The sequence below is a fragment of the Eublepharis macularius genome, chromosome 2 (assembly GCF_028583425.1).
Source record: "Eublepharis macularius isolate TG4126 chromosome 2, MPM_Emac_v1.0, whole genome shotgun sequence".
Lineage (NCBI taxonomy): Eukaryota > Metazoa > Chordata > Lepidosauria > Squamata > Eublepharidae > Eublepharis > Eublepharis macularius.
Genome location: NC_072791.1, coordinates 143,599,353 through 143,670,788, shown reverse-complemented (window position 1 = coordinate 143,670,788; position 71,436 = coordinate 143,599,353). Strand labels below are relative to the sequence as shown.

Below are 71,436 nucleotides of genomic sequence, written 5' to 3'. Positions count from 1 at the left end.
GCCCCACGTGCGTGGGGGGCTTTGCATCTGGTCCGCTGCCCAAAGCCGGTGCGTTCCTTTGGCGTTGGCACGGCTTCTATTGCACACTTGCATGGGGGCCCAAGCGCTCAACACTTGCATGGGGCCCCTGCTGAGGTGGCCCGACTTTTGCATTGGGGCACCATGAGATTGCCCTCCCATCTCGTGGGGCTGGGGGGGGGGTTGGTGCACGGAAAAAAAATATTTCTGCGCCACAGGGCGTGCCGGGCACATGCAGCAATGGTGGCTCTGGGTCCGCTGCACAGAGCCGGTGCATTGTCAGTGATTTTTGTACAGGCTGCATTGCCCCGGCACTGCACAATTGCATGGGGGCCCATGCTAAGGCGACCTAACATTAACCTTGGGGCAAAACTCGGTTTTCCCTCCCCTCTCGTGTGTTTCCCCTCCCCTCAGTCGGGAAACTTGGGTTGGTGCGGGCCAAAAAAAATGTCTGCACCACAGGGCGCACTGGGTGCCCGCAGCAATGGCGGCCTGGGGTTCCTCTCCAGCTGCCTTCCCTCGGGATCCACGTGAGGGGCAGCCAACACACTATTGTTTACTATTGTGCAGGTGAGCAAGGCGGAGAAGAGGTCATCGCCCTGACCAGCAGAGAGGAGGAGGTGTTGGATCCAGACGAAGGGTTGGTTGTCGTGCCACCACCATCGCCTACTGCGCGCGAGGACAGAGGGGAGGCCTCGCAGCGCGAGGTGTCGGCCTCCACGGAGGAGCCAGGTAGCGCCCGGTTTGCAGCACTGCCAGAGGCTGCGACCACGGTGGGTGTGTGGGGCCTGAGGGGCGGCCAGTCCCCACCGATGGGCGGTGCCCAGGGGCCCCGGGTGGGAATTGCTCATCCAACAACGGGCCTTCCCCACGATCCTGCCCCTTGAAAACTGAGCCTTGGACCGTTCCTCAGCAGACTCATCAGATGAGGCCATTGGAGGTGCACGTGATGCTGTGGTTGAGGCAGAGGCAGTTGTGCCGGGGTCGGTTCAGGTGGCAGTGCAGGGACAAGCGGCTGTGGAGGCCTGTCTCAAAATTTGTAAGTGCTATGCCATGTTGTTGTTTGGGCAAGCGACTGAACCGTGTGACGGAACATGCACTGGTTTCTGTCATTTGCACTGTGCTGAAACATGTGTGCATGTGCTGCTGCAGTTTGGTGGGCCTGTGCTTCATTGCATTGCTGTGCAGTCACTGTTCAGGTGGCGCTGGGCCCTTCTGTTGCTGGCAACACAATTAAGCATCTTATCAAAAGTTCAGAAACACCCCTGAAGCATGAACTTGAAAATGGTGTGGTGGGGTGTGTGCACTCTCCAGTTAGGCTAAAGCAACTCTGAACAAATTGGGTAATATTTGGCCATTGTTTCCAAAGGGAAATCCTATCTGCGTTTTTCTGGGTGTCTTGGAGACGCTTTTGGACCACATTTTCGCAAATTTGCCGGGGGCCTACTGCAATCTGTTATTTGAAGTTCCCATCCCGACTTCCATGAGGATTGGACTTTGCGGGGGGGGGGTGCTTTATGGGCACACAAAGGAGTTGTCCCTGGGCACTTCCACTGTCCATTGTTCCCTATGGTGAACGCAATGGCGGATAGGGCCGAGGTGGCATTTCGTAAGCAAAACCTACACAAGTGGAATGAGACATACTCTTGTCTTCACCCCCCCAACCCCCGGGTAGCCAAGGCACGCCCGTGAGTGCGGAGCTAACATTCTGCTATCTCCACCAGTGCAAAAAACCGAGGTTGAGGTGCGGAGAATCGCTATCGACGTTTCTAGACTCGCACAGGCCGTTCAGAAAATCCAGAGGGACACCAGGGAGCTCCACCAGGAAGTTAGGATGCTGCTGGGTCAGAGTGGAGTCCAATAACTTGTCGCCCAAACATGCCCCACTCAGTTAACTTTTCACCAATTCTCCTTGTTTATGCCGTTGCTAGTTTGCATTTTCCTCCATTGAGGCACAGTTATTTATTAAACCCAATTATTTATAAACAGTTATTCGATAAAGTGCAGTTACTTATGAAGCACAGTTTCTTATAAACATACCCCACTCCCGTCTTTTCCCTACAGTCGTCTCTACCACTGTGTGCTTGGGTGACCATGGAACAGTGAGTGAGGGGAGGTTTGGCGGTGGGACAGGGGCGGCCGGGATGGCCGTTGTGAAAGTCACAGAACTAGGGGATCCATCGATATTGCCTGATGCCAGGCACTAGAAACAGGATATGTGGTCCCAACAGGGGGACCTGTGGGGGGGGGAGGGGCCAGGGATGCTGGGTATGGGTGGGAAGCCTGGGAGTTGCCTGGGAGACAGCGCCTGCCACGCATAACTACAACCCCAAAGGTGATGCTTGGCCCATACAGAGAGCCCAGCGAGGCACAGCCTATAGCGCTGACCGTATGTGGCCGGGCACTGGGTGGTGGGTGGGAACACAGGTGGAACCGGGAGCACTGGGAAAATCCAACACACACAAGGCTGCCTACTGGTCCCTGCAAAAAATCAAGGGTGAGGAGTCATTGGGGAGGAGGTGGCTGGGGGGAGGCCAGCCACCAGGAGCGAAGACCTACTGGGCATCTGCCTGGTGCTGGGTGGTGGGTGGGAGCGCAGGTGGGGCCTGGGAGCACTGGACAGGGGGGGCCACGGGTGAGGGGGCCACACCAAAATGGGGGAGGAATCACGTCTGTTGCATTGTGCAGCAAGAAACGCCACGCACAGCTTGCATTTGGGGCCCATGGAAGAGACCAGGACAAGGTGTCTTTGGGGTGCCGGTGTATGGGGCCCAGAGTTTGGCAGGCCCCGCCATAGCCCTGCAAGATTAAGATTGCGGTAGACACTGGGCTGGGGGGGGGGGAGCTTGGTTGGAGTGGCAAGGCTGGTGGCCGCCACCAACAAAGGGGTGGTGGGTTGGTTGCTGCGAAAATCAACACACCCTAGGATTCCCACTGGGCACTGCAAAAAACCATGGAAGGAGTGTCATTGGGGGGAGGTGGTAGGGGGCCAAAATTTGGCCCAGACACTGGCTGGGGGGGGCAAGGAGATTGCGTGGGGGCAACCCAGGGAAAGGAGGGGGCGGCTTCTCAACACCAGACAAGTCTTCACTTTCTTAAGTTAAGGCCAGGTGTGAGGGGGGGAGGGTAAATGGGAGGGGGGGTTGGACGAGGGAACATTCTTGCCCCGGATGGGGGCATCCCACTAAAATGGAAGGTGGGGTCACCAACAGAAAAGGTAAAATGCACATGTGCGGGCGATTGTGCGGCATTACAATTGCCCACGTATGTGCATGCTGGATTCGATCGCGGGGCACCCCAGGTAGTGGGCGCATGCTCTGCTCACTGCCCACGGGGCCCTGCATCGGAGCATGGTGCTATTTGGGCTTATCTCTGGGCTGTGCGTTGGGAGAGGGGCTTCAGTAACGTGCAAAAGGCACATGTGGTGGCTCCTGTCTAAACAGACAGTTGCCAGCACATGGGCGTGCGGGATTAGAATGCGGGATGGCCGGGCAAGCACCCAGACGGTCCATGACGAGATCCTTTGGGTCTATTCGGCCTTATGGCAAAGTCCATGCCCTTAGTAGGATACTGTTGCGTGGATGAACGCGGCTTCACAACGCGCAGATTAGCCGTCAACGCGAGAAGTGGAAAGGCGGAAGACAACAGAGGGAGACAGTTGGCAGTGGAGATACAGGGGGAGGACGGGGGGACAGGGCATGGAGGCCGCTGATGGACAAATCCTGCGGGAGGTGTCCAGGGACTTTTTATTGGGTGGGCCCAGCACCAGAACCATACAGACATGTTTTCAAAAACTTTATTAGCGGTGAACAGTGCATACAACACAATAAAACGCACTCTGCGCAACTCAAGAACTGTCTGAAACCCAACTAAGAACAGAGAACGAAGCAAATGCAGGGGAATGCAAAGCATACATCTTAGAATTCAAAAACAAAAACAGCGGGACAAACACTGACAATAAACATTAGTGAGAAGCAATTGTGGGGGGCCGCAAAGTGTGCATCTTTGAGTTCCAAAACAAAAACACACGGCACACTCTGACAATAAACATTGCGTCACCGAGTTAAGTTGTATCATCTCAGAAGCAAAACAGAAAATAAAGGCAAACAACCTGGGAGGAACACACGAAACAAGCAGTCTCTGTGCAGGTGAGGGGGGGAACTAGTAGTAGTGGGCCGGTTTGGGTTGCTGCAGCTTCGGCGCGTACACCTTCCTACAGCCTGTAGCAACGTGGTGGGCAGCGCTGCCTTTTGGAGAACAGATATCCCTTGGGGAGGGGTTCAGGGTCTGCCTGGATACGAAACCTCTTGACGCGGGGTTTGGGCGGCTCCGGGAGGTGATTCTCCGCATCCAGCAGCGTCTCGAGGGCAGGTTCCTCCGTGACCGCGTTTGTGGAAGCAGCCGGCGTGGGGGCACGAGCAGCCGCCTCCATCGACGCCGTGGGGCCAGCAGGCAGTGCTGGCGGGGCGGGGGTTGGCTCCACTGCGGAAACCAGCCTCTCCAAGAGGCGCACCATGTCCCGCATGCAGCTTTCAGCACTGGCAGCCTGGCGCTCTGCCGCGTCCACCACCCTGCTGAAGAGCTCCTTCTGCTCCTTTCTGTTGGCCGCCTCACTCTGCAGTATTTCCAATGTGTTGACCCACATGGGACGGGGAAACCCCGTGGCCAGAGCCAAATTCGAATGCCGGGGCACTTGAGCTTTGATATGAGCCCCACGTCGAGCAAAATATGCCTCACGAAATTCACGCACAAGTGCTCGTGAAAGTCCCAGTCCCACGTGGACTCGGGTTCCTCATGTGCTCCTGCCATCGGTAGCATGGTGGAGGGGCTATGTGCATTAGGAGGCCACCGTGAAAGCTGGCCGCCACCGTTTCCCACACCTAAGCTTTGCCAGTGGCCCATACCGTCATGGGTGCGGGCACGCACTCCCCACCGGGACACGCAGCCCTTCCCACGCACCTGGGCCAGCATAGGGGACCCTAACTCGGCGACACGTGCTCTCTTGTGAGCGGATCCCCAGGCACGCTGAGCCGGTTTCCCATCATTATGCGCGTGACAAATTTGCAGTTCCAGCGCAGAAGTGCCTCGGCTTGGCGGAAAGGCACGAGCGGCCTCGGGAAACTTTAGGGGCATGCCTGGGCTGTCGGGCGCGTCCGGTTATTCAATTCCCCGACAGATTCCCAGACTCGTGGGTGTTCGGTGAGGCACCGATCGGCATGTGCGGCCATTGCGTTCGCCCCCCGCCATGTTTCCTCTCCGAACAATGCCGCTGTTGTGCCCCCCTTTCTCCCTCATGTCATGTGCGGGAAGAAAAACATGCTGGCGTGGCTTGGGGAACTGCCATTTCTGCTCAACAGCCAGCTCTCCAAGCGGCCCCCCACTCTCAGGATCCTTCTTGCACATGAAATTTTCTCATGTTAACGAGAGAGCTTTGGAGCAAGCTTCTTCGCCGCGCCCTGCCAGCTAGTCCTTTGTCCTGCACAGGGTTATGGCGACGGACAATGCGGTCACCATGGAAACATCAGAGCCCGCCCCCCCGGAAGCGAGCGGAGGAGGGGGAAATCTGGATTTCAGCGGTCACGTGCTGCCGGGGCTCGCGCCCCTTTCCCCGCTGCGGCTCATTCCGTGCTCTGGCTACCCTGTCCGTGCTCTGACTATCCAGGAAAACGCCCTGGAAAACTTGCATTACGACTGCGCGCTGCCTGGCCTTTCCACACCCCATTGCTATGCATAGCCGGTCATAACAATGTAGCCATGGGAATGAGCTCTTTTTGTTTTCGCCCTTGGCGGCGCATTCACGAATTTGCGGCTTGCGGCAAGAAGACGGTATAAAAAATTTCCCGGGGGGGGGGCCTAAGCTGGGCTTGTGTTGCTAGGCATGGAATTTGCCTTGGAAACCTCTCCTTCAACCCTCCCCCGTGGCTCAAGCCAATCTTACTTTCGCGGGCCCATTTCATGGCCTCCCAAAGTCGCTGCTGTTGGCCCTCCCCTTTCCCAATCATTTCCTTGGATGGGGTGGATAAGAGAGGAGTGTGTGGCTCCCACCTGTCCTTCATCCCTCCACCAAGGCAGAGGCAGGTCCCACCTGTTGGGGGGTGGCACTTTATGGCCTCCCAAAAAAGCCGCTCTACCCCCCCGTCTCAGTTCTTTCCAGTGGGGGTGGGTTAGGAGAGGCCGATTGGTGGCATTTCCCTCTTCGTCTCCAGGACATCTGTCCTTCATCCCTCCACCAGATCTTACTCCCAGGGGGGGGCATTTCAGGGCCTACTAAAATGCCCGTTCTGGCTCAATAATTTCCCGGGGGGGGGAGAGACTCCTGTGTGATGGGGGGTGGGGTAAGAAAGGCCTGTGCAGTGTGTGTCCTTTTGCATGGAGCCCCCCACCTCCTCCCACCTACACTTCACCCCTCCACCAAGGGTCCAGCAGATCTCTCTTTTTGGGGGGGGGCATTTCCTGCCCTCCCAAAGTTGCCCCTCTTGGCCCCCCCTTCACAAAGTATTTCCTATGGTGGGTTGGACAAGATAGGCTTGTGTGGCCTGGTGTGGCAGTTTGCATGGAAAGGGACCCCCCCCCTTCCTCAGGACACCTCCTCCCACCTGTCCTTCACCCCTACACCCAGGGTCAAGCAGATCTCACTCTGGGTGGGCTATTTTATGGCCTCCAAAAGTTGCCGCCCTTGGCCCCCCTTTCTTAAGTAGTGGCAAGGGGGGGTTAGGGCAGGGCGGTCATTCTGCTTTGTAGCTCGCACTTGGTGGGGCTGTTCAGTGGTCTATGTTGCTCCCAGCCGCTCTGTCTCAACAGAGGCGTCTGTGGCCTTGTGGCAAAGAATAACCCATCCAGCCTCATTTGCCCTGCCCAGGACAGCCCAACATCTCATCAGATTTGCGAAACTAAGCAGGGTTGGCCTTCTCAGTAAAGTGATGGGTGACCGCCAACGATGACCAGAGTTGCAGATGCAGGCAATCACAAGCAGTTTCTGCAGCCAGAGTCCCTTGCCCCGAAAGCTCCAACTGTGGTGGCCAAAACTTGATGGAACTCTCCACCGCCACTTACCCCGATAATGGGAGAGCACATTGTGGTTTTTCACTTGACAGGCCGACAGGGACCTCACTTCCACAGATGGGCAATATAGGAAAATCTCTGGTGTTAGCCCGCCGTTAAAGGCACAGGAATATAGCCAGTAGAAAGAATGGTTAAAGGCACAGGAATATAGGCAGCAGAAAGAATGGTCAACATTCACCGTTTGAGGCTTTCAGAAATAGACCGTGCTTGGGAAGAAGAATCATTTTGGGTGGGTTCCTCACGGGAAGTGGTAGGAAAGGGGAGGCCTAATTGCCTTCCGGCCTCTTCTATAAATCCCTGGTCCTTGGCATGGCTGCAGCAAACATGGGCCTGGCTTGTTTAAGGATTTCAGAGCCAGGAATCTTTTTTTCAAACAGTAAAACAATAATTCCTTCAGAAGGGCCCCACCACCTCCTCCCTCCTGTCCTTCCAATAATTCCATAAATATGCTGCCTGTCCAAAGGCACAAGACGGAATTTTTCTTAATTTCAATGTAATACAATACAAATCCTGTGTTCCCTAAATGGTTGATAACTTTTCTGGTGGGATGTAGAAACGTGCATTAGTCTGCAAAATAAACTGCAGGCATACACCTTGTCCATAAGCCCCCCATATGACCGTAAGCCTGCCACATCAACGTTCAAAGCAGCTTCAAACCGTCAATTGTTAATGAGAAAGCTACTTTTTCGAGTGCAGGTGGGTGGGGGCCTGGGGGCCTGCTGCACGCACAAGCATCTGTTTGCCGTGGCCCCTTTGCAACACTCAGCACCAGTGGAAGCACAGCAAAACCCCAAATGCCCAAGCTATGTTTTTTGGTAGGTGGAAGTGTGATTGGCGGACTCAGAGAAAGTTAAGATTTCGCAAACGTTTATGGCTCCGACAACACTTGGAGCAAACTTGAACATGACCCCTTACACGCAAGTAAACAGGGCAAAAGATGAAAACTGGGGAAAACAGGGGAAAACAAACATTGGGGAAAAGGTAATGGAGAGACTGGTGCACATGCACCAGTCACCCCACACTCCTCTCAATTCTCTGCGAAGTGTGACAGGCCTCCTCTCCTCCGGCCTCTCCCCTGGCCCAGAATCTGGGCGAAGGTTGGCACCCCCAAGAACAGCCTGCTTCTCTTTGGCGAGGGGGGACGTGAGCTTGAGGTGGATGGTTCTTCGGCCCTTGGCTCGGGTGCAGGTGGTCTTGCTGGCCGGCTGGCTTCGTAAATGGCCGCAGGAGACATCCCACCGTCAAGGAGATCAATCTCCTCCTCCTCCTCTTCCTTCCCCGCAGTAGGGCTCGCTGCAGGAAACATCAGGGGACACATCTAAGCAGTCTTTCCCAGATGAACCCACCCACTCAGCAGTCTTACCACCCATGTACCCACCATGTTCCCCTCAAAGGACCCTTTTCAGCAACAGCTGTGGCCGCGCACCGCCCCTCAATCCACTCATCACTGAGGGGGGTGGGGTAAGAGAGGCCTGTGCGACTAGCTGTGTCATTTCGCATGGAGCCCCCCTCGTCCCGCCTGTCCTTCACCCCTCCACCAAGGGTCCAGCAGATGTCACTTTGGGGGGGACATTTCATGCCCTCCCAAAGGTGCCCCTCTTTGCCCCCCTTCCCAAATTATTTCCTATAGTGGGGTGAAGATCATCTTGTGTGGCCTGGTGTGGCAGTCTGCATGGAAAGCGCCCCCCGCACCCCAGGACACCTGCTCCCACCTGTGCTCCAAGCCACTGCCCAGGGTCAAGCAGATCTCACTCTTGGCTGGCCATTTTTTGGCCTCCACACGATGCCGCTCTGCCCCCCCTTGCAATTACTAGCAAGGGGTGGGTTTAGAGGGGCCTGTGTGGCCTCTCTGCGGTAGGGGGGCCCTTTGCATGCAAACTCCCAGGCAAAATGCCACACAAGCCGCACAAGCCTTTCTCAGCCCCGGCCCCCGCCGATAATGGTGAGCGGGTCAAGGGGCGGCTCACGTCCACAGCTGTTGATGAAAGGGGGCGTTTGACGGGGACACACAGGTGAAAGCAGCTGTGGCCGCGTGCCACCCCTTGACCCACTCACCAGTCCAATTATCAACTGGTGACCCGCTCACCACTCAGTGTTACTGGCTTCCCATATTCCAGCTGGTGGTGCCCTGCCCTTGCGGACTGGAAGAACCCCCACAATGGCGGCCACCCTCCTCAGAAAACACCCTGTGTTCCAGGCACCCCTGCGCTGTGAGACCCGTTGTGCAATCACATGCAGACACTCACTCCAGAACTGATCCCGGCGCGCCTGGATCCTTTCATGCGCCATCCCCACCGCCTCGATTCGGTGCTCTGTGGCAGAGGCTGAAAGAAAAGCGGTTAGACGAATGAGATATTTCCTCCCGCGCAGTGGCCCTGATGTCGCGGCCGCTGACAAGTTGCAATCCCAGTTGAGTGTTGATTGCAGGTGGTGGGGTAGGTCACCGCACGTCCACAAATCCTGCCAGCGATGGTGGGTCCCAGGGGAGCCCCACACGCCACCCACACCTTGCGAAGCCGTGGATGCTCTGAGGGGCCTATCACTTATGGGAATGGATCCCCTATGCAGGGGATAGGCGACGGGTGCCTATGACGTGTTGACTGTGTGAGATTGGCCCAAGAACACCTGGCCAGCCGGCACGGCAGAGTGGGGGAAGTGGTCCATCACAGCCTGCTGCGCAACAGTTGCTCTCAGCAGCATCTGAAACAGTAACTCATGTACAGCGGTGCAAGCTTTTAGGGGGCCACATGCGAGAGGCACCACATGTGTCTGGGGCATTGCCTTACATCCGCATTAGCAGACAGTAGCACACACAGGTCGGCAGGGGGGGTTCTAGCACTGTTTTGTCACACGCCTTGAAATGGCCAACCACACCCAGCTATATAAGGCCTACCGCAGTCAAGAATGAATCTGAAACTAGCAGTCCCCATGAGCCAAGCTAGCAGTGATGATGGGCAGAGAGGGCTGCATCACCCCCTCTGCATCGGTGTGTTCCAGAAAACACACTTCCGTCCAAGGCACAACTGCCTAGGCGGGAGCGCCGCAAGACGATTGCCCGAGAAATGGAGGTGGGGGTGGGGACAGAGCACTTACTACGCGGTCTTGTGCCTAGGAATGCTTGCTCGACCATGTCGACCTCAATTTCCTCTATCAAAGAGGTCATCGACTGGCGGACCATGTGCGTGATCTCAGCACGGTCTGGGAAAAGAGACTCAAGGCGGAACGGCACCATGGTCTCCTCAGCCGTGTCGCGCTCGTGTTCGGTCAGTCCCTTGTCCTCCATGGCCGTGGCTGCCTGCTCAGCCCACTCCTCCCGCCAGTTGCTCGGCACCCACTCCGCCATACTTTCCAGCGAGGCTACTGGCACATGCGCTCGACACGGGAAGCCTAGCGTTGTGTGTGCGGGCAAATGACGGAGGCAGCCAATTGCGGGGCACGGTGTGGCCACTGGAAGCTGGTTGATCCGGAGACATCTCACAGGTCAACGCGCGCCGCTGAGAGCTGATATGGCCTCCAAAAACTTCTTGGACCCCAGAACTTCAAAGCGGCCGCAACGCTGCAACAGTTGCTGCAACAGTCACGGTAGACCAGGCAGAAAGACCTGGCACTGTATGCCCTAAGTCTGTGGGAACTGAATTTCTTTTCCAACCCTGTGTTTCGGCTACCCCATGTATAAATTATAACCTACAAATAAATTGAAAGCCACAAATAAAAACCGGTGGAAGTTTGCATGGGGCATGCTTGAGCACACACGGGATGAATGTGAGCAGAAGCCAGAATGCTGGCAAGCCGGCGAGGGACAGTCAGGACCCCCCCTACTTTGCAGGCCTAAATAGTGGGACACCCTGGAGGGGGGGGCTCAACCACGGTGGCGCCTCTGACACGACCCACAAAATTCAGCCAATCGGAGCAGGCCCATGGAAGAGGGCATCATGCCAAGGGAGGCTGCGGCCTGCATCACCCATTCACTCGCAAGGTATGGGCAATAATGCCATCTGGCAGTCAGAGAAATGTATACAACCACTGGAATGGAAAAAGAGCCACTCAGTGCGGGCAACTCGCTGGTCATGAAGAGGGACACGTGCAGATGCGGACACACACACACAGGTTCGGCGGGGGCAGGACACACGCAAAAACCCGGGCACGGGCGGGCCGAAACAGACAGGAAAGCTGGCACTCACACAACCACGTGTAATTCTTAACGTCTGTTTTGGCTCTTACTTTTCCTGGTGGTTGTTTGGATTAAAAGCTATAAAACTCTTTGGCAAATTTGAAACACTATTACAAAAAGTTAAAAGTTCCAAGGATTACACCCTTCCTGCACAACCCAGGTAAGCCTGTCCCAGCAGACATTCACACTTATTTGCCAAGGACCAAAATAGAACATCTAATGTGTACAGGCCAGAATATTCAGACAAGGAAAATGTCTGCAGAATTAGCTAAACTTATCAGAACAGGCCTTACAATACCTGTTTCCTCCTGCACCTCAGAAAGGTCATTCTCATGCTTTTGTAGAATAAAGACTTTTCCACAGTCAAGCATGAGACAAGTAAGGCTCAAAAACCTGGCTGTTCTTCATGGACGTAAATAGATCTCCCAGGAAATTGGAAAGTCTACCCCCCTGCTTTAGAACATACAAACTATCTAGAAACCTCTTGCATTCCAAGTTTTTATGTGCCAATTTCGCCCCCAAAACCTTTCTCAGGTCCTGCTGTTTAACTGTTCAGCTTCACACGCAAACACATAGGACCTACACTAGGGCCACAGACTTAGAACCAAGCTACAAGTGATGCCTGACACAGGTTGGACACTTGTCAGCTTCCCTCAAGTTTTGATGGGAAATGTAGGCATCTTGGTCCTGCAGCTGTAATGGAGAGCCAAGCTATAAAACCAGGACGCCTACATTTCCCATCAAAACTTGAGGGAAGCTGACAAGTGTCCAACCTGTGTAAGGCGTCACTTGTAGCTTGGCTCTTACTTCTTGACAGCAGAGCAACAACATGAGGTACACACAGGCATTTGTTTTTTTATATCATTTTAAACCTATGTATCATTTAGGTAGGGTTGCCAGCCAACAAATGGCAACTGGTAGGAATCCAGGTGTGTGTGTCGAAAAACCATAGAGTTTCTGGCAATTCCTAGAGGTGAAATGTCACTTCCAAGTTTCCCCCAGAAATGACATAATGCTGTTGCCTGAAGGTGATTTCCCCCCTGCTCACCAGCCTCCAGAATTCCTGCAAGCAACAGGAGTTGGGGGCAGGAGATCTGAGGGAGTGTAGAAAGGATTCATATTAAAACAGATTATTTGATTTACCAAGGAGAGTAAATGCAGCCTTTGCATGTAGACAATCTTTGCTCACTAATAATATTACCCCTGAAATTTTTGTTCATATGCTTATTAGAAGAGCAGGGCTGGTTCCACACCATCCCAGGGTGCCTCTAGAAGGTGTAGGCTTGCTTACTTTTTCTTTATAAGAAATTAAACCAGTTGCTGCATGAAAATCAAAAGAACAGTTCTTCAGGGCACTGATATAAAGTTTTGGGAGTTGCAAGTTAATTTATGAATAATCATGAATGGGAGAGAAGGAAGTGCAGGGTTTCAGAAGGGGAGCGCTCCTTGTTTGGACCTCTCTACCTAGCTACAAACACAGTGATTTTTATCACAAAAGCTCCACAAATGGGATTTCCTAGGAAATCAGCAGAAAGACATGTCACAATGGCAATGTTATCATCTCAGTGTATGGAAGTCAGTATGTATTCAAACTGTAGCTACTCCAAGAAGTATAGTGTTGTACCCAGATAGCTGTTGTGCCTCAATGGGTAATTTCTTTGTTTAGAACAGGAGTCTTATTAAATATTTGTGAAGGACTATATAAAGAAAATGTATCACATTCTCCTGCATCTCATTGACTGACTTGTATTTTTCCCTATCTCCACAGGTTATTTCAGTTTCTCAACAGTTCTGAGAGACACTGGCTTAGCCAAGAAAATGAAGTTTGTGGTTAAGATTGTCAACCATACAGATCAAGGCCATGTTACTCAGAACCTTGACAGCTCCTAATCCAGGGAATCCATCCACTTTGGTCAAACAGGCAGATTTTGATTCTTCAGATCAGTCACATCCAAGGAAGACAATTTTAGAGGCAAATTTGTTTTCTTTGCATTACTGGGAGTCTTCAAGTGACATACTCGAGTTGTATTTGAAAAAAATTCAAAAGAGGCTTTAATGAAAACATTTCACAAGTTAAAACACAATAATTACTCCTCCTTGATATACATAAGGTGAATTTGTCTATTGTTCAGTTCCTCAACATTATGCATGTGACTATCTAAAATCAATATATCCAAGTTATTTGGAGGGTGTTCTCAGGCAAATCATCTTTCAATTGAAGATGGGAGTGGGGTGCTATTGATCCAGTTGCCCAACCAGTTCTTGACATTTTCTGGTAGGACAAAGGAAGACATCCAGAAAAAGACTGGTACAACTACTGACATTAGTTGTCAATAGTTGTCTACAACAATTGACATTAATGGAAGTTACATACTTACCGGAGTACGAGAAAAGAGCAAGAGTCCAGTAGCACCTATAAGACTAACAAAATGTGTGGTAGGGTATGAGCTTTCATGAGCCACAGCTCACTTCTTCAGATACAAAGGTAATGGAGTATGTAAGTTCCAGTGATTTCAGTAAGAATCAGAATTATTGTATGTACATCTTTTGATTACCCGTATTCCCTTCCTTAACTGTGGAAGCTGCTGATTGTTACAACATTGCTGCCCCAAAGTTTAAAGGTCAGCATTAATCATGTGATCCACCTTGGGTATGAAACCATAACTATCTGCGTTCACATGATGCTGGATGTTTAAATTGTTTTAGAACCTGGAATAAAGCCATAGGTAAGCGGCTGCTGTTCCACTACTGTAATTGACGGAGGGTACCTCAACACTAAACCGGTTTACAGCTCAGAGATGAAATACTTATTAAGCTTGTGTTTAAAGATGCCACCAAAGCAAACGTCCACATGGAGAGCTCTACCCCTATTCACAGCACATCAAAAGGATATCCCGTGTGGGTATTCCCAGCAGAAAGTGATATTTATGTGGGTCACTGCTTGGTGTTGAAGTGTTAAACATGCTTTTAAAGTCTAAAAAGGTAGCATAAAATTGAGCACTGCTTAACGATTCTGTGGTCCTTTTTGCAGAAACATTCTTCATCCCTGATCTTGTTTTTCTTGACAATGAAGCTGGATTGTGTGTGTTGGGATCTTCCAGGTGAAAGATCTAAGCAACAATATCTTGATTATTTGAACAGTTAATTGTCGTAATTATAATCTTCATCCTCACTGTAAGTCTATTTCATACTCAAGGATGCTTCATGTTGTCATCTAACTTGTTTAAAACTCCATTCAAGCTATAAAGGAAGAAATATTTCAATTTTAAAGTGTCAACAAAAGAAAAGCCTTCAAATGTATCTATGCAGGAGATCAGCATTCAGCAGTCAGTTAAACTGCCAGATTCAGTCAGAGGGCAGTTTGAAGGAAAGCTGTTAACCCATTACAAAATTTTGTACATTGTCTTTTGTTTTGTTTTTGGTTGCTTGTGGTATTACGCTATAGTCATACAGATGTACTTGCAAAGGCCAGGTACAGCACTTTACCAATCCAAGGGGCAGAATGTAGTACAGATGCATAAGAATCTCCAAAGAGGCCTAGAAATGGTGTTGTCATAGTCTCTCTCTACATGAGAAGCTTTGGTGCACATTTGTCAAGTGTAGGGAGATGCAATGTTAGCCGGGAAGTGTTGTTTTAAAAGACAGAGCTGGTGGAGATTGCTCCTCAGAGGGTTTGCTAATTTCACCTTTGCCTCCCCAAAGGCTCTGTCAATTTCACATCTCCAGTCTAAAACTGTGCAGGGATGCATAGTTTAAAAAGACAGAGCCAGCAGAGATCGCTCCAACACTAAAATGCCTGCAGTAATGTATTTTAACATTATTCTGATAATGTTGATGTATTTTTGTTCCTACTACCCCTGATCATTCTACTATATTCCAGCCTCAGTTTTCATTCTCAGCCTGGAGTTTCACCTCTTTGTTTTAAAGATCCACATTAGAAGAATATATGTCACCCCCCCCCCCTTTTCCCATACACTAGGTATTAGAACCTGAACTTGCAGTTCATCTATAACAGTAATGATAAGGGACAAAATAGAGGCTTCCCTCTTACACTTGTGTTGTATGGAGGCTCCCCACTAAGGAGGTGTCAAAGTGCCTTTGGACTTCAGATACTGTAGCTGTGGACAGGATACGCCTAGTTTGATATTAAAACCAGGTCTCTCAATTAAGACCAGAATTCCCCTAGGCTCTCATAAGAGGGATAGCTGACTACCTGAGTACTCCAGAAGAACATTAAGTAAGGATATTTGTTTGACTGTCCAGAGCTCCTCATACCCTGGCCATAAGCAATGAGCCTGGTTAGCAGGACAATAACCAAAGCTCTACATAGTCTCCCTCAGAATACTTTCTTCCTTGGTGTTCCAATCACAAGCCTAGGAAAAGCCATTAACCTGTCACCTAGCCATTGTTGGAAAGTACAGGCCAGGCCTGCTATCCATTCTAACATGGTCATCCACACCCTGACCAATCTCCCAGTATATTTTTCTGAACTTTGTGAAGTACTCCTTCTACCATAGAAGGCTTGAAATGCCCTGTCACAGCCAAGATTTGAACCCTGCACTAGGTCTCAGATCCCAAAGGTGCACCAGTTCGAGTGTAGCCCAAAATTTCCCCAGTGCAAAGCCAGACTTTGTACCTTCCATCCAATTCCATTGAGGATCCTAGTTGGTCACTGTATCTGGCCAACAGCAGAGCTCCCTCATAGCAGCCCAGTTAAATCTAAGGGCATAAGAAGGACAACTCTACCCCTCCATTTTCATACTCTGCTCCTTCCAGAACCTTCTTTCAGCCCCATGGAGACTCTTCAAGATAGGCAGAGTATGTTTTTCTTTCCCCCATCTTACTTTCTTCCGGAATTTAACTTTATGTTTTTCTATCTGTTCCCAGTTCCTTAGCTACTCCATTTCCTGTTCTGGGCCAGTGTGCCCTATTGCCAGCTGGTCTTTCCTCATCATATCTCCCTGCTGGTCAAAGCTTCCTTCTTTGAAAATATGCCTGAAATACCATTTATCCCTCTTCTGATCCCTTCAAGGCCTCGTCTATCTCTTTTCTGCAGGGTGGTTTGCTCTGCACTAGACATGTGGGAGAATCCAAATTAAGATACATACTAGGACTGAGCAAATGTGAATGGTTTTTATTGTATTTTCATATGAGAACTGCCATGGTATTACTGCAAGCTAGGAGTTATATACACAACAGACTAATAAGATCCCTTTTGTCTCAGTATTTGTGTTCTACACATGAAGAGCTCTCTACATGACTGGCCTGAAAGAGGGAATGATTCTGGTAACACCTGGCTTACCCAGAGTAAATTTCAGCCCAAGTAAAAACTGTGTAGTATATATGTGTCTTCTTGAGCACAGATGGGAGTATCATCCATCAGATGGTGAAAATGGCCTCAGATCCTGAAGAAGGAACAGAATTCATCTAGGGTTTATACTGGCTGGTGTTAATATTACAGCACGGCCTTTATCACAGCATTACTGAGTTCTGTAACTCCGTTCCAGGAATACCAGCTCACTTCTGGGATATTAAATTATTAGAGGAATTTCTTTTAGGAAAATCTATTATCTAGGAATATCTAATATCTATTATTTAGGAAAATCTATTAGGAAAGTACATTACAGACTTATTGTGAGCAAATGACGGAAACTTGTTTACCAGAGAATAGTTCCAGTATCAAAAGTAAACATATTCTCTCATCCACTTCCTTCCTCCCCCTCCCCCTCCCCTCCCCGATTAATTACTAAGAATCCTTTGCCCAAGTTTCCTTTATCCCCTATATTTCTTGGGAGGTGAGTCCAAAAAAAAAAATAAAATCATTTGGTTCTCTAATGAGAAACTCCTGTTTTTTTAAAAAATAAACTCCTAACACCACTTTTAAGTATAGGCACAAAGTAATATGGGAACCTACTAGACAGGCTGAACAGATTTTTTTGCCAAATTTGTTAAACTAAACGGACTCGAGTGCAATGCTTTATTCCTTCCCCACTCCCTTTGTGGATTCCCAAGCATTTCATGGTGGCGTTTCATGAATCTTATCACAACAATAAGGAAGTTTTAATATGACAAGAACCTCCGCTGGACGGGGGGGGGGGGGGGCTAATTGAGTGCTCGCGCGTTCCATTTTACAAGGAAGGAGCGCCATCTGGCGGCATAGGTCAACATGGCAGCGTAAAATCGAAAAAGAAAACATCTGGCCTGAAAGACGATTTATATTTACCCAGAAGTCCCACTGAATTCAATAGGCTTGCTTGCAACCAAGTGAGAATAAGTTGCAGCCGAAGTTTGTTTTAGCCTTTTGAAATTTACCCCGAAGCAACCGGTTTCGGGAGAGTCCCCAGCGCTAACCTTGCTGTTTAAACTGACTCCAAACAAGACGTCGATGATTTCTCGATGAGGCCCAAGGGGCGGCCCCTCCTCAAGCCAGCAGCGAAACGCCTGGAGCCCAGCAAAACAAGGCAAGGCCCAGAAATCCGTATTTGCTTGCTTTCTCAGCCGTCCCAACGGGTCTTACGAGCGGACTGGGAGAGGTTTTGCGGACGGAAAACAATCCGGTAGGGAGATAGTTTTGAAGTGGAAGTTGCTGATGGGCTTTCCTGAATTGCCGACCTGAAAGCAGAGGGAGGGAAATGACGCCAAGGCCCCTTATTCCGGGCCCTGCTAGTTTGCAAACACGCCGAGTGCTTCACATTTACGGGGAGGCGGGAAGGGCCTGCAAGGGACTGATCGGTTTCTCTGAAGCCAGCGAATATCTTCTCACTGGTGAGGACGACAAACTAAAACCCAGGCGAAGCACGAATTTAGATTACTGCCCCGTCCTGCTCTGGAAGCAATGCCGTGGCTGCTTCGGTGGCATTCTCTTATTGTGATAGTGGTGGAGAGTGCCGTCAAGTCATAGCCAACTTATGGTGATCCATCCCAGGTGAGGTTTTCATAGGACGAGACTAACAGCGGTGGTTTGCCGTAGCCTGTCTCTGCAACCCTAGGCTTTGGAGGTCTCCCATCCAACTAGCAAAATCAAAAAGAGTCCAGTAGCACCTTTAAGACTAACCAATTTTATTGTAGCATAAGCTTTCGAGAATCAAGTTCTCTTCGTCAGATGCCTGATCCAAACTGACCACATACAGAAGAGGAGGGAAGAGAGGGAAAGAAGGGGACATATATCACAAGGGGACAGGATGCAATTAGCGTGGAGGCAACCCAAACATTCCTTTGCTAGTAAATGTAAACATCTCCTTTTGGTGTGGAGTCAGTTTGCCGTGTTTGTTTGGAAAGTATCCAATTCCTATGTAGTATAAGTCTTCGATAACCACAGCTCTCCCTGCCAGATGCATCTGACAAAGAGAACTGTGGTCCCCGAAAGCCCACACCAGGCGACACTGGGCTCCCCCAGACCACACCTCTGTAAAGGAAATCTGTTACCTGTGATAACCATTCATAGTCTCTATTCAGTCCCATCTTGACAGAGTCAAATTTGCATATGAATTCCAATTCAGCAGCCTCCCGTTGGATTTTGTTTTTGAAAGGTTTCTGTTGAACCACAGCGACCTTTAAGTCTTTGGTGGAATGTCCTGGTAGATTGAAGTGTTCTTCCACTGGTTTCTGGACATTTCCATTTGGCTGTAGACAATAGACCGAGTGGTTCCATTTGGCTGTAGACAATAGACCGAGTGGTATGTTTAGGGTGGAAGCTGGAGGCATGTAGATATGAGTATCGGTCTGTTGGTACTCACTCACAATTACTTCGAATTTGGTGACAACTTATATCTACAGGTTAATGGCACAGCCATGGGCACACGCATGGCACCACAATATGCTAACATATTCATGGCGGACTTGGAGCAACGCTTCCTCAGCTCCCATCCACTGGAACCACTGCTATACTTAAGATTCCTGGATGACATCTTCATCATTTGGACCCATGGGAAGGAAGCCCTTGAGAGATTTCATCAGGACTTCAATAACTTTCACCCTACTATCAACCTTAGCCTGGACCACTCTACACAACAGGTACACTTCCTGGACACCACCGTACAACTACATAATGGACGAATAAATACCACCTTATACCGGAAACCAACAGACCAATACTCATATCTACATGCCTCCAGCTTCCACCCTAAACATACCACTCGGTCTATTGTCTACAGCCAAGCCTCACGTTACAACCGTATCTGCTCCAATGCTCTCGACCGAGACTCACACTTAAGAGATTTACAACAAGCATTTTTGAGACTACAGTACCCACCAAATAAGTGAAGAAACAAATCAACAGGGCCAGACTAGTACCCAGAAACAGTCTGCTCCAGGACAAACCTAAAGGAACTAACAACAGAACACCACTGGTTGTCACCTATAGCTCCCAGCTCAAACCCATCCAACGTATCATCAGTGAGCTACAACCCATCCTGGAAAATGATACCTCTCTCTCAGAAGCCCTGGGTGGAAGACCTTTCCTTGCCTACAGACAGCCCCCCAATCTTAAACGACTTCTCACTTACAATCATGAATCGGCCAGCAGAGTCACCAGCACAGGTACCAGGCCCTGCAACAGACCCAGATGCCAGCTCTGCCCCTATATCTACCCAGGGAATACAATTACAGGACCCAATGGCATCAACTACACTGTCTCTGGCTCTTACAGCTGCTCATCCTCCAATCTGATATATGCCCTCATGTGCCCACAATGTCCTTCTGCTCTGTACATTGGACAAACCAGCCAACCTCTACGCAAAAGAATAAATGGACACAAATCTGACATTAGAAATGGAAATGTCCAGAAACCAGTGGAAGAACACTTCAATCTACCAGGACATTCCACCAAAGACTTAAAGGTCGCTGTGGTTCAACAGAAACCTTTCAAAAACAAAATCCAACGGGAGGCTGCTGAATTGGAATTCATATGCAAATTTGACTCTGTCAAGATGGGACTGAATAGAGACTATGAATGGTTATCACAGGTAACAGATTTCCTTTACAGAGGTGTGGTCTGGGGGAGCCCAGTGTCGCCTGGTGTGGGCTTTCGGGGACCACAGTTCTCTTTGTCAGATGCATCTGGCAGGGAGAGCTGTGGTTATCGAAGACTTATACTACATAGGAATTGGATACTTTCCAAACAAACACGGCAAACTGACTCCACACCAAAAGGAGATGTTTACATTTACTAGCAAAGGAATGTTTGGGTTGCCTCCACGCTAATTGCATCCTGTCCCCTTGTGATATATGTCCCCTTCTTTCCCTCTCTTCCCTCCTCTTCTGTATGTGGTCAGTTTGGATCAGGCATCTGACGAAGAGAACTTGATTCTCGAAAGCTTATGCTACAATAAAATTGGTTAGTCTTAAAGGTGCTACTGGACTCTTTTTGATTTTGCTACTACAGACTAACACGGCTAACTCCTCTGGATCTATTCCCATCCAACTACTAACCAATGACCTGCTTAGTTTCTGAGATCTGACGAGATTGGGATTTTCTGGCCTATCTAGGTCAGGGCCTTTTGTGATAGAGCTGTACTTTAAGAAGAGTGTAATAGGTAGACACTCTTCTCATGCAGCTTCTGCATAAACATCTGCACAAATAACCTTCCTATTCTTACAAAATATGTCCTGCTACACATCACACTGTTAGCCCAAATAGGGCCCCACCCACTCCTGGCCCATTTAAGGAGAAGACAGGTGGAGTAGAAGGAGTACAGAAAGTCTTTATTGCAATAAAGGGACGAACAGGTTCTTAACATAAAGAAAGTTACCTCAGGTTCCTCCCAAAAACCAAGCTGCTGCCCCCTTTATACTGAAGGCAGCCTATTCCATATACGGTAATCCAAGCTAATTGGCCTATTTCAATGCTGCAGTATGATGTTCAAGGCACAAGTGTGTCTAAAGAATTAAACAAGTTAAGTTGATCACATGTCCTCTGGCTCTGCCTGTGATCAATCAGTATACTCCTTTAGGAGCACTAGGCCAGACTAGGCCCAACGTCAAGTATGTGCCATCAACACTATTATTCAGCCTGAATTCCAACCGTTCCCCCCTGTTCTGCCCTCAGCAATGGAAACTGAGGATCCTGCCGTGTTCACCTCCAGCACCCTGCCCTCTGACCCCCGGCTCCTGGCAACAGTGACCAATGCTTACTTGGGCACCCGTGTCTACAGGGACATTCTCCATGTCAATGGGGTGTACAACGGAGCAGTTGGGGACACGCATCGTGCTGATCTCCCCAGTCCTGTCAATGTCCGAATGAAAGTGTTGGCTGAGGACTGCCTGAGTGAGACTTTCTCCCTGGACACAAGGGCAGGTACGTGGCACAAACCCCTCTGCTCAGAGAGGGAACAGCAGCAGGGCTGTGCTCCAGTCCTGATTAAGTTGGCCCTGAGTACAGAAATTGTTTTGAGTGGAAAGGAAGCTTCTTTAAAAGAGACAAAGCTTGCTAGATAGAGAGTGCTGGATTTGGGCTACAGCATCTTCAGTTCCAGTCCCCTACTTGAGTTTGAGTGGTGGCCACTCACATTTTCTCAACTTAACCTACTTTGCACATTTACTGAATGAAAAAAAAAAAGGAATCAAAGAATATCACCTTAGAGGGAGAGTAGGGTACAAATGTGATGATAAAGATTTTTTTTCCAGGATGGGCAAGCATTTCAAATTTCAGTTCAAAATACCGAAGACTGATGACTCCTTTCCATTTTCCCTCATTAGTGAACTATTATTTCAGTTCCATAAGATACTTCTAATATAATTCTGAGGTACCTAATGAAGAATATTCTGAGCATGTGCATAAAGGTCCTTACTTGGGCAGGTGCTCCAAAATGGACCTTGATTGAAATTTGTGTGTCCAGAATTTAAAGGGAAACAGTTGTAAGACTGAATTCACATTTTTTTTTGTCCGCAGGAACCTATATCCATAAGATCCAGTGCTCCGGTTATACAGCCACGCACAGGATATATGCCCATCGCTCCCTGGTCCACCTTCTGGCCTTCAGCATTACCATCCAGAAGTCAGCTCTTCAAACTAAGCCCATCACTGTGAACCTCCAGATGCAGTTCACACCAAAGAGTCCAGACGTGGACCTACATAAAGGACCAGATTTCCAGGGAGCTCAGTGAGTGTTTTTGCTCAACTCTCCAAGGGTCTTTTCTTCCATTGGGATTTTCAAGACAGTGGCTGAAGTGACAGAGAATTTCCTGCTGTTTTAAATGAGAGCTTGGGCCAAGTGATGGTAAGAACTGCAGTTCCAGTCAGAGGATTTTGGCAGGTTCTTGTAAGATGTTTCAAACATTCTGTGCTTTGGTGCTGCCATGCCCAGGCATAGAGGGAGTTTGTCTAGGCCAGGGCAGTTTTTACTCTTGACAATTTCCTATCACAGGGAGCTTTTAACTCATCTTCATGCCTTTTGTTCTGGTTGTTCTTTTTTTTCCTACTGGCATAAACAAGCTCATAAAATATATCACTGTCAGTGTTCCTATCCCTTTATACAACAGCATAAGTTGGTTCCTGCCCTAAGGAACTTACAGTCTACATTGTAGAGAGCCAGTAAAAGGGGGAGGAGATAGAAGGATCACAAAAGAATGAATATGGGCAAATGTCATTTTAGTTGGGGACATGGACTATGAGGTTCAGCTAAAAAATTCATGAGAAAGGTGGGTTTTAAGAAAGGATTTAAGGGGAGAAAGAGCTCCATGGCACCACATTGGTGCTCTGGTAGGAATTTCCTGCAATGGGGAAAGAGCAGAGTAGCAGGTGACTTTTGAGTAGCAGAGCTGGAAGAATAAAGGTCACAGAAAGGAAAGTAACAGAGAAATGAGAGACAAAAGATAGAGTAGAGCCAAGCTGTAGACAAATGTAAAGCCAAGGGTGGTTTCTCCTTTGCTGCTGAGGCTGCCAGTACAGCAACAGAGCTTCCATATGGGCGTTTTCCCTGTTTTCCTATCCCAAGCCTACTGCAGTCACTATCTGTCCTTCCTGGGCCGCTTTTTTCCAGTTATTTAAAAAATGGCAATTGAATGCTATTATATCAATATAACAATATGTATATTAAATATTTTGAATTCTCAGCTTTTATTTTAAAAAATCAAGTATCTACTTTCATTGTGGAGATATGTCTTTTCCCTTATATCTTTGTAATGCAAGGGGCTAGAGAATTACTTTTTGTTTTTAAATGACAATTGGGAATTCAGAAAACCTTATAAATGGATTGTTATGGGATTATATTGCTATAAAGATATTCAATTGCCAGGTGTTTTTTAAAAAAAAAAAACTACTGTGGACAGGTGGAAGAAATTGCTTCCATGGAGGCAGAAAGACCTGAAATTTCTTTTTTAAAATGTATGTATGTATGTATGTATGTAGCCCCGTGGCACAGAGTGGTAAGCTGCAGTCCAAGCTCTGCTCACAACCTGAGTTTGATTCTGGTAGAAGCTGGGTTCAGGTAGCCAGCTCAAGGTTGACTCAGCCTTCCATCCTTCTGAGGTCGGTAAAATGAGTACTCAGTTTCCTGGGGGTAAAGTGTAGATGACTGGGGAAGGCAATGGCAAACCACCCTGTAAAAAGTCTGCCAAGAAAACGTCGTGATGCGATGTCCCCCCGTAGGTCTGTAATGATTCGGTGCTTACACAGCGGAGAATGTGTGTGTGTTTGTGTTTGTTTGTTGTGTGTTTGTTTGTTTGAGTTCTGTCTTGCTCTGATGGCAAAGTTGATCAAAAGTCTTACATTCTTTGGATACATGTTATATATCATACATTTCATTTCATCTCTACAAGTTCCGTCATAATTATATTATTTTCTACTAAGCTATTATCACTATAAGTCTGTTTTCTTTAATTCTAGTACTTCTCTCCTCTCCTCATTCATTTGATTGTGTTTTGCTAACATATAGTTGTGTCTCTATTTTATACTTCCATTTAACCCATCTATAAAACGGGGTCCATTTTTGTTTCCCATCATGTCTGTTTTTCTCTTTTATTAATTCTGTCAGTGTGTCCATTTCTGCCGTCTCTTAAGATTTTCTCTATCAATTCTTTTGTTGGTATATCTGTGTTTTTCTAGTATCTGGCATATACTATTCTTGCTGCTGTTATTATATGGATTATCAAATATATATTTTCCCTATTTAACTCCTCTGGTATTATATTTAGTAGGAGCATTTCTGGTTTAAAGGGTTTATTTGTTTCTAGCACCTCTTGCAACAATATCTTTCCAATATTTCTTCGCTTTTTTCCATAGTGACCATGTATGGAAAAAGGTGCCCATTTTCTCTTTACACTTCCAGCACTTATTGGGTACTTTGGGATACATCTTTGCTAATTTTTCTGGTGTCACATACCACCTATAAAACATTTTATATAGGTTTTCTTTAAAGGTGGTTGATTTTGTTATTTTGATGTTTGCTCTCCATGTCTGTAGCCATTGCTCCAGATCTATGCCGTACCCCAGATTTTGTTCCCACTTTGCCATATGAACTTTTAAAGCCTCCTCTTCTGTCTTCAATTGTTTCATGAAGGCATATAATTTTCCTGTCAGTTTTCCGTCTGTCTCTAACAGCAGCTTATCAAAACGGCATCGTTCCATGTAGAATCCCTGTGTTTTATCTTTAGTAAATCTGGATTCTATTTGCGCTTTTAGCCACCGTCCTGTCTCTATGCTCTGTTCTTTTAGTTCTTCTGTTGACTTTAGCTTGCCGTTCTCCCCCAATAGCTGTTCATAGGTGTGGATATTCTCCCACTTTAATAAATTTGGTTGGGTGAATGCTTCCACTGGTGATATCCATCTTGGTGTTTTGGTATATATTTGGGCTTTTATTTTCTCCCAGACATTCATCAGAGATTTTCTTATTATGTGGACCTTAAAATATTTATGTGTATCATTTTTTTGGTACCAGAGGTAGGCATGCCATCCCAATTTAAGGGAAAGACATGAAATTTCTGACCCACATGGCAGCCTTCCAGCTTTCCCAAAACCTTGCAGCAGAATAGGTTGCTGGCTTTGGTGATGCACAAATGCACTATGATGCTGTGGGGAAGCAGGAAGGGGGGAACCAACCCAGAGCAAATAATTAGTGGCCAAGGACTTTGTGCTAGATGGGGAGGGAAGCCAGTGGAAAGATTACAGCAATAGTGGCAGTGATGGAAGTCTAGAAATGGAGTTCTAAGTCCTTTTATCATCCTTTGACTCATAAGGTGTTTCTTGCTTTCTCCTTTAGGTATCTCTATGGAAAGACCTTGATCCCAGAAGTAGAGGGTGGTCCTCAGCCTACTGTACATCTGATCTGGACCCCAGTGCCACAGTCAGTGACACTCTCTGGGGAGGAGACAGAAAAGAGCTGGGAGTTCCTCACAGCCATAGCAGAGAGTGAAGGGGATGTGAAAAGGTACTTCCTTGAAGGAAAGTCACAGATTGCTTCTGGCTCCTTGTATGCATATCACACCCAGGCATGGGCAGAGATCTGGGAAGGATGCTGTGTCAAGGTTGATGGGCCTCTTTCATTAAGCCAGGCCGTTTATGGGTGCCTCTATTATCTGCTAAGTGCAACTCCTCCCCTGGGTTCTTATGACTTTCTGTTCTCTGGAATCAGCCCTGGAGGCCTTTCGAATGGCACACAGAATGAAGATTACTGGGGCCATGTTTTCTGGGATCAGGTGAGCACTGGTTTCTTCCCCCTCCTGCTCCTGTTTCTCATTGCTATAGAGGAATCTGATTTATCATTGCATGCTAGTGTGTGAGGAGACACAGTGCTATGCTGGCCTTAGTCTTTTGCTGTTTCAGCAGATCTTGACTCTGAAGTGTATAATGTGTGGCACTAATGTAGATGTCTGTTGTGATATGTATAGTATTCCAGTGCTCCTAGCTCATATATTGTAAAAAACATGATACATTCTTAAGGTCTACAAAACTTTATTATCTTGAAATTTATAAAGTCCTTTTCATTACAAAAAAAACTTTAATATTATGTTGTGATCCCTACTGTACTTTTACATTTTTAAAAATCTGGTTGTACCTGGTTCTGGCTAATTCCTGGAAAGGGGCCAGATGCTATAAAAATGTTGACCAAATGCTTTCCTTTTCCTTTATCCCTTTTGTTTCTCTGCGGAGACCTATAGTGCACCTTATCTATACCTTTGATTAATAGTCTGGAAATTCACTTAGTGACAATACGATCAAGATATGGGGATATGAGTGTTTTTATATTGTTATCCTCCCACATTTTCAGCAATGACTATTTTTATAAGTTTTGGGATTTTGTTGTTTTGTTTGTTTAACACAGGATACCTGGATGTACCCAAACATCTTGCTTTTCTATCCAGACATAGCTTGTGCTATCCTAAAATACCGGATCCAAACACTAGGGGGAGCCCTGTACAATGCACAGGTGCAAGGATACAAGGTAGGAGCAGGATGCTCAGGGAAGACTAGCCTTGTTCAAAGCTTAATTACACATACACTGATTTACAGGTCTGCCTCATTTCTGCCCTAAATCTTGTCAAACAGATGAGCTCCAGGAGCTCCCTGTTGAAACTAAGGTCCCATTCACATTGCAATCTTATCCCATTTTGTATCCATTTCTTCCCTATCTGTTTCTTTTCATTGAGATGAGAACATTTATTTTCAGTCAGCAGTGAAATCATTTTGCAAAATGCCCTCAAAACACTGTTATCTATTTCAGATGGTGCCAAAAAGTCAGTTTGCCTTCAGAAGCCAAAATAGCCCATATGAAAGGGGTCTAGGATTCTCAGGCCATTCAGATAAGGACTGTGGCATGCTGCCCTGGCAATGGCATTTTCCTGACCTAAAATGGACTCGGGTTCTCTTTGCTACATTGGGATAAATCACATGTACTGATAGGCTGTATGTAAGTTTCCTTGAGAATATAATGAACAAACTCTAAAGCCTTGCAAAAATACATTACTAAAATCTTATTAGTTAATCAATATCTCATGATTCTGAAGATCTGGCTTACAGCAAATCCCAAATGTACATAGCCATGTCTGCTATCTATAGAAGTTTTTAAAAATGGATTATATGAAGTAAGTTATAATCCATGTCCAGCATTATCTTCACAAGCTGCACAATCCTGAATAGTTTGAAATTTCTCTTAAGCTTTCTAAATCAGCTTTCCTCTCACCACCAAGAGCATCCTGACCTGTTGTCTTTGGGCTTTGACTGGGGCAGGGTGCAAAGTTCCCTTGGGAGAGTGCAGCAACAGGCCAGGAGGTCTGCCCTGAAAAGGTTTATGGTGACCAGGAAATCCACATCAATGGAGATGTTGTGCTGGCATTTGAGCAGTATTACCACATCACACAGGTACTGTAACTGTGGCATGTCTTGGGCAATGCCCAGAAGAAGGAGGGTGTTCCTGGTGTCAGATTGTCACTGTCCCATGGAGCCCCTCTTACCTGTTTGGTTCTAGGATTTGAAGCTGTTCCAGCAGGAAGGAGGCTGGGATGTGGTCTATGCTGTTGCTCAGTACTGGTGCAGCCGAGCAGAGTGGAACCCAGAAGAGCAGAGTTACCATATTACTGGTAAGTTTGTGAGAAAAGAAGCCCTCTGCTCCTCCAGCAAGACCTTTTCTTCTTACAGGTAAACTGCATCTATTACTGAGATATCTATAGATCCAGAGGAGTTAGCCGTCTTAGTCTGTAGTTGCAAAATAGCAAAGAGTCCAGTAGCACCTTTAAGACTAACCAACTTTATTGTAGCCTGAGCTTTTGAGAACTACAGCATTGCATTGCATCTGACAAAGAGCTGTAGTTCTCGAAAGCTTAGGCTACAATAAAGTTGGTTAGTCTTGAAGGTGCTACTGGACTCTTTACTATTTTGAGATATCTATGTTGGCTCTTGCATTTCTTGCATCAACTATGTTCCCACCTGAGCGGCCTGAAACTGGGAGCAATAATACGTGTTTTTCTCACTTAGGCACAGGATTTCTGAGGACTGAAAAAAAAGTTACCAAACAGTCGAGAGGGACACGGCCTGGGATAGCTAACTGCTGCCTGTAGAGTAACGTGAAGAAATTTAATAAAGTCTGGTTTTTCATTTTTGTTACATGGTAGTTTGGCTACGGTATTTATCTTTAGTTAGTTGGACACGGAGTGATATTCGGTAGGGTGAAAAGAAAGTTAAGCAAAGCAAAAACTGGATAGTGATTAGGGTTTTTTTTTTGATCCTCAGAGAGAGAGTGAGATGACTCCATTGTTGTTTTCTGGACCAGTCCTCGATTTTTGCTGTTCCGCCTCCTACTTGGCTTTATTTGGCTCTGACCTCATCTGAGCACTGCAAAGTCAATAGATGAGATATTAGGAGATCTGTAAATGGATCTCCCAAGTTTTTGTAGGTAAACAGCAGTGAGGGGGGCTGTGTAATTCATATCAGGGAAGGGAGTTTAATCAGTTCCCCTTGCAGAGCTTTCCTGCCCTCAGAGAGCATCCTAGCTCTTTGCCTCAGTGAGGAAAACCCAAGTCAGTCATAGGATTGTTTACCAATTTTAAAAACCTCTATTGTTTACCAATTGAAAAAAACCCAGGAGTGCCATTTTTGGACCTCCTGGCATCCTTTGTAGCTTGGCTCTTGATCAGTCAGGGTTCTGTGTTCTGTCTTTGTATGTGGAATTTTCTGCCAGGTGGCATCCTGGGGACCCCAGCATTTCTCTCTTGCTTTTCTTTCTGGCACATTTTCTGACTGAGAAGATGGGGTTGAAACTGTGTGGACAGTGACTGGTGGAATCTCAGAAGTGGGGCTGATGGGGAGGCATTTCTGTTACCTACAGAGTTCTGTTTCCCTGTACTTAGCAGCAGCAGAAGAAATTATGCAGAACAGACAACTATATCAAATATATAATATATGCAGGTCTCTGAATCTAGCCTTATACTTAACTTTGCCTTGACTTGGCCAGAATTTCATTTTACATGCAAGGTAGTCATGCAGCCCTACCCAAAGTTGTTCTTTCCTTGTGGCAGTATGAAAAAGGGAGAAAGCAGGTTGTGCCTCCATGTTCTGAAATGTCTACCATCTCCTAGGTGTGATGCCCCCAGACGAATATCATTATGATGTAGATAACTCTGTTTATACCAACGTCATTGCCCAGAGGAGGTAAGAGATGCGCACGATCTGGCCTGGCTTTCCAGGCTCCTCCAATCTCTCTGTCACCTTTCTGCTTTGTGCTTAGACTTGATAGGCTGCAGAGGCCTCCATTAACTAATTATTAACAAAAAACACTCCAGATTTTTTCCCCCCTCTCTTGGGCAGCCAGGCCTAGATGACTGTTTTTGCTGCAAAGGAAAATGACAAGTAAAGTAGCACTAGTACCGTGAATGACTAACTAAACAAGGCAATGTAGCCAAATAAAGCAATAAACTGTATTTGAAAGAAATCTTCAGTCTCATGTGTTCATAAACTATATGTTATGGTTTGTAGTTGAGCATTATGCACTTTATTGTTGTATTTGAATATGGCAGTTTTATAAGCTTGTGACCTCTTTTGCTGAATGTTTGACTGATTAGCCTCTGAGTTTCATTTTGGCAGCCGTAACATATGGTTACATGAGATTGAAGATTTCTTTCAGATACTGTTTATTATTTGGATACATGGTCTTGTTTAGTCAGTCATTCATGGTGCTAGTGCTACCTTGCAAAGGAAAATGAAGCAAGTCTGTTCCATCTGCTGTTCAAAATGCATTAAAGGAAGGACAAAAGATTGCATCAAGTAGTGTTACAAGCAGGATTGGGCTATTGGCTGTTCCTGAACCAGTGCTAAATCCTCTTCTAGAATTTGACTTGTGCTCTTATGCCACTATCAAGAACCCTGCCAAGAGACAGGATCTGTAAATTGGTACGGATTAAAGAATAAGACGAGGGATAATTATGTTGACATCTGGGCAATTATGTTGACACCTGTGCCGCCTCTTCCCAGTTTGAGCAATTTGCTCTCCTTCCACCTCAGACAGGTATGCATTTTCAGTGCTGAATAGCATAAACAGATGAATGTAAATTAAATGGGTGCCTATGTCTAATATGGTCTAGTTTCAGATGATCGGATTGAAACTAACAAAGCAGCAAGAGCAAATCAAAGAAACTCGATTCTTCTTTATTTGTTATCTTTTAAAACTTTAGTTATTATAAACATCCCCAGCTCTTAGTTTTCTGCTCTGCCTCTCTAGCCCTTTTTATTTGTTTCTTTCCAGTTTAAATTTTGCTGTTGAGTTGGGCTTCCAGTTGCACATTCCCACCCCTGAAGAATGGAAGGAGGTTGGGAAGAAAATCAAGATACCATTTGATAAAAACAGGAAGTTCCATCCAGAGTATGATGGGTACTGTCCAGGTGAGTGGCTCTGATGCAAGAAGGATTCATCTAACTCTTTAGAATTTGGTTGTTGTGAATTTTCCGGGCTGTATAGCCGTGGTCTTGGCATTGTAGTTCCTGACGTTTCGCCAGCAGCTGTGACTGGCATCTTCAGAGGTGTAGCACCGAAAGACAGAGATCTCACAGTGTCACAGTGTGGAAAAGAAGTTGGCAGGTAATTTATATCTACTCAGGAAGGTAGGGTTGGGCTGAGTCATCCTGTAAGAGTTTCCCAGGGCGTGGAATGCTAATAGAGGGAGGCTTCACTGTATCCTGAGGAGGTTCTTTTGCGTATGGATTGGTGCTTGATATGCTAATCTTCTCTGCAGGGCTATTATCGGGTATAGAGTATTTTGTTATCCTGGTGTTTTTCAGAACTGGAAACCATGCTCTATTCATTCTTAAGGTCTCTTCTTTCCTGTTGAAATTGTGCTTATGCTTATGAATTTAGAATCTTTAGAATTTGGCCTGCTTTGATTATTCAAAGGACAATATTGATCTTGTCAGGCTGAAGGAACTTAAACATGAATCAGTGTTCAAATAATGACTGATATAATAAGCAGTAGACAATTATAAAAGTGGGCATCTCACTTGTAGATGCAGTGGATTCCAAAACAGGCCAAGGAAGATGACAGGACTCTGCATGGAGAGAGAATCCTAAATATAGGAAAAGGTTGGATTAAGCTCAAATTGATATCACTCCCTTTTCCAGGATCCTTTAAACTAGGAAGAGGAATGAATGTGGGAGGGACTGGTTGTGGAGAGTGCACCATCCAAAACAAACTTCATTCCCACTTCACAGCAAACCTGTGGCAGTCACTCTGTTCAAGCACATTGTTTCTCAGCAGCAGCTAGCAGAAGCAATGTAGCCACTATCTCCAGAACTGGCTCCAAGGAGATAAGTATTCCAGTCCAAGTAAGGAGACCTGTTTGCAAAAGGAGGTTTGCTGGTTAAGCAGTCAGACTGAAAATTGGATGGGTGCCCAGTGTGCATCCAGATGTGGATGTGGTGTGTCTGCATTGTATAACTTTCAGTGGGAATTACATTTATGCTCCAGCTGAGGATAAGGTTTTGTTTTCTTTGGGTTTTAATTGTTTTAATAGTTTTCAGTGTATTACTCTTGCAAGTGCAGCGGCTGTTAGAATTTTATTACTTTTGTCTGTTGATGTGTTTACCTGCCTTGAGAGCCATGCTGTCTTACCTGTACCTGCCTTGAGAGCCATGCTGGAATATAAGATATGCATACTTTAAAATAAACAAATGTTACCAAAAGTAATGCAGGGCAGATAGTAAATTATATGGATAAAGAAGTTGTCCAAGAATGAATCAAAGTGAAAAGCCTGTGTGGAGTAGGGGGAAGTATATAATGGGAAGTTCTTGAGGACATAAAAGCATGAGATGTGGATTCTTAGTTGCACTCCAAAAAATAAATATGGAAGCAGTGGGACACATCTGGCTGGCAAACACCTGTCAACATGAACATATATCGATAGTGCATAGGGCTGACAGAAATAATGTCACAGCTAGTTTAATCCTTCATTGGATTGGGGCAAAGAAGCATGGGTGTTGGGTGGAGAAGGAGGGTAAAAGAAAGGGGGAAAAAACTTCTTTACCTCTTATTCCCCCTCCACTTTTTTTTTTCTTGGTTCACATGTAATATTTAAAGTCAAAAGAATGTCATGTTCACTTTATGGTTAAAGAAACAAGTGGTGTATAAAAGGAAAGGATAGATTCAAAATGCACAAACGGCAACATTTCTTAATGGATTTCAACTTGTCTAGTCCTACCTTTATTATATCGTCAGTGGAGAAAGAGAGAAGGCTTGTATGTGGAAGATGGGTTCAAGTCCCATCTCTGACATGGACTCGCCATATGGCCTTGGGCAGGCCATGGTCTGTCCATATTATTTCATTTGTGAAACAGGAATAACATTGTGAGGGCAAACAGAATGGAGATTGTTAAGTGTTTTGCAAATGATTTGGCTCTATGCATAATGAATAGTAGCACTGAGAATATGCTACTGCAAAGGAATACAATGGATTGTATGATGATATATAGCTTCATCTGTGTGCATGGCACTTCATGAGTGCCATAAGCAAAAAAGATCCCTGCCCCAAGGAGTTTACAGTCTGCATTTCAGCAGGTTTATAAGATTATGTATGGGGTAGAAAATGTGAATACTGAGAACATTTTCTCCTTCTCTTACAGTACAAGCACACAGGGACACCCAATGAAGTTGAAGGGCAATAGATTCAGGATAGACAAAAGGAAATATTTCTTAACTAGCAATTAAATTGTAGAATTCACTGCCAGTGCGTATAGTGATGGGAATGAGCATTAATGGCTTCAAAAAGACTGATTCATGGAGGAGGGGTTCATCAGTGGCACCTAGCCATGGTGATTACTAGGCACGGTAACTACACCACATTGGCTGTTGAAGAAGTAAGAGCAACCAGCATAACACCCACCACTGAACAGTATACAATGTTTGCATACTGAAAAGAGCACATAAAAACACCCTTGCTCAGCTGGCCCATGAAAGCACTTGCAGTTATGCAAAACTGTCATCTTGTGAGTGCAGTAGATGTTTTGAGAGCAAACCCCGTTAACTTGTCTTGAAATGTAGCCCCTCTTGTACAGTGAGCTCCACAGAGGTAGTGTGTGTTTCAAAATTCAACCCATCATCATTTTGTACTTGAAGGTAATGTCTCTTTCATAATTGATCTGACTCTTGGCAGGTGTGGGGATGGGGCGGGGGATCAAAAAGTTTCTAGCTGTTGTCCAAGGCCTTTCTTTCTGGTGGGGCCTTTAAAAGCTCTACAACAAGGAGAAATTCAGCTGGTGAAGCTTTCTCCAGCCTTCAGTGGAGGAAGCTTCACCAGCTGAATTTTCGCTTGTATCTACTGCATTATTTGTACATCTTACTTGCCACCTAAGGGAATAGGGCCCTAGGATCTGAAAGGCATACTCTCAGTCATGTTCATCAGCAGTAACCGATTCACACATGCGTCTTTTCTCTATGCCCTTTATCAGGTGAACAAGTGAAGCAGGCTGATGCTGTCCTGCTTGGATTCCCTCTCCTGTATCCTATGGATTCTGAAGTGAGAAGGAATGACCTGGAGATGTATGAACCCGTTACTGACCCTACAGGACCTGCCATGACCTGGGTAAATGATTACAGTTGAGCAGGGAGGAAGACAAACAGTCTTAGTGTGGAAAGGCTGGACCCTGACATGGATTTGTTCCCAAGAAACATCTCTTTGAACAGGGCCGTATTATTCATAAGGCTGACTAGGCTGAAGCCTGGGGGCTCCGCAAGTACTAGGGGCCTGTCAGGTTTTTTTTGCTGCGGTACTGTTACCTGCACCCTAAGGCTCCAGTGGTTAAAGACACGTTACACTCTACCGTAGCAATACGCGTACATGTATATACATATATACTCTCATAAGTATACATGAATAGAATTTTTCAGGAGACCATCAAAACAGATATAATGCTACATACTGTGGTCTAGTACCTACCGTACCAGAGGGTCAGGCTGTCAGCTGTAGTGAGGTGAAAGACTGAAGTGCCAGAGGGGGGCTGAAATATCTGAAAGCCTAGGGGCCCAGCCATGGGTTAATATGGCCCTGTCTTTGAACAGAGCGGTGGGGATGTGAATAACAGAATTGTTTCTTTTTCCATACCAGAGCATGTTTGCTGTTGGTTGGCTGGAGCTGAAGGAGCCTGAAAGAGCACAACAACTGCTGAGCAAGTGTTTCAGCAACATTACTGAACCATTCAAGGTTAAGCAGGTGGAAACTGTTTTTTCATTCATCTCACTTCAGATACAGAACAGGATCTTTAAAAATGCTTCTTTTTTCCCTACCTCCTCAGATCTGGGTGGAGAACTCAGACGGATCAGGAGCAGTCAACTTTCTGACAGGGATGGGTGGATTCCTCCAAGCCATCCTTTTCGGATACACTGGTTTCAGGTGGAAATTTATTTATTTCATTTATATATACATTTTTTTATCTATATCTATATCTATATCTATATCTATATCTATATCTATATATGAGAATGAGAAGGTGAGATATAAATAAAAGAAAAATATAAATAAAAATACTCTGTCTTCCAAATGAGGACCCAAACTGGCTTACATCATTCTCCTCACCTCCATTTTGTCTTCGCAACAACCCTGTAAAGTAGGCTAGGATGAGAGTTTGTGACTGGCCCAAGGTCACTCGGCGAGCTACCATGGCAAAGTAGGAAGTTGAACCTGGGTCTCCCAAATCGTAGCCTGACCGCCTAACCACTACAGCAGTTTAATATTCCTGACTCTAAAGTCTATGGGAATAAAGAAGATGGCTGTTGTCTTTGGAGTAGGGCTAGGGTTGCCAGCTTCAAGTTGGAAAATTTCTGGAGACTTTGGGGATAGAGCTTGGAGAGGGTGGGGTTTGGGGAGAGGAGGCATCTCAGTGGTATATAATGCCACCCTCCAAAGCAGCCATTTTCTCCAGGAGAACTGATCTCTGTGGCCTGAAGATCAGTTGTAATTCCAGGAGATCTCCAGCCACCACTTGGAGGTTGGCAACTCTGAGTGTAATTTATTCCATACTAGCAACAGAGCTAGAAAGGAAGCCAGCAGGAACGCCAGGCTTCCTGTGGCAGCAGTGCCCTCCAGAGGGACGGGCCGGCTGGCCAGGCCATCCCTCCCTAGAATAAGAGGGTATTTTTCCTTTAATGCCTGATTTATTTTCAATTAATCTATGTGGCTACATGGTTGTAGCCTCAAAGTTTATTTCTGCCAACAAGCACCATCCGTTGAGGCAGAAAACAGCTGAGTCAATACTGAATAGAACGTCTGACACCACAGAAAATATGTTCAATGACACCATCCGTAGGTGAGAACAAGGCCCTTTTCTTTAGAAAGACGCACAGGAAATAAGGAACCAAAATAGTCCCTGAGCAGAAAAGAGTTCATTGTGGCACATGAGGAGGTGGTGGTGATATGTCCTCCAGAAGATGATTCCCAGTATGGCCCCTGCCTCCTTTGTTTACTATCTCAGCTGTTTGTGAAACCCTGCATTTTTGCAAGGCAGATAAGCCTCTTATGTGTGTTGCAGTGGTTATAAATATATTCTATACACATTTACACTCACACACGTATATTATTATTACTAATATTAAAAAGCAGAAGGTAGCTTTTATAGCACAGTTCAATACTTTTAAAGTCAGCAAGACTGCCAGCTGATAGAGTTCATTTCTCTGTTAGCTGAACTGAAGTGTTTCTAGATCATTCTAGCTGTGCTTCTAATATCCACAGTCCAATTTGGCTGGCTGCTTTCGATGATCATACTGTTTTTTTTTTCTGGCCTAAACAACTGACTGGGACCAATTCAAGCTGTCTGTTCTGCATGGCTGTATCTCCACAGGGAGTGGAGGGAAAGAGGTCTAGTGAGAATGGTACTTTCCTGCCCAGAAAGGCTTCTTCTGCTCCCTCTGCATGCTGCCATTACAGAGTGCAGTCTGGGCATACCTGAAATAAAAAGCTAATTCAGGTTATCCACTTAAGAGTTGCCTTGACAGTAAGAATACGTAAAGTGGTAGGGATCTCACGTTTATGGTACTCTGTGAAGGGCTGAGTGAGGGTGTAATAACTGGGACATCACCATTGCCCACTAGGAAGCAGATTTACAGGATCTCCTGCCACAGACATGTTCCTGCCCTTCTGTCAGATCAGAGACTTGAGTAGGGGTCCCTAACCTTTTTGAGCCTGTGGGCTCATTTGGAATTCTGACAGAGGGTGGTGGGCACAACTGCAAAATGGCTGCCACTGAAGGCATATTAGGGAGTGAGGCTATGCATAACTTTTCAGGCAAAAGCTCTGTTTAACAGGATGCCTTTTAAAATTAACATAGTGTTTAAAAATATTTTCTTGCATACACACGAAACAAGTATACATATTGAGCTAGCTAAGAAACCCTCATCTGGCAGTATCTGTCTTCATTTTGAGGCATCTAATGTACTTAGGCAAAAGGAACAGGAAAAATGTTTCTCCTGGCTGTCCTCCTACATGAGCACTCCTATCATGAGCTCAGACAATTTAAACCTGCGCTATTACTTGAAACCGTTGTTGCCAAAAGGATGGTGGGTGAGAGCTCCTTGCACATGCAATGGGTGCAGTAGGAGAGAGATTATGGCTAGATTTTGATAACAGGAGTGCTTTTTTTAAAAAGAAGTGACCAAAATTTGACGTTGTGATGTTATTATCAACTTCCACCTGAATTATATATTCAAATTGGAAAAATCAGATGACTTGTGTAGAAGTTCTAGTTAAGTGCATTAAGCATTTAAGCTGTCCTGACCTAACATGTTTAGTTAGAAGGAAGTCCCATTTTTCAGAATATAACTCTGCTACTTTACAGAAAGCCACTGTCAGCATCATACCATAAACAACAGAAATGCCAAAAGGCCCCCTTGGCCCTGACCACCTTCTAAAAACACTTGCTGCAAGGAAGGTATTAGTGGGTGCCATAGCACCCACAGGCACCACATGGCAGACCACTGTGCTAGAGATTAAATTATGGACGTTTATACATGGAACGCGTGCTCTCTACCATGCAGCCATGGCTCTTGGGTTTAGTTAATTTTAGATTTGAAAATTAATTGACAAAATTCTCACCCACTTTCTGTTTTTATGTGTGTCACATGCATCCAGCTCAGGAACAAGCTTTTTCTTGGGAGATGTCTAATCAGGAACAGGAAAACCTTGAAACCAGAATCCATGCTAGCGATAGGAAAGTGCCTGTGTTTGAACAATCCTTTCCTACTCATTATTACTTGGAGCTTAAGAAAGATTGTGCATTTTTTTAAATCTGAGACAGAATGAATAAATCTAGCCATTAACTTGTTTCCACATTTCCTAGGATCACCAAAAACCACCTGAACTTTGATCCTCTTTGCCCAGATGACACAAAAAAGCTAACAGTCCTTGGAGTGTGTTACCTGGGAAGCAAACTGAATTTCACTTTCACCAAAGAAGATGTCACAATCGAAGTGGTTAGGTCCTCCTCCAGTCTGGAGGTTGTGCTGGCAGCGACACGACAGCACTTCCTCTTACAAGAAGGTACGTTGTCATCATCAAGATGTGTAATACTGATATTGCATGTTCCTGACTCTTACCAGAGGGAGAGATCTCCTTCCATGGAGTTGCACAAATGAATAGCTCGCATGTCAGAACTTCATCGTGCTGGGGGGCGGGGGGGCTGCTGAGAAAGGGGGTCACCCTGGGGCCCATAGAGCTGGGCAAGGCATGTAATACATTTTCATATGATGTTTTGGTTTGTTCTCCCATCTTTGTCTTCACCTCCATGGTGCTTCTTGGCAGCCCTTCTGAGGGTCTGTGACTGGTACAGCACTTGACTTGTTTATCACTGCTGTCTATTACATATGCCTGCAGTAACTGGGATCTACAGCTAGAAATCTTTTCCCATTCTCTGGGAATGAAAGAACAAAAGACAGGGGAGAGCAGACTACAAATTAAATAAAATAAATAAATAAAAGAGTGAAAAGCAAGACCCCAATCCAGAATTTCTTAAAATGCAAGGAGTGGCAGGACACTGGTTCATGAACTCAGGTGCAGCACTGCCTGAATGGAGACCTCACAGAGGACAAGAGCCAAGAATCATGGTGCTCTTTGGAGAGGTCACAACCCTATGCTGCAGTCCCAACGTTCTTTATGGAAACAGCAGTAGAAGCAATAAGGCAAGCTCTTGAGAATGGCAGGGAAATGAGGTGCTGGGGTGAAGAGTCATACACAGAGATTCAAAGTGGGCAAAGAGTGTATGTGTATTGGTCAAGTGACTCCGTCAAGATAGTTGAGGAAGAGATATCCTGTAAATGAGTATAATGAGGCACACTTCTCCTCTGGCTCATTCTTTTCATGGAGCAATAGCTTATCTCGTCTGGATTTTTTGTCAGAATCCTGGGAAACCCAGCAAATGCTATAATCAACACTATTTTGAAATGTTTGCCATTTACTGATTGTTCCCAGTCCACATTGCTATTATTGTGATGCATGAAAAAATTACACAAGCCTGCTTTTTGACATTGAGCCCATATGCACACCCAGCCTATTGTTCCCACTTTTCTAAAAGTTATATATTTACTTCATTTATACCCTGCCTTCTCGCCAGTGGGGGTCTTAAAGACATTTACATAATTCTCTCTTCCATTTAATCCATTCAACAACCCTGGGAGGTAGGCTATAGTGAGAGTGAATGACTGGCCCAAGGTCACCCAGCAAGCTTCCATGACAAGAGTGAAAAAACAACCTGAGAAAGAGTTTACAGCTTGTGAGTATTTTTTTTTCCATTTCAGGACGGAGTGTTACCTTCTGTACAGCTGCTGGCTGGATCCAGAAAGTACCGGTTGAGACATTTTAAGCCCAGCATGTTTTACTTTTCATTGAAAGTATGAAGAACCCGCCATAGAGGCATGCCACAGAACAGGAACTGTAGTGCTAAATGTGAAGGAGTCCTGTGTCTTGGCTATGTTCATTGTGTATATAAGCAGCCTGTTCAAGTGGGAGTTGATTTGAAATCCTGCCACTTTTACCACATCTGACATGAAGTTTCTTTCCTGACTGGTGGGTAGGTGTTTGATCCCTGGACTGAGGAGAACAGGAAGGAACTGTTTCTTTTTAAGGAAAAACAGTAATCCCAGAAGGAGTTGCAGGATCTCTTCTGATGATTGGTTTACTGCAAGTTAATTTCTAAAACACAAGAAAACGATAGTATTTTGTTAGTGGCAAACTCTGATTATTCTCCTTGCTGGTATTTCCAAGTGCTGTAATTATGTGAGTGTCAGAGGTACCTATTAGCTAGTACCTGTGCAGTTCCCTGGTAAAATTCTTGCCATGTTTGGCATTTGTGAATCCTGATATCATAATTTTTCTCTTCACATATTTCAGCTGTAGAGGCAAATGGCCTTGTTGCTTTCATCAGAAATATGATCTAAAATATTACCAATAGAAAAATGGAAGTTTCCTATTAACATTAAAGAATCTCTTGGCAGTCAACATATATCTGAGGCAGTTCCATGTCTACATTAGTGCAACTGGTGAAGGCCACTTGCTTCTTGCATTTCTCATTTTATTTTTGTTCAAAAACTAGCAGCACCTAGACAGTGCCGCTAGGGTCGCCAAATCTATGTTGTGAAACTCCAGGAGGTTTGAGGGTGTAAAGCATAAGCAGGGCAGAGTTTGGGGAGTGGAGGAACCTCTGCATGGTATAGTATCACAGAGTGCATCCTCCAAAGCAGCTATTTTCTCCAGGAGTTCTGTAGTTTATAGGTCAGTTGTAATTCAGGGAGAACTCCAGGCCCCACCTGGAGATTGGCATCCCTTACTACCATCCATTCTGCCAGCTGATCAGTTTGGGATTTCAGTCTGCAAAGGCTGACTTCCAGAAGAAGGGACTAATAAAAGAGCATGAATAGACAACCAAATTAGCTTAACAAATTTACTTTCATGCATATTTGTCATTCATTCAGGTATGCAGGGGTACTTCTTAGAAGTAGCAAAAAAGGCAAATGTAACTTGGGACTGCATCAACAAAAGTATAATGGCCAGATCATATGAAGTAAATGAACATAAATTGAATGTTATTAAATCAAATATTATATCTCATTTGGAGTACTGTGTTCAGGTTTGAGCTTTGCAGTTTAAGAAGGATGTTGACAAGCTGAAACATGTCCAAAGGAGGACTACAAAGATGGTGAGGAACCTAGAGACCAAGTCCTTTGAGGAAAGGTTGAAGGAGTTTGGTATGTTTAGCTTGAAGAGGAAACAACTGAGAGGTGACAGGATAGCCAGTGTTTGAAGGGCTTTCACATTGTGCATAGAGCAGAATTTTAGGTTTCTATGCTTTTTGGATTAAAAGTTTTGTGTTTGGGGTGACTCTGAACCAGCGCTGCATGTGCACCATGTTGGGGTTTTTTTCACTTTCATCTGTCTTGTTTTTTCCCTACTACTAACAGCTTAGTGCTGGACGCCTTTGGTCATAGTAATGTAATAATGCAATTGGGCATACACAAAAATAAAGAAGGGTGGTGGTGGTGATGTGATGCTACTGATGATGTCACCAGTGACCCCAATGATAATGTCCTCATCTGAACAAGACAAGGTTGCCCGTTGTCTCCGCTGTTATTCATTTTGGTATTGGAGATCCTGATGATACAAATACGACAAGACGAAGAAATTCGGGGAATAAAAATAAAGGACTTTTCTTACAAGGTCAGAGCATTTGCGGACGATATAATGTTAATTGTAGAGGACCCAATGGAGAATATGCCAAAAGTGATAGACAAGATCAAGGAGTTTGGAGATTTAGCAGGTTTTTATATTAATAAAAAGAAGTCAAAGATATTATGTAAAAATATGACTAAGCAAAAACAACAATTGCTAATGGAAATAACAGATTGCGAAGTAACAAGTAAGGTGAAATATTTGGGAATTGAACTGACGGCTAAGAACATAGATCTATTCAAAAATAACTATGAAAAATTATGGACTCAGATAGAGCGAGATCTGATTAAATGGAATAGATTGAATTTGTCATGGTTGGGAAGGATTGCAGCAGTTAAGATGAATGTGTTACCAAGAGTAATGTTTTTGCTACAGACAATACCAATTATTCGGGACTCTAAGCAGTTTGAAAAATGGCAGAGGAAAATATCAGATTTTGTCTGGGCAGGCAAGAAGCCTCGAGTGAAAATGAAAGTTTTACAAGATGCAAAGGAAAGAGGCGGAATGCAACTGCCCAATCTAAGACTTTACTACGACGCAATCTGCCTAGTGTGGTTGAAAGATTGGATGACGCTGAAGAATAAAATTATTGGCCCTAGAGGGATACAAAAAAATATTTGGATGGCATGCATATCTATGGTATGATAAAGTAAAAGTGAATTCGATGTTCTTACATCATTATATACGGAGAAGCCTATATGCAACCTGGAGGAAGTACAGAGACTATTTACAAGAAGGAACCCCCCTGTGGGTGGTTCCATATGAGGTAATAGATCCGAGAGCTGTCGATACTGAGCAAAAGTGTTTAACTTACAAGGAGATAACCCGAATAGAATCTTCTAAACTTAAAATAAAGACACAGGACGAGTTATCACCAAATTATGACTGGTTTCAGTACAGACAGATCAGAGATCTCTACAATTCGGACTCTGCAAAGGGAGGCATAAGAACAGAGAATTCGGAACTAGAGCAGACACTTTTAAAAGATGACAAGAAGGAAATTTCTAAGGTATACCAAGTACTGTTGAAATGGTATACTGAAGACAAAACAGTTAAAGTACAAATGGTGAAGTGGGCCATAAATTTCAATAAAGAAATAACAATGGAGGCATGGGAATACTTGTGGAAGACTACAATGAAGACTACGACGTGTACTAATATTAAAGAGAACATTTACAAAATGATTTATCGTTGGTACATGACACCAAAGAAGATTGCGCTAGGGAATTTGAACACCTCTAACAAATGCTGGAAATGTAAAAAACATGAGGGTTCCCTGTATCATATGTGGTGGACGTGTGAGGTAGCTAGGCAGTACTGGGGGGAAATAATAAGAGTAATAAGTGAGATTTTACAATTTCAAATTAATAAGAACCCAGAACTCCTGCTACTGAACTTGGGAATGGAGGACATTCCAGCACAATATAGGACATTGCTATTTTACATGACAGCAGCGGCTAGACTTTTGTACGCGCAAAAGTGGAAAGTGCAAGAAGTTCCAACTATCGAAGACTGGATTTACAAATTGCTGTATATGGCGGAAATGGACAAAATGACAAGAAAATTGAGAAACCTTGACCCAGGACAGTTCAACACAGACTGGGAGAAGCTGAAACAATATTTGGTGAAGAAATGGGAGGTGGGAGGAGAACTGTGGCAGTTTGAGAACTATTGAAATACAATAAAATGCAGAGGGGGGTGACTTTACCGGGGGGGAGAAGAGGTAAATGAAAATTTCTAAGCAGTTATGTCATTAGATTATTATATGTAGAATAATATATAGAATATTGATAGAAAATAATTAACCATAAGGATTAATCATAAGGACTGACTAATTAACATTATTTTTGGTAAAATTTGTATAATGTACCAAACTGAATAAGTTTGTCTGAAGATATATATGAGTCAAATTGATTGATATTATATGATGATAGTTATATAGATTTATAATTGAAGGGGAACAAAAACAGTAATGTAATTAAATATAACTAAAGCAGAAAGAAGAAGATATGTAGAATGAGTAACACATAGAGCATAAGTTAAATTGGTTGACTTATATGAATGTATGGTTTATATGGTTTATGATCTATAGAAATATTTGAAATTATGAAAAATGGGATAAATTGTTTATCCAACATGGAAAAAGGGACTCAAAGTTAGGGTACAGAGTATCAAAAATAGTTAAAGAATTATTGCTTAGAATAAAGGGAGAATATATATTTGTTAGATAGAGGAATATAAAAGGAGTAAGGGAAAAGGGACAAAGGGTTGGAAAACTGTTGGAAGTCAACAAAAAGGGGGGGAAAGGGAGGGGGTTAGAAATTGGGAAATGGGAGAATTGATTGTAATGTGAAAATAATTGATCCTAACCCAATAAAAAAATTTTCAAAAAAAAAAAAGATAATGTCCACATCTTACCACATATCTCTATTTCATGGCAGTCCACAAAAAAAGACAGCACCCACACCAGAATTAAAAGCAGCATGCAGAAGGTAGGCAGCGGAAACAAATCTGACTTTTGAGGAATGAACACTCAAAAAGAGAGGAGTAAATCACTGATGCAGAAGAGGCCTGTATGAAAGAAGTCATTTAGTCTGATAAACTTGAATGTATTAACAGGGTCTTTTGCTTACTTGGGTTTAAATATTCCCGCAGTTAGGTTCTGAGCCAAAACCAGATTAGGTCTATGTCTTGCCCTGTAAGAGTCATATTAGGCCTGGGTCTATGTGGACTGTAACATGTTAGTCCAGCTAGATTCAAATGAGCCTGGATTTGTGCAGAATGTGCATTCTTCAGTTACAGTGCTGAGTTTATAAAAATTAGTTTCTAAAAATAAAGAGCCAAAGTGTAAGCCTGCCTGAAAACTAATTTGGAAATCCTGCTTCTCCATCCTAAGCGCAAAATGATAAGACATTTGTGGTTTCTTAGGAGTGAAGATGCTTCTCTCTGAATATGCTCAAAGTCCTATCACTTTATTATTCACATGCAGTCACATCTCCACCCTGTGGTTTTTAGGAGGAAAGACATTGCTGGGAATCTCCTAACAAAGCTGTGGTCCTTCAGGCATGTGCAGATCAGGAATCTTGATTCCTTGGTCTGGGTGAAGAAAACATTCATTATCTCTAAGTAGTGGATCACTGCCTTTGAGATTATCGTTGCCCAGTAGATGTTAGGAGATGGTTAAGGCAGAGAATTATTTAAAGGAGTTTAGAAGGCATAGCTGGCATCTACTTTTAGCCTTCAAAAGTCAACAAAACAACCTCATGATGGCATTAAAACCACCGATTCAAGGCAAAGGGCCCAATGAGGGAAAGAGTAGCACTGTAGGACACCTAGGCACTAGGCACATTGCCCAACAGGGTTCCTCCAATAGTTTTATTGAGGAGGGAGCATGTTGTGACAAACTGCCTAATGGCATTCCTTTTTCTACATGATTATTTAAAGTAAAGAGTTCCATCATACTGACAGAGGTAGTATGCCTTGTCTGTTGCAGCTTCAGATATTTTAAAGGTATAGACAACTTCTCCAGGTTAGAGTCTAGCAACCTTATCCAGCACAAGTCTCTGTTGTTTTGACAATGCACCCTCTGCAAAGCCTAATTTTTCCTCTGAGTAGCCCTTCCCAGTAGACTTGATTAGGGAAACAAATGAGTTACACTTGATGGATTAGAAAAGAGCAAGAGTCCAGGAGCACACTAACAAAACTTGTGGTAGGGTCTTATAGGTGCTACTGGACTCTTGCTCTTTTCTACTACTACAGACAGACTAACACGGCTACCCATCTTGAACTTGATGGATCAGTTCCTGTTACACCCTGCATAGTCAGACTGCCCCTAAGCCCCTTAAAGACCAACTAGATTTCCAACTAGCTGGTCTTTAAGGTGCTACTGGACCCAATTCTTGCTCTTCTACTACAGCCCAACACAGCTACCCACCTGAGACTGATTGAGTGACTCATGAGGCTCTGAGCAAGGGCTCCTAGAAATATACATTCTCCTACTGTTATCAGTAGCTTCCTGGGAATCTCTTTACCTTCTTCATATGAAGTTTTGCTTTTATGTAGAAAAGCAGCCCAAACTCTTTTCCAGAACTCCACATTATAGAAACCCTGCTGTGCTTTAAAAAAAAAAAGAGTGATAAGAACCTCAACCATCTACAGGAGCGTTACTGTGCTGAAACGTTTCTTTAAAGTCTCTGTTGAATCAGGGCTGTTACTTTCTATGGACTTGAAGCTACACCACATGACAGAAAACTCCCTTAAACACTGGGAATATTGAGAAGGAGTGGGAATGCCTTATTCTGTTAAACAGGAAAGTTATGTTGCTCATGCAACCTCTCCTGCATGGTCTTTGAAGTTGCATCTAAAGCCTCTAGGCAGAGATGGAACTTGTAAACCACTCTGAGTGGGCATTAAGTTGTCCTGAAGGGTGGTATATAAATCGAATGTTGTTGTTGTTGATAATAATAATAACTGAAGGCAGGGAGGGGAGGAGTAAATAAGCGATAGAGAGGTGAGGATGGGGAAATATCTGGTCTCTGCTATTCTGGCAATTTGCCAGGGAATAAGAACTCCATATCATCCTTTAAATGGTTGCACAGATTCCCAATTCAGAAAGAAATTCAGTAGTTGCTAATTGCAAATACATCAGTCCTGATCTCAGCCCTTTGCTAGGTGAGTCTGGCAGTGAGTGCCATTCATGCTGAGTTTTATGGCCAAGATGGGATCTTAATGCTGCTTTTCTCTGTCTAAGCCCTGTTCACAAGACTCTTATACACCTATACAGAGCTAGAAATAGTTCCACTGATGAGGTTTGTCTTTTCTGGTTTGTTCTGCTGGAATTCAGAGGAAACTTGAACAACTCATGCCTCAGCTTCTCATCTCAGGTTGCAGAAATTCTTCAACCAGTGTGTCTTATTTCTGCACTTTAAATGCTTCCCTGTTTCTCTTACCTATTGAAATGGCAACATACTCCCTGACAAGGCATATAAACCCCAGTCCCACTTTTGTGGAGGTCTTTTTTTATTTATCTTTATCCCCAGCCCCCCAGCCCCCACTCCAAGGCAGCATGTGGGAAAGTTTAAAGAGGGAGGGAAAGGAGTCCTCTTGCCTTGTAATTAGTCTGGCTGAAAAACAAACCCTGTCTTTAATTTTAAAAAAATCCTTGATCACTAGGGGCCACATTGGTCATATAGGTAAATGGAAGCAACCCCACCCCTGCTGCTTTGAGGAATTTAGGTTTCTTTTTACACTAGTAACTATGTATTTTTCCCCCAGAGAGGGCCTTGGGTTGGGTAGAGAGGTGTGTCCTGAAGTTATGTGTTTCTCAGGTCTGCACAAGCCCAATTTGGATTAGGATTGCAGCATATGAAGGTTTTGATCTTCAACAGCTGGCATTGCATAGTAGTAACAGCGGCAGACAACTGAGTTCACATGCCTGCTCTGCCATGAAGACTCTCCGCTTGATTTTAGGCCCACTGCAGTCTCTCAGCCTAGCCTACTTCACAGAGTTGTTGTTGTGATGATAAAGTAGAGGGGAGGGGGAACAATGTGATATGTAGCTTTGGGTCCCCAAGGAAGAGAAATTAAAAAATGTATAAAATAAATATGCATCTTTATGCTGTTTTCCTCACCTAAAATAGCCCCATCTGATAAGCATAGAATTGTAGAACATGCCTCTCCACTCCGTGTGGGGCCATCCCCAGGAAAAATGTAATGTTTAGCTAAGCTTTAATTAGACTGCAAAGGATTGCACACTTTCTTGAGTATAGATTCCACTGAAGGAAATGAGTCTTTTAAGAAAATACATATAGAGCTCAGCCTGCTAGAGGCTTAGAAAAATAATACACTGTGTGCAAAAACTGACATTAAAAGGGGAATCTGTGATTCAGAGGAGTTTTCGTATATTTGCACAATGCAAAGTTATGAGCTTCTTATTAATTTAAGTGGGAGAGGTAGGATCTTTTCTGAATGGCCACTGCCTGAGTGGAGAATGAAATGGCTGAATGTTCCCTGGGCCTCATCCAATTAAAAACATGAAGTCTGCATTCCTATGCTCACTTACTTGGAAGTGAGCTTCAGTGAACTCTGTGCCTCTTATCTGTGAACATAGGAAACTGCCTTGTTTGGGTTTTAACAAGTTGGGTTCAGCTTTTCTGCAGCCACAGGGCAGCTGTGGAGAATGGCTTTTTAAAATTAACTGAGAGCCCAAACAGGCTTGGAACACTGCTCCATATGGAGAAGCCGGAACAGGGAAACAACTGCACTCGCCTCCCTGGAGTTGTTTCCATGCAGGAGCCCTTCTTCCCTCTGTGGAGGCATTCCTAGCCATTTGGACTCACAGTTCATTTTTGAAAGCTATAGTTGCTGTGTGCTCTGAGAACCTGGACCCAACTCTTTACAAACATGAACATGTAATTTTCCCTTAGTATTGTCCCCTTGGACTCGCAACAGCTGTCGTGCAAAAGAGGCTCCTCCTTGCTATCTGAGATTCTTTAGTTGGTGATGCTAAGGATTGAGCCTGAGATCTTCTACAAAGCATGTATTCTGCCACTGAGTCACAGCCACTCCCTTGGTTCTGACTCATAGGATCAGGCCACAAGTCACACTGAGTCCAAGGGGAAAAGCTGTGAACTGAGGTATGACTGCCTTTATCTGGATCAGGCTGACTGTCCTTCCAGTAGTGGCAGGCACAGCATAAGGCCATTACCCTAAGTTACGCTTCTAGACAGTAAAGTGTGTAAAGGTTGCGAACATAATCACATTTTCTTGGGAGTATTTTTTATGGAAGCAAATGGGGCTTGCTTCTGAGTAAATGTGTCTCTGGGCTGTTAGATGGTGAGAAACATCTGCATTTCTGCTGTAAGAAACATAATGAGTTGAACCATTAGCCCATCTTCTTTTGCTTCTGATTAGCTGGTAGAAGCAAGCACTGCCCCAATCAGAACCATGTTCTAACCAATCAGAAGCCTGGCAATCTGTGTTCTGATTGAAGGTAAGGGTGTGGTTCATTGGACATTCTGTCCACAGCTAGACTAGAGTGTGTTTTTGCACTAAGCAATTAGCATTCTGTTGTGCTCAGCCAAGATGTCAATGAGAAGGCTGTTTGTGGATGGCACATTCCTATTGGTTTTTCTAAAGCCACCAGCAGCAATATTTAGCTGATAATGATAACATTACTATTGTCTCTAGGACTTTGACAGTACTGGCAATTGCATGTTGCCATTGAGCAGATGGGTGCAAAACATGGAATAAAACATTAAAGTGATACCACAAAACAACTACCCTGAAAGCTTCAAAGAGAACAGCCTCACTGTTATTATCCTGGACAGAAATAACTGTTCTTGGGAAACCTGCAGCTCTGGCAGGACAAGACATAATGAAGAGCCAACATAGAAAACTGGAATGTGCAAATGTATGTGAAGAGAAAGGCTGCCTTTCATATGCGAGGGACCTATTTTAGGACAAACAGCTGTACATATATGCTTGGCAGGATACGGTTTACAAACACGATAAATTACAGAGCCCCTTGCTGCACTACAATCCCTTCTCTTAGAAGTAACCAGAAATATAATGATGGGCCAGCCTTGGAAGAATGATAACCAGGACTGTAGGCCACTAAGATGTTCAGTAGAACATCATTTGAGAAATTGGGTTATTTTGAATTGCTATGCTGATAATGTGTCAGAATGCAGGGACACTGCCATCATTACCATAATATAATTTGGTGTATCTTTCCCCCCCCCTTTTCCTGAGGGAATGAGTTCACACAATATGTTAATCACATGATAAATGCAAACTGACCCACAGAGTATGTAAGGTTTAGAGTGTGCGATCACAGCACCTACTTGGTGAGTTACAAAGCTTTTCTTTTGGACCCATGTTTGGGCCACACTAACTGTGCTAATGAGGGAGGCTGGGGGGAGGGATCAGACAAGCAGGACTTGTGTGGCTTCAGATGGTTTCGCTCCAGCATTGTGCCATGCCATGTGCACATTGCAAAGGAACAGCTACATGCAAATTATTGTCCTTTGCCACTTGAGTCCCATTGATATTTTTGATTACTGGCTGGAATTTGATGCAAACTAACCCAGAATGAACATGCTGGTGCTGAGCACATGCCCTACTGAATTTTCAGAATGGAAACTGAGCTCAGGGGCAATGAGATACCACTTCAGTTCCTGATGACTCATACATGAGGCTGAATGCTGACAGATGTGTTGTGTGATTGCCCTAAGATTACTTTTGGACCAGTAAATATGGGAAGTGTAATATTTAATAAACATTTGCACATTTACAGATGGCTTGGAATGATTCTTCAGATTCTTCCTAACATGTTGACAGCAAAAATCTCTAGAGTGATATTCTAGATCTCCGTTTGTTTGCATTAGGTAATAACACCTCACTCTTATTCTTCACAGAGGACCTCAAAAGAAGCTAAGAAAATGGTAACTCCTTGCAAGGATTTTTTCAGTTTTTCATGTTCCCTCTATTCACTTGGTCCGTGGGGTGTAGAAGGGTGACTGTTCCCATATGTTATTCTGTAATAACTTATATTCACATATGTATGCTTGGGCTGGGGCTTTCAACGTGGCAGATTGGGAACAGGCTGAAGTTAGGCAAATTATTTAATGTCCCAGTGCATTTGAAACCATGTAACTGTATTGGATTACTGGTTTTTTGTTGTTGCCATTTATGAGTCCTTCTTGTTGCAAAAATAGCTTGAAGACATGACCCATGTAGAAAAGCAATGCACCATGTTGTTTTTATTAACAGATTGCTACTAGATGCAAGAGAGTTGTGTAATTATTTAATCACTTAAGTAGTAGCAATAAAAATAAACTGGAGATACAGTCAAGGGTAAGAAAGAAAACAATGACGGTTTCAAAAGTTTTATGTCCATACAAAATTGTTACATAACCATATCAAAATCTTGACTTTAGTGTGGCCTGGTTAATATATCAAATACGTCTTTGTAGATTAGTCAATATGTGCTTGAACATACACCACCTCACAGATGGAAGTGAATTACCTGTTCCATATAAGATGACTTACTCTAGAATCTCACCAATAAAGGACAAACTACAAAATGGTGCAACTTTTAAAAGACATTGAGCAAAGAATACAATACTTTGTATACAATAGAGTGGATCCTATCCTGATCCTGCCACTCCACTGAGCAATAGTTATTTATTTATTTAAACATTTAGAGTCCACCTTTTTTTTGGTTCAAGTTTGAAGCCTTCTCCCAATCTAATCAGTTTCCCTCTAAATTAAATGGCTCTTCCATTGGAGAAAGAGCCACTTAAGTTGGAGGACAGATCCTTAGATTTAAACTTTGCTTAATGGAGTGGAAGGATAGGGATAAGATTCACTCCACTAACTAGTCACAGTAATAATACACAGAGCTAAGTTTGGAAAACTGGTAGGCAGTTTTGTATGCGTGTTGAATGAGATTGCTCATATTGCTGGCTACCATGCTCTGAGTGTCTGTTGCATATTTCTATGTGACATGGAATGTGAGCCTAGCAGAGAGGACACAAAGCTAAAGAAACCAGCAGTGAAGAAGAGACACAGCAACTGGAAAACACTGTGGCAGGTAGCTCAACGATGGGGCTAGGCGGGATGCCAAAGGATCCGTTTTTACATCTTCTGCATCCCCAAAGGATGAGCTCTGAAATGGTTTCCAAGAAACATGAATGCATCAATGCAGTTGTTCTGACTTAGAACTAAAAGAGGTTTTCTGTTGTACAGTGGTTGGGTCTCGCCAGCTGACAGTCTCTGTAAGAAGCCACCTAAATGATGAAAAAGAAATTCCCTGAAATGCTCAATGCTCTTTGCTCACTTCTTGTCATCGTCATTGGGAAAGAGTCTGTAAGCCAAAAAGTCCATGGATTCTTGGGCCAGCTTGGAGAGATGGAGGACACCTGTGATCACCAGAGCAATGAGCACCAGTGGTAGCACCACATTCCATACCGTGGCAAGAACGTTGTAGCATTTGGCCTTGGAACCATAGCGATGGGCAGCTTCCAGATCACCAGACACCTTCTGATCCCGTGCCTGCAAAAGAAAAGAAAAAAAGTCACTGCGATGACCAATTCACACATTACCAGGACATGTTTGGCTGTTCTGTGCCTCCCAGGTGTGCATAGGCCTGATTTAAATTGGGGCTGCAGCGCACAGGAAAAGCATCCGTAAGCCTTTGTGCTAACTCTGTTTTCTTGACCAAATGGCTACATGCAAGTTTCCCTAGCTGGGCAAATAGCCCAGCTGTATCAGGTCAGGAAACTGGAGGAGGAGTGGGGAGGCGGATTTAAGCACCGTCTTCCTGCACACAGTTGTCCCAATCCTAATCAGACCTATGAGCACTTGGGAGGTACAGAACTCCAAAATACACCTCTGGTAATGTGCGACTCATCCATGAGTTAGTGATATGATAGGGGTTGATGGGCCAGGAAACCTCTTGAGCAGAGTGAAACTCCACAATCTTCACAGATAACACATCAGTATCAGAAACTGACCCACCATATTCAAAGTAGGCAAGATGGAGCATAATTAAAACTTGCCCAAGAAGGGCTTTCAAGGGGGAGAGGCGTAGGCTGGATGCCCTAATTCATCCCTTCTGTCCCTGCAACCCATGTGACAATCTGTCTGGGGGTGGGGGTTGCAGGAGCAATGAGATACATGTTTGCAGAGTAGCAGAGTCTGATGATAACGCAGTGGAAATAAGTAGACAGACTTCTGTGATTTTAGCTCTATAAAAATACTTTACTACATAATAGGGCAAAAAGGGTACGGGTACATTTGGTACAACAGTTTCTGACTACATCTTGATAGTCTCAACTAGGTACTAGAGAGAGAAAAGCTTAGATTGCAAGAGAAGTAGACTGCATGGTCTAGTGAAGTAGTAGTGAACAAAGAGCAAGAAAACCTTAGTATCTGTTGCTAGCTAATTGCCCCCCAATAAACTGGCTCATCCAATAGACAATCCTGGATTCTCTCATTAAGACTAAAGACTCCCACTTTCTCTGGTGGGAACTTCTCTCTGACTCAACAAACAGAATAACAATTTAAATCTTTCATGACTGAGTGTAGGACACTCCAACACAATCCCACAATTGTTTGCTCTCTGTTTGCAAACTCTTTGGTTTATCAGGAACAGGAATAAACAACACATCTTTGATATACAATAAAACCTCAGCATATGCTTTCCAGTACCAGTTGTTCATTCCAGTTCTGCCTGTCCCTTCTCTGGCCCTGATTGTCACACAGCATTCCCACAGCACCTCATTTCCCCCATTTCTTCTCTCTGATCTAAATACAGTTTGGCTGCTCATAGATTTCTCCTTCTGCTTCTATGCCATATTCCATGCCAGCTTCGCAACTATTTCAGAGTTTAGCTCTGTTTAAGCATCATCTCTGGATTTATCACTAACTCACCAGAAGATATTAAGATCCCAACTGCATGTTATGGTGGCCATGGGTCCAACCATGGCCCCCAGTGCCATTTCAGAGGAGAATTTAGTCATTTAAAAATGTCCATGAGGACCTGGTCTTGGTTGTTCTGTGGTGTGGTGGCACTTTAGAATCTTGTCCCTCCCCCTCCCCTTTTAAAGTGCTGAAATTATCACAGGAGGCTGTTTTGGCTCTTGATGCCACTGGACCCAAGTCCTGCTCTCAAGGTAATGAATGACTCTATCTCATAATTTCATCTCTTTCAAACACAGGGGTGAAAGTAACTCAAATTTCTTACTGGATGTTCTTTCAGATCAGAAGATGGGAGGTATCACTTGGGCCAGTTGCTTATTGGTACTCTGTATGGGCCCTCTTTTACCTCTGCTTAAACATGATTGCTAGCTTTCAGCCTTGAAAAGATTGCAATTATATTTTGCTGTCTCCAGAGCATGCACTCTTCTGTGTTCTGTTTCTGTCTGCTACGAAATGGAATTACAATCCTGACTTGCTAGCTGAAGAAGTAAATAAAACTGCAAGCCTACATTTCTTAGCAGGCTCTAGCAGAGACTAAGACTGGTGCTGAATGGATTGTTGGGAGCTCTTCTCCCTGTGTTTTCTGCTGAAGTACCCAGCAACCAGAATATGCCCCCTTCTTTTGCAGAGACTGTACAACCAGTTATCAAAGCTGACAAATAGGGGTATGGCCGGGAGATATGTTAGATCCTTTCCAGAGGAAGACAGTGTATGGAAGTCATTAGCATGCCCTTCCCGTGCATTAAGTGATACGCTGGAAGTTCTTGGTTGGCTCTCCCCAACATTTCTTGAAGGCAAAAAGCAGCCATGTAGAGCCCTGATTCAGATGGCTGCTACAGAGTGGGAGATAAAGGCTTAAACCCTTCCATGCTCACATTGCTTTCTCATCAAAAATTACACACAAAGCTCTGCTTTTAGCCCAGAAAAGTGGGGAAGGGGGAGTCAGGAAAAGAAAGGATGCCCATATTTCCCTTTACAAGTCTTGTAACAGCATAAAGCAGAGGGTCCTTTTTTATTGGTACAACCAGGTGGTTGTGGAATGATTTTTAACCCATTTCGTCCACACTGTGGCCCCTAACTGAGTCAGAGGCCCACAGTGTTGCTCTTTTCCCTTTAAAAACACCCAGAACATCTTAATACTATCTATCTCCCAGCATCTCTTCTAGTCAATACTCTGAAAAGTTAGTGGTGTGCTTGTTTGTCCAGTCTGTCAGATATTTGCACAGATGGTCTTATGCCAGCCGAAAGCTGAATGAAAATTAATTACTTGATTGGTATCAGGAATTTTGGTACCCTTTGATGGAACATTTAGCTTCCATGTGTTATTTCAAAGATCATTTTTCTGATCTGGCTTATACTGAACAGGTCATTTCTGCATCTTACGCTTTACAAATTGTGAAAACCACTGCTATCCAGGAATGGAACCACCTCCTCTAAAATTTTGTAAAAGCAAGGCTGTATAGATTATTGTGAATCAATTTGGATGAATATCAATTAGCAATAGCAGTCTCTTATTAAATAGAATAAGTTCATATTTATTTATGAATATATATATTTATGAAAATATGAAATATTTATATTTCATATTTTAGTTTTGTTTTTTTTTAATGAATGGAGAGTACATTGTGTTTCAGAGATAAATTCTTAAAATTAACTTGCAGGAATTATGATTTGAAATGCATTACACAGTCAACTAGAGGATTCAAGATTTACATCCTTGGCTTAAATCAAATTGATTATGTTTAACACACAAACTATGGAAAGGAAACACCAGATAATTCTAGATAAGAAGTTATAATAAGCAAGCTTTTGAGTTTCACAGAATTCTTCCTTGAAGCTCAAAAACCTGCATACTTCTACATCCTCCCTGACTCAATCCCAATAAAGTTATAATTCTAACAAATTTCTGTTTCCTCTCCTTTCTGACCAACAATGCAGTCTCTTATGCTACACCCAAATAAAATGAAATGGGTTTCTTATTTATATCTCTAAGGTTTCATTTTGAGATAACTGTTGCTGCTGCCACAGAATAACAGTTATTCTTTGGGAAATGCTTCTTATCGGAATACCCTCGAAGACACTGCAGGTTAAATATGTGTCACTTACACAGGACCCAAGATGTAAGACTTGGGCCAAAGAAAGGGAGAGAAAGTCAGTCCCAGCCAGTACCTTCCTACCTTGACAGAATAGGCAAGAGCTACAAAGCCGAGGCAGCAGAGATTCATATAGATGGTATTGAAGACAGACCATATCATGTAGTCACGAGGAACCACTGGAGGCCTGACAGTGATGACTGTGGGAGAAGGATCCTGCTTGTGGGATGTCATGGGCAGGTAGTCTTCACGAGGGTAAGAAGTGTCCATGATTCCTGGTGGAGGAAATACACTGTTTCTCAATAGTGGCAACTTCTGTGAAAGCCAGGAAGGGAGAATGCTTTATAGTGCTTAGCTGAACCACAGCTTCATCTCCATCTATATATAAACCAGGGAAATTACAGCCCTACTTTAACTGCGGTTTTCAGAAAAGGCCTTGCCGGGGCTGAGAGAAATACTTGGTTTTCAAATCTGCCTTCACCCAGCTGGGGACGGAGTGCTTTTTATATTTTTGCAATTAGTTTGGACTTCCCTCCCAATCCAGAGAGCTAGCCAGTAATTCAGGGACATAGCTTCAAAGGCAGCCAAGACAGATTCAAGTTTGAAAAGTAGCAAAATGCTAGTTACCTAAGTGTATTATGATGAGTGCTCTTCAGCAGGAGGTCATTGGATAAATTTACAGCTAGCATACGAATCACAAGGTTGCAGAATTGTCTACTAGGTGTTCTCTTCCAGTCATCTACCACTACTCTCTCCTGATATCCTTTGTCCACACATGAGCTGTTAAATCATCTATCTGCTGAAGATAGATAGTGATGGAGAAGAGATTGTTCCCTTCTATACTGCTCCCAACATATTTGTGTGTGTGTGTGTGTGTGTGTGTGCGTGCATGCCATTAAGTTGCAACAGATTTGTAGCAACCCCAGCAAGGGGCTTTCAAGGCAAGTAAGAAGCAGCATGGTTTGCCATTGCCTTCCTCTACAGTCTTCTTTGGTGGTAAACAGGGCTTTTTTTCAGCAGGAACGCGGTGGAACAGAGTTCCGGAACCTCATGAAAATGGTCACATGGCTGGTGGCCCCGCCCCCTGATCTCCAGACAGAGGGGAGTTTAGATTGTCCTCCATGCTGCCAAGCGGCGCGGAGGGCAATCTAAACTCCCCTCTGTCTGGAGATCAGGGGGCGGGGCCACCAGCCATGTGACCATTTTCTCTGAGGGCAATCCACTGAGTTCCACCACCTCTTTTCCCAGAAAAAAAGCCCTGGTGGTAACCCACCCAAGTACTGACGCTGCTTAGCTTCCAAGATCAGACGAGATCAGGCTATACCATGCCACCTTCCCTCCTGCCACTAACATACCACTGATAATCAGGGGGACTAGAACTAGAAAAATCTATATGTCGTTACTACTGGCTCACCCAGTATGGATTCTCATATTATGTCACAGTGATATTATGACTGTAAATCTGGGGGGGGGGGCATGTGCCTCACAGAGAAAGAGGAGAGTAACAGTGAGAAATCACCACATTTCTCAGCTCTATATAGAATAGTAACTTAGCCTGGGCTGAAGAGCATGTAAAGGTTTTTGGAATGGACCAGAAGTGCCATCTTCTCTCTGTCCCATAGCGTCCTCTGTCTGGACTACTTGGCCCACAATCTCCCCCCCCCCACCCCAGGTTTTCAGGAGACCCTGAAACCTGTTATCTGGGCTGTTCAGTGACCATCCTACAATGTGTTTTGGCTCCCAATAAGTCTGCCAATCCCTTTTGTGATAAGGGGTTCTGTCTCTCCCCTCAGGAGACTGGATTATTAGACTTGCTAAAATGTAATCCACACAACTTTTAAACTCTCCTACTGCAGTGCCTTCAGTTAAGTTCCTCTGAAATCCTTATGTCGTGTTGTTCACCTCATCTCTCACAAGCCAATGGAGGAGAAAGGAGGGCAGAAGTGACCAAAGAACCTACTACTAGAAGAAGTGAGAGAAGTGAGGCAGTAGAAGAACGTTGTTTAAATCTCCAGGCTGTAACCTGACAACTCTACGAATCATACAACCATGTGAAAAGTGCATCCAACTCAGTGGCTTGAGGATGTTGCTTCTCTGCAGCCTGGGGCAGAAAACCTAATTAGGAATCTAGACTTAGGAATTTCATATTAGTTAGGGAACACATATTATCCACAAGATCCTTCTATATAATTTCTACCAGTCATTTCTTGCTATTAAATAACTGCACTGCCTGAAAATAATAATAATAATAACAACATTCGATTTATATACCACACTTCAGGACAACTTAACGCCCACTCAGAGCAGTTTACAAAGTGTGGTATTATTATCCCCACAACTGTCAGGCTCTGGATGACAGAATACAGCAGACAGATCCCTGGCTCATTATAGCAAGACACAGGTCCTTGGTTAAATGACTTTTATTCAGAAATCAGATCTTTTCCATATTCAGGTCCAAAGGTCTACTTAGGAGTAAGGTAAACAACTAAGTAGTTCTAGTAGAAGTTTGACAAGAATGGCAACATGGAAAAAACACATTTTCTGTCTTTTCTGTGTGAGAACATTTTGCATATTTGTGCTATCACTCCATGAAGAGGGAAGACATATCATAGTCCAGAGGAAAAGTTCAACGTTATAAACAGACAGCCACCTGTGAACGTTTGAGAATCCACTATAATACTAGCAACAAGAAATTGAGTTACACCAGGCTTATGGTTACAATAACTGGCAGTAGAACATAATTGAATTACAACTGGCATTAACTGGCACCTAAGCCTATAAGCACCAGAATTAATATAATTAATATTGGCATGGATGACTGGGCACAGTCAAACATGACAACAACAAAACACCCTGTGAGGTGGGTGGAGCTGAGAGAGCTCCTAGAAGCTGTGACTAACCCAAGGTCACCCAGCTGGCTTCAAGTGGAGGAGTGGGGAATCAAATTCAGTTCTCCAGGTTAGAGTACTGCGCTCTTAACCACTACACCAAACTGGCTCTCAGAACAAGTAAAAATGCTCAAGGCTGCAGTCTTCACCATCTAGCCCTAGTATAAGTTCATCAAAAGCAGAGGAGATGGGTCCTGCAGCTTTATATTAAAACTGGAATTTTTTTAAGCAGAAATACATTTTCTCATCCTTTCCTGACAACCTCGGCCAGCTCCCAAACCATGCTTTTAAATAGCTCATAATGGTTTAGGATCCTCTTTTACATTTGCTTATTTTGCAAATTTAAAAATATACTCATGTGAAACCTGGTTGTGGGGTGATTTGCTGTCATGTCTATACTGGTTTCTGTATATTGCTGGCTCACTGGTCTTCAAACAATCCTTTCCCTATCATCATATTTGCTTATCTCATTAAAAAAAATTAGAAGGTTAACAACAAGTATTGTCTAAGAGTTACCTGGTAGACATTATATACTTGGACTTCCAAACAACTTTGACAATGTTTCTCACCATGAGAACATGTAAAGATCTTAGGAATGGACCAGAGGTGCCATCTTCTTTGTGCTCCCTAGCATCCTCTGTCTGGACTGCTTGGCCCATGATTCCCCCTCGCCCTTAGATTAAAAAGCACTGAACTGCTTTTTAGCCTTCCTCCAGCAGCCTATGAGGGAAAAGACAGTTCTTCTGTCATGTGAGAAAAAAAAGAGAGGTGGCTTAAAATGCACTTGTACTGGGTTTACTCCTGAGAAACAGCAATCAAAATTGGTTACACAACACAAAACAGAGTTGGAGGAAAGTGAGCGGTGGAGTCCCATAAGGATGAATATTGGGATCAGTACCATTTGGCTTGTTCATAAATTGTTGTGAATTGAAGGACAGTAGTGTAGTGGCCATGTTTGTGGATGATACTAAATTAATCAGAATAGTAAAAACCAAGAGAGTTTTAAGAGACCCTATTAAGGGTCTCTTAAAACTGGGTGAGTTGGTAAAAATGAGGCAAATGGAAGTAAATGTCAACTCAATGTGTGCCTTTCTTCCTGAGACTCAAGCTAAACTAAAAGCAATGCAGTAAAAATAGAATAATGCATACAACCCACAAAATTAGACAACATTGCTCTAAAAACAGGAAATACAAAATTGTAGAACTATGTAGTGAAACATATTACATACAAACAATATAATAAGTGGTTAGTCACCTGCAGCAGGTTCTGGAAAGATGGCATAAAAATCTCTAAACAAATACATAAATGATGCCAGAGATGTGATGTTCCTGGAGGAATATTGTCACCTGGCCTTGTCCTGTCATCCCGCCATTCTAGTGAAGGGTGGAGAAAGAGATTAACTTTCTAATGGCCTGAGCATTTCACTTCTCAGCTTTCAATCTGTGCCAGTCTCCACTATAAAGCAGTTTATAAGTATGTGTGAAGTTCCTTAACCAAAACTACCTTCCTTTCTTTTAGTTATGGCTCCATCATGTGGCTTTGAGAAGAAATGCAAGAAGCATCTGCAAAAGAGTATGTACAGCCTGAGAGCATATTCACAAGTGCCGCTGAAAGTGCTTTTTAGCATTTTTCCTTCAGCAACCTGTGAATTCTCATGCCGGGTGAGAAATAGGTGGATTAAAATGTACTTGTACTGGGTTTCTTAATCAACTGGTGGCCATGCAGGAAAGTTGTTTTCACAATCACATTTCAGTCTTTCTGCGTTTTGCACAGCATGTATGATTTCAATCTCTGGTGATTGTATCACTGGACCTGCTATTCACTGACCATCAGCAGGGCTGGATTGAGGGGGGCAGGGGGGGATAGCCTGCCCCCGGCGCCGCCAAAGAGGGGGTGCCAGGCGCGGCTTGCCGCGAGGGAGGCTGAGTGCAGGGTTGGGAGGCCCTTGCCTGCCCCGCCAATGGGGTGGCTGGCTTGCTGTGCGTTCAGGACCTCCAAGCCTGCGCTCAGCTACCTGCGTGGCAAGCCAGCTGCCCCAGCGCATGCACGCGCCACCGCTGTTGCCAGCTCCGCAGTGCATCGGGCGCTGGGGCAGCCAGCTTGCCGCACGGGCAGCACGGGGCAGCGGGGCAGGCAAACTGCATGGAGGGCCTCCTAGCCCTGTGCTCAGCTGCCCGCGTGGCAAGCCAGCTGCCCCATCACACAGCACTAGGAGCATGTGCTGTGCTGCACACATGCAGAAGCCGAAGCAAGGGTTGCCCCGGGCGCCGGCAACCCTAGATCCGGCCCTGATCATCAGAATAACCTTTTGCAAGAAATGGGACACACCTGCCTTTTCCTTTACAGTTCTTCTTCATAACACTACCTCCCAAGCAAATCTTGCCCACCCTGCATAGAAATTTTAAGGTCTGGGGAGGAAAATAAAACAACAGAAAATACAGTTGTTCCCTTATCTCCCTGCCCATTTTTCCACTGGGAATTTTTCAACTTGTGGGTGGATCTGAAAAAAAATCTTTTTTACAATGATGAACTCAAGGCAAGTTTTAAAATACTTTATTTTCTACCCTCTTGTTCCTCAAAAATGCCAATAATTATATATAATAACCATGTAAACTAATCTACAATAAGTGGGGGCAGGAGCAATAGAAAACGGGAGCCCTCATGTTCCATGCCTCACCGCCCTTCTTCCTCTCCAATCCAGGGCGGCATGCTCTCACTCCCTTAGCAGACTTGGAAGCAGTAAATGAAAGGAAGTTTGTGTTTTGCTCATTGTGTGAACCTAGTTACAGAGAGCTTCTACCTGCTATTTGTTATATTCTCTGGATGCAGGATAAACTTCTCTAAGATTTACTTACCTGGGGCTAATCCTTCCACCCAGGAGACCTTGGGGGAACAGAAATCTTATTGGGGGAAAAGACGTAGTCTTTGAGGAGAAATGTTCTTTGAAAGGATGGAAAGAAAAGACAAAAATCTTCTTTGAGAGAAAAGAAAGTTCTTGGAGGAGACAGAAAGAGAGTGGTGAGTGCTGCAGTGAGCTGCAGTGACCAGAGTCCATCTCCCCGAGGTGGCTGAGATGGAAACCTACCAGCGTGGGAGTGGGTGATACCAGGGTGATACCAGGGTGGGTGATACTTGAGGGGACTCATGAGGAGGGGGTTAAATAGGGTATGGGGTGTAGAGGGTAATGTGGGCAGCTGCATCAGCAAGCGGTTGGAATGTTGAGGATGGTCTAGTTGCATGGAATACCCAAAGGGGTGGGGTCAGAACCTCCTGGAACAAACCCAGCTATGGACAACCAAGTCCCTCTGCTGGAATGCAGCCAGGGCACGGCAGGCACTGGTGGACTAGAGGATGGGTGGACCCATGGGGAAGGAGGTTAAAAATCCCCTTGTGAGGGGTGCAATTGCACTTGGCAAGGACAGGGGGTGGTCCAGAGCCCTGACTAACCCAGATACCTTCCCATCTGGGGCAGGTGCTCTAAATAATAATGATACTGATATATAACAGTATTCTGTGAGTCCTCACAAGAATCCACAAGGCTTGGCTATGGTGCCACTGGACTCCACTCCTGCAATTCTCCTGTGGACCAGCATGGCTACCCACCTAATTTACTCTGAGGTGCTCAGGATGGGTCTATCCTTCTCCTCCTCTCCTTTTGCATCCTCACAACAACCTTGTGAGGTAGGAGAGGCCAAGAGAGTCATCCACTCAGGTTCATGGTTACAGTGTTCAGACTAGGATCTAGGAGGCCCAGGTTTGAATCCCTGCTCTGTCATGGAAACAACATATTGATGGCACCAAATACCAATGCCTCAGACAACCTAATTCAAAAGTCTTTTAATCAAATGGATTCTGGTTTTGGAAAAGGTGTGCTCAAAACTTGCAAGTTGTTGCTCACAAAGTGGATTTCTGGCTCACAACATTGCACTGCTTAGAGGAAACATTGCTGTCAGGTAAGGGGCGGGGAAGCGAGCGGGCCCGAATCGAGAGAGCGCTCGGGGGGGGGGGTGGTGGCCGTGGCCTGCATGAAGACATCACTTCCAGGGTGTGGCAGCACTTCCAGAAATGACATCATCATGTGTTTTCGGGAGCGTGTGCGCTTCACGTGCGTATAAGTTAATAGAGAGTTCCACCACCTCTTTTCACAGAAAAAAAGCCCTGTCTGTAGACAGATGCAGCCAGTCTTGCCAGTGTCTACAGAGTGAATATTAGGGGGGGGGCTGTTGGAACAGTTCAGAAAGACCCCTTCAAGGGCCAGTCAATAGAACAAATCAAGTTGTGAAAGCCATGCAGCTCTACAAAGTGCCGGCTTGAACTTTGTTTCGCCCTCTTCCTCAAGAGATGCAGTCAGCTTCACTCATTCCATAAAGTCTGTTCATTCTTTCATTCTCATCCAGGAAGCAATGCCTTGAGTGTGAGATGCTATTTTAACCCTGGAGCAAAAGACTAAGCATTATTCTAGTGGATACAAGTGATAAGGCTAGACTATGCATACTTTTCTCCACAGATACTGGTAAATATAATACCTTGTGGTACAGAAATGAGAGTTTTATCATCTACCTGGTAGTGTTGTATGGAAAACTTTGCAGGCTACTGAGGAGAAATAAGATGATTAAATGTGCTTTTAAATTAGGAAGAACAGACTAAAGGTAATTGAGAAAAATCAGATAATATTTCCAATTATATATTGCCTTGGTGAGTGACCTTACATTATTCTGGGAAGTTTTAAATCCATTCTTAAGGCCTATCTTATTAGTGAGGTTTCATATAAAAATAAAACATTAAGGAAGCACATAGACAAATTACATGTGAAGTAAGAGACTTGGGTGTCAAACATAAAGTTGACCAGAGGATACCAGTAAACAACTGAGGATAAAACAAAAGCAGTTAGATCTCTTTCATACAACTAAAGTTTTAAAATTAGGTTAAATTGTGTAAGAAGTTTTTTGAAAAGGAAATTAAACCCAATGAACTCCTTTAATGGCAGAAAAACAAACAAAGACTATTGTCCATCCAGTAACACAAGTTACTTATTTTATTTTTTATTTATTTTATTTATGCCATTTATAGTCCACCTTTCTCACTGAGGTTCAAGGCAAATTACATAGTATGAGATTTGTAAATATCAAGGACATTTCAATAAACAATGCCATAGGGCATATAAATGCAAGTTTACAAAGATATAACATTAGCAAAAATCCAATATAGAGTTGAAGAAATGCTGAAACAGAGCATAAGCAATTCTAGGACTGAAATTAAACAACATTAAACTACCCAGTAGGATCATACTGAAAGAAATTGGTAGTACATAGTAGCACACATTTAAAGCAACAGATAGGATGTAAGGCAACATAGTGGTGAAGTCTATGGCCCCTATTTCTTTAGTGAAGCATCTTTTTGAGACCACCTCCCTACAGTACAGCTCTCCTATCTGAGTAAAAAAAGTCCTCTTGAATAATTCAGTTTTGCATCATTTGCAGAAAGCCAGGAGAGTGGGGGCTCTCCTGACCTCCTCTGGCAGGCCGTTCCATAGCGGGGATGGTGACCACAGAGAATGCATGTGTATGGGGAGCTGTTGATTTTGCCTATCTACAGGGTGGTATCTGCAGGAGACCCTGTTCAGATGAGCAAAGCTGCTATGGAGGAATATAGGGAGAGAGGCAGTCCTATAGGTATGCTGGACAAAGGCCATGAAGAGCTTTGTATGTGATAGCCAATACCTTGAACTGAGCATGGTAACTGGTAGGTAGGCAATGGAGTGACTGCAGCATAGGAGTAATATTCATGCTTCTGCTTGCTATTGATAACAGCTGAGCTGCAACGTTCTGCACCAACAGGAGACTCCTAGTTAACTCAGACAGAAGACTTATATATAGTGCATTACAATAGTCAAATCTTAATGTTAATATAGCATGGGCCCAGATGGCCAGATCAACAGTGTTGAGGCTAGAGTGAGGTTGTAGAAAGCATTTTTTGCAGCTGCCTTAACTTGTTTTTCTAGTAGTAGTGCTGGGTCCAGCATAACACCTAAGATCATAATTGAATCTGCAAAGGTCACACAAACTCCATCGAAAGTGGGGAGTACAATGTCCTTCAAGATCTCTGCCTTCCCAGTGAGCATCACTTCTGTCTTGTCTGGGTTCAGTTTCAATTTGTTCGTTTTCAGCCATATGATCACAGCTGTCAGGCAGCAATCCAAGATTTAGTGAGATGTAGAGTTGGATATTATATGTATATGTAATCCTCAGTGGGTGATCTGATTCCTTATTCAGTCTAACAACACAGATGCTAATCTTTAAACTGTTCAGTATTCCTAAATAATAAAAGCCCCATGGTGCAGAGTGGTAAGTTGCAGTACTGCAGCCCAAGCTCTGCTCACGACCTGAGTTCGATCCTGGCAGAAGCTGAGTTCAGGTAACCGGCTCAAGGTTGACTCAGCCTTCCATCCTTCTGTGGTCGGTAAAATGAGTACCCAGTTTCCTGGGGGTAAAGTGCAGATGACTGGGGAAGGCAATGGCAAACCACCCCATAAAAAGTCTGCCAAGAAAACATCATGATGTGACGTCCCCCTCCCCCCCCCCCCCCCGTGGGTCACTAATGACTCGGTGCTTGCACAGGGGACTACCTTTACCTATTCCTAAACAAATTCTGGACCACCCCAACTCAGACACTCGCAGAATCAGGAGAAGTGCCCTGCAGGGTGCTATATAACGTTACACCATCCAAAGCCTCGCTAGTGTGGAAAGGGTCTCAAAGTGGGATGTGCCCCCCAAATCCCTTGCTAGGGAGATGAAGAATAAGGACCCGGTGATGCTGCACGCTTCAATTGCTTGGGGCATCTTCCTCAGAAATGCTCATTCCCGATGGGAAGCCGACTTCGTCTCTAGCAGCAAAATAAATAAGCCCAGTAGCGCCTAAAAGGCTTAACAACATGCACTGAAGCATAAGCTTTCCAGAGTTAGAGCTCACTTCAGCTGATTCTTCTGAACTCCGTTTTTATTTTCCTCAGAAAGAGCGCCACATACACCGTCAAACGCAGACGTGCCAAGAACCAAATTCCCGCCTCCCTGCCGGAGGAGCCCAGCCCCGAGCTCTTTCTCGTCCTTTTCTGGCACCCTCCGGGGCTTGCCCGCCACAACTTCCCTCGGCTGCTGTCAGTTATGCAGGCCTCCACCCCACCGGCGATTTCTCTCCCCCCGCCGCCCTCTCAAACCCCCCTTCTGGAGACGGCCGGGCCAGCCGCTCCCCCGCGCTGCAGCCCCCGACAGCCCCGGGACTACGTGCTATGCTCGCTGTTCACCTTCGCCTTCCTGGACTGCTGCTGCCTCGGCTTCCTCGCCCTCGTCTACTCTTTTAAGGTGAGCGCGGGGTATTCTCTCGCCCTCCTGAACCTGCCCTTTGGCGCCCTCAGCCCCTCTTCCTCTGTTGTAAAGATCTGCCAGCGTGTCCTTTAGTTAGCGGGAGCACCTTCCCCCCACCCTCGCACACGGCACCCAGATCCTATATCTGCTACTGTTGTATCATGTTCTCTGAATACCCAGCTTTCATTTTTTAAAACGTCTCTAGTCCATTTGTTGCACAGATATGCCTTTCCCCTTATATCTCTGAAATAAAAGGAGCTAGAGACTTACTCTTTTTTAAAATGAAAGCTGGGAATTCAGAAAACCTGATGCACTGGGTATATCATTACATCACTGTAATAATATTTAATTACCAATTTAAAAAACAAAGAAGCCCCTCCTTGGTGGCAGGGGAAGCAAAGTTGTCCTTGGTAGCACAATTGCTATGAGATTTTTTACATCTTGGAGCTTTTGTTCATTAAGTGTAAATTGTTGTCCTCATCATTTCAGTTAAAGTTGACAGCCTTTCTTCTGGCTCTACTCCTGTGCTGCTAATAGTAGCATGAAACTATAGCCCATTCTCCTTCCCTTCCCCAGCATAAAGATAAAGCAGTGAGAAAAAAATAATTATTGCAGTAGCACTTAGTTACTGCTATTAAAAGCACATCAGAGTCAGGTGAGAAAAATGGAGATAACTCTACAACATGGTTGGAAGAGCTAATGTCTTAAATGCTATATGACCATATTGAAAATAAAATAAAAATAGGCCAATTCTAAGTCCAGCTATGAGGAAGAACCATCTTATCAAAGAATCCTCCAGAATCTTTCCTATGCAGAAAGGATGTTGAGGAACAATTTGCATGGAAATTGTAACATGTAGTTGAGCCTTCAGCATATATTTTTCATTGTTTCTCAAATGAGACTGGATTGCCTCCTAAACTGAATTAAACTACCAATTACAGGACAGCAGCAGACACAGCAGCAGAAATTAGATGTAGTTTGTTCAATTGTTGAGAAATAAAGAATGATTTGTCTTCCAAATGTTGAAGCAAGTTCTAGTTGCAGTTCTGAAGACCTGTAGAGGGACTGTAGTGGGGCCAAAGGAAATGCCTCTTTGGTTAGAGGTACAAAGCAGTCTTCGGCAGAGGTTGTCTCGGTTTCCTTCTGCCATAGCACGTTACAGAATATGCCGATTTGCTAAATTTGTGTGTATGTGGTGGTATTGATCTAGCTATATTCCTAATAATTACCCCCCAAAGAACCTTCTGATCTATATTGTAGTCAATAGATGATTTAAGAAATTGAGTTTCAACATTTAAAATTCTGTAACCTTCCTTGAAGACCTGGACTTACAAAATCAAATTTTGTGTATGATTTCTCTACAAAGACATCTAGAAAAATTTGCAAATGTATGCTTTATTTTGACTCAAAGTGGTTGGAGTATGCAAAACTATTTGATCATCTTGTTTCACTCTGCCTTTGAGACAGATGAATTTATGGAGCAATCCTAAAGAAGAGTAATCGGAAGTAAAGTCATGTTATTCAACAGGCCTTAATCCCAGGAATGCCCTTAGGAATTAGCTTATACAATTAATCTTCTGCTAAGGCCAGACTATTTTAAAGTGGAGTGCTTGCTTGGACTATCTATTCTGGACAGTGCAAAGATACAAGAAACAGTTCCTTTCCCTCAATCCTAGTGTTGGATTCTTGAGAGATGAAAGTACAATGGATAGTAGTATAATTGTAGAAATATAGATGTGGGCAATTTTGGAAAGATTTTGGAAAATGTGGAAGCCAATTATTTACAGAGTATGAAGTTATGGCTAAAGTACAAATTCATAGGTTAAAGAGCAGCTTCTCCTTGTTCAACAGCACTGAACAAGAAGCACTGTACTTGAAATGTAATTACAGGATAGCTATGAAAAGCACATTTGAAAAGCTTTAGTTGCTCAAACCATGTGTATTTTTCATATCTAATTCACATAATTAAACCAATATTTTCTCTTTCTTCCCTTCAGTCAAGGGATTGCAAAGTTGTTGGAGATGTTGAAAGTGCAACTGTCTATGGCAAGAAAGCAAAGTGCCTGAATACCATCTCTATTATTCTGAGTGTTGTCTTTTTCATCATCGTAATCATCCTCTTTGCTACTGGTGCAATGGCTTTCCCTAAAATAGTACTAGGAGGAAGACAATGACATTAATTATTTCCTTGCAGACTAGTGCTGGAAACATAGCAAATACGTTGTGCATCCTGGATATTCTGCCAAGAAACAAGATTATCCTCATCAGCTGCATTTCCTGTGTCTCTGATAGTACCTGATCTGCTTCTTCACTTGCAAAGGAGGAAACATTCCACAATGAGCTATAACAGCTTGCACTTTTGCAAATACACAGCTTGAGGCTCTTCCTTTAAGCCCTGTACCCACTGCTTGCCTATCAAGGCTGACAAAAGTTTGGAATATCATCTCAAATGACTCAAATTGGATCAAGATATTGATGCAAAAAGAAGATATTGTGTGTGTGACAGGGAGAAAGATTTTCTGGTTTTGTGCCTTCTCTACTGCCAAAGCTTCATGGAAGTTTTCACTAAATATGTATTTGGGAGCTTTCCTGATTTGAAATGTGAGTCTCAAGTGAATTTGGAGCAAATAAAGATTTAACCTTTGAATCTGGGTTGTTGTTTTTGAAGAAGTAGTCAAAACATATTTCAGACCTGAGACATCCAGCTTCACCACTGCAGGAATCATAATCATCATGAATGCGTTTTGCAGTGCTTATTTCATACTTCTGTCATAAGTAGAGGATACAATGGAGGTGAGGAGAATGATGTAATCTTCTGTGGGTCCACACTGGGGAGAAAGCTGGGGTATAAATGAAATAAATCTGTCAGGACCAACCAAGATGCAATTCATGGGTGTACTTAATAATCTCCTGAATTTCATTCTGAATAGTTCTGTTGAATGGGTTTGCACTGCAGATAGTAGGAAAATGTCTACATTTGGCCACCATCAGGACAGAGGGGGTTCAAAGCCTTCCCCACACACCATTTTCCAGTCTTGAATAGCTCTGAGGAGCTGCTATTTGCCCTGTAGGGGATACCTACGTGTAGCCCTAAGTATTTGTACCTTTGCCACTATGGCAAATATCAGCTCCCCAAAGGAATTTCAAGTTGGGGAAACAGTGTGTGGGAAGGGGCTTGGAATTACATTCTCCCAGAACACATCTGGTCAAAAGTTCTCATGGGCACCATGAGAACTTTGTGGCATGTGAATAGTTTCTGAAGAGCAAGAGGAAGTTTCTCTAATTCCCTTAGACCAGCTATATTCAATCAAAAATCTGAGTTCCAAAGAGCGAAGAGTTGGTAATTCTAGTCTATTTTTTTGTTGTTGGAGGGCTAATTTTTTAAAATTTACCCCACACCATGACCCACAAGGCTGTGTCCTCTGATCCAACCCGATATGCCAAGTTTCACCCCTCAGCAAGCCCCAGTACTGTTCCTTTATTTGATCGTTCTACCCATGGGTCAGAAGTTTTTAAAATAAGTCAGAATCCATGCCTGATTCCTCTTTGTTGAAGCTGCATTGCTTAAGTTTGTTGCACCTATATATTTTTTGTTTATTGTTTGTTATTTATTGATTGGAAGTTAAATATTTTGGACATTGGATAAGATTTGTATACATATTTGTATTTATCTATTTAAATGTATAGAGCACTTTAAGCACATGGCACTTTCTATATAAATTATTTAAATAGATATACAAAAAATTCTGTATTATGTTATCCATGAATGTGTAGATAATTTTGTTATACCTCTGGTGGGGGGTTCTCCCTTGTTTGTTAGTAGCATTATTAGGAGCTAGACAGAGCATGCATATTACTCCCATTCTGCAGTGACTTCATTCGCTACCTATTAGTTACCAGGCTCAATTCTAGGTTTTCACTATCACATACAAAGCTCTTCATAGCCTTGGTCCCTCGTATTTACGGGACCGCCTCTCTCCTTGTAATCCACCTTGGCAGCTTCTCTCATCTGAACAAGAACTTCTGCAGGAGCCACCTAGCAAAATCAGCAACTGCCCATACACATGCATTCTCTGTTGTGACTCCACCTTATGGAATGGCCTGCCTGATGAGGTTAGGAGGTCTCCCACTCTCCTGGCTTTCCACAAACAATGCAAAACTGAACTATTCAGGAGGGCTTTTTTACACAGGTAAGAGGGCTGTACTGTAAGGGAGTGGTATCAAAGAGATGCACTGATGAAAAGATAGGGACTGTAGACTATACTATTATGTACTGTCTGCTGTAAGTATGATCCTGCTAGGTAGTTTCTGCATTGTTTAATATGTCAGGTTTAGAATTGCTTATGCTCTTTCAGCATTGTTTCAGCTTTGTATCAGATTTCTGCTTGTTTTCAAATCTCTGTACATTTGAATTTGCATACCCTGTTGCATTGTTTACTGAATGTCCCTGCTGTTGATCGTATTGACTTACACTGTATTATCTACCTTGAGTCTCAGTGAGAAAGGCGAACTATAAATAACAAAAATAAAATAAATAAATTGTATGTATGCTCTACTGTGGGGGTGTAGCACAGCCTCATTAATTTCATGTTTAATCAAATCTTTTAATGTGGTTCCTATAGCTATCCCCTGGAATGATAGATAGGAAAGTGGAGATACATTATAATAGATATAGCAACTAACACTTATCCTAAGAAGGTGACTTTGCCTCACTTTTACCTCTTATTGGATGCTGTTGTAACAGTAAGCAAGTCACTCGGTATGATTTTACAACAGCGCATACTAGAGGTATACACTGAAAAAAAATTCATTTCAGTTTTGAATCTGGGGTTTTCGAAGTAACTATTCACCATTATAGATTTTCTTTGGATAAGGAGTTGACAGTTCAGATCTAATCCATTTTACTTTTTTTCGTTATTAATAAGTTTTGGACCGTTCTTTCCAATGAGGCCTTTGAGGCTCTTTGAGATGGTTGTTTTTGTACTTAACAGCACCAAAATCACACAGACCTGCTGAGTTCGAAGTACACAGAACAAGGCAGTTCATTGTTTGTGGACCCTGAAGAATGCTGGGGTAAGGTGAGTGTCAGCAGTGCACACTCTCACTGTTCTTTTCAATGGGGAGATTGGGAGAACAAAGATCTATAGCAACTATTTTCATACTTAACAGCACCAAAATCACACAGACCATAATCCTCCCTCTAAACCACTGATCCACCAAGTTTTTCCTCAAGTACACTACAAACACACAACAACAGACACCAAAGAAAGTGAGTGTTGGTGGGTGCACACTATGGCTGGAAACTTTCAAAGCAGTAGTGGGGTGGTGGTATTGGGCTGACAACTAAGCAGGAGAGTGGTCCAACAAGCACAGCAATGATTTAAAAAAAAAACTTCTTTATGTTCACTTTTTTCTTTTACTAAGTGATGGTAGTGCCAATAAATTATTATCTCTGCATTCTGCTATTGCCTGTTGCTGCCATGTTTTCTTGTGCTTTGGAGTTTCATTCCCACGAAGAGGCAAATCTTGCCTTTTGATGCTCAGTGTTCTGTTGCAAAATGGGGTGTGTGTGTTCTGGCATTAATCATTGTCCGTAACCATCACCAAGTGCAGGTAGGCAGGCAGCATGATTGAATTTCCCCTCCCCTCCTCCCAAACAGACCTATGTTTTTTCATAAGTTTTCCTTTTGCTGTGGGCAGGCAGGATTGTTTTTGAAAAAGCAGAGTAGGCCAATGACTCCCAGGGGGCTTGATTTAAGACTGATGAGAAGAATTTTTAAAAAAATAATGTCTTAGTAGATACTGGATTGGGGGAGATTGCAGTAGGATGAAGAAACCTGAAGAGAAAAGTGGATTATTTGTTGTGTAGGTTGAAACTGTGAAGTAGGTGAAGTTTCATTGGGGTATGTTTGCCATTTGACTCAGAGAAACAGAGATCCCCGAAAGACTACAATTGAAGTCTTCTAGGTTTTTTATCAAGTTCAATTGATCAAACAGACCACCTGCACCCTGCCCAGCAGCACTTCTCCTCACAATGACGACCATGACCAATCATCCAAGTGCCCTGATGGTTATGGGGGGAACAGACCAGTGCCATGGTGGCGGAATGGTGCATCTCTCTGGCCAACCTGTGTCTTCCCTCTACGTGACCTCCATTCCAGACCACTCTAATATCTTTCCATATGACTTTTTCAGGCAACGATGTCCTCCTCCACATTCCCCTTTCCCTCCAGATGAGTTAATTAAATTAACATTTCTAGAGGGGGGGTCATTGCTCCTCCTCTTGGGATCTGATTGACAGAGACACAATGTCATTGCCTGGGGAGCACTGCAAAAAAAAGGTACACTCATGAGCACATTCCCCCATCCTTCCAATGGAGTTAATTAGGTGGTATAACATCAGGGCTCTCTCACCTTGGGACCCGATTGGTAGAAGACAGTGCCATTAAGGAAAACGAAATGCTGCCAGCCCAGTGCCTGCCTACCTGCCAGCTGCTGCCACTGTGTGGTAAGAGCTACAATAAAGAATCATATGAATTTTTTGGTGAGTTGTTGTTTGTTATATCTTGGTTCCCTAGATTTGGTCCACCATTCTGGAAGCCACTTTAACAAAACGAAACAAAAGTTCTGCCTCCATTTGTCAGCAGCCTCCACAGATCCAATTTTGCCATAAAAGATATAAGCAAGTGTAACCCCCACGAGCTATTTGGTTTAGCCCAATAGGGTGGAGTCAGTATC

At 44.2% G+C, this 71,436-nt stretch overlaps 2 protein-coding genes and 1 long non-coding RNA gene across 5 annotated transcripts; 2 read left to right on the top strand and 1 right to left on the bottom strand.

Annotated features, from left to right (window-relative positions):
- Window positions 1–17,457: 17,457 nt before the first annotated feature.
- Window positions 17,458–40,253, top strand: PGGHG (protein-glucosylgalactosylhydroxylysine glucosidase). Of its 3 annotated transcripts, none has more exons than XM_054970900.1 (14): window positions 17,458–17,712; window positions 21,297–21,545; window positions 22,140–22,350; window positions 25,447–25,882; window positions 26,509–26,628; window positions 27,414–27,545; window positions 27,652–27,763; window positions 29,258–29,330; window positions 30,421–30,557; window positions 33,613–33,746; window positions 34,269–34,364; window positions 34,456–34,553; window positions 37,492–37,691; window positions 38,945–40,253. In XM_054970900.1, the coding sequence occupies exons 2-14, from the start codon at window positions 21,299–21,301 to the stop codon at window positions 39,007–39,009; spliced, it is 2,061 nt and encodes a 686-aa protein (XP_054826875.1). In that variant the 5' UTR covers window positions 17,458–17,712; window positions 21,297–21,298; the 3' UTR covers window positions 39,010–40,253. The 3 variants fall into 3 exon arrangements, with proteins under 3 accessions (XP_054826875.1, XP_054826876.1, XP_054826877.1); XM_054970901.1 differs by having other exon boundaries at window positions 17,458–17,808; XM_054970902.1 differs by lacking the exon at window positions 17,458–17,712 and adding an exon at window positions 17,830–18,176.
- Window positions 40,254–49,664: 9,411 nt separating this feature from the next.
- LOC129324553 (interferon-induced transmembrane protein 5-like) lies at window positions 49,665–54,751 on the bottom strand. The gene is made up of 2 exons (XM_054971872.1): window positions 54,533–54,751; window positions 49,665–50,927 (listed from the first exon to the last, which is right to left on the bottom strand). Exons 1-2 carry the CDS (start codon window positions 54,716–54,718, stop codon window positions 50,709–50,711), a joined length of 405 nt encoding a protein of 134 aa, XP_054827847.1. The 5' UTR covers window positions 54,719–54,751; the 3' UTR covers window positions 49,665–50,708.
- A 9,854-nt stretch (window positions 54,752–64,605) lies between these two features.
- On the top strand, window positions 64,606–67,346 carry LOC129324856 (uncharacterized). Its single transcript, XR_008596565.1, has 2 exons — window positions 64,606–64,695; window positions 66,893–67,346. It is a non-coding gene; the product is annotated as an uncharacterized LOC129324856 (long non-coding RNA).
- The last annotated feature ends 4,090 nt before the right edge of the window (window positions 67,347–71,436 follow it).

Excerpts from the sequence above, each read along its gene's own strand:
- PGGHG (XM_054970900.1), top strand. The coding sequence starts at position 21,299 with ATGGAAACTGAGGATCCTGCCGTGTTCACCTCCAGCACCCTGCCCTCT. Across the intron at positions 27,546-27,651 it reads AGTATTACCACATCACACAG|GATTTGAAGCTGTTCCAGCA; the intron begins GTACTGTAACTG and ends GTTTGGTTCTAG. Across the intron at positions 34,365-34,455 it reads ACATTACTGAACCATTCAAG|ATCTGGGTGGAGAACTCAGA; the intron begins GTTAAGCAGGTG and ends CTACCTCCTCAG.
- LOC129324553 (XM_054971872.1), bottom strand. The coding sequence starts at position 54,718 with ATGGACACTTCTTACCCTCGTGAAGACTACCTGCCCATGACATCCCAC. Across the intron at positions 50,928-54,532 it reads CTCTTGCCTATTCTGTCAAG|GCACGGGATCAGAAGGTGTC; the intron begins GTAGGAAGGTAC and ends TTTCTTTTGCAG.